Source organism: Lolium perenne, chromosome 7 (genome assembly GCF_019359855.2).
Source record: "Lolium perenne isolate Kyuss_39 chromosome 7, Kyuss_2.0, whole genome shotgun sequence".
Lineage (NCBI taxonomy): Eukaryota > Viridiplantae > Streptophyta > Magnoliopsida > Poales > Poaceae > Lolium > Lolium perenne.
This window is the reverse complement of record NC_067250.2, coordinates 191,079,626-191,151,714: the sequence shown is the minus strand read 5'-3', so window position 1 is coordinate 191,151,714 and position 72,089 is coordinate 191,079,626. Positions and strand designations below refer to the sequence as shown.

The 72,089-nt window shown below is 44.9% G+C and overlaps 2 protein-coding genes and 1 long non-coding RNA gene across 6 annotated transcripts in view; all 3 read right to left on the bottom strand.

The window, feature by feature from the left end:
- The window catches only part of LOC127323993 (uncharacterized), a 9,566-nt gene extending 9,019 nt beyond the window's left edge, over positions 1-547 (bottom strand). For all 3 annotated transcript variants that reach the window (XM_071823155.1, XM_071823157.1, XM_071823156.1), the window contains exon 1: positions 1-547. This exon is cut by the window's left edge and continues 2,295 nt beyond it. In XM_071823155.1, the coding sequence (XP_071679256.1) occupies positions 1-334 (334 nt within the window). In that variant the 5' untranslated portion in view covers positions 335-547.
- Positions 548-22,395: 21,848 nt separating this feature from the next.
- On the bottom strand, positions 22,396-34,656 carry LOC127323991 (histone-lysine N-methyltransferase ATXR3). Of its 2 annotated transcripts, none has more exons than XM_051352098.2 (21): positions 34,405-34,656; positions 32,340-34,293; positions 31,550-31,606; positions 30,127-31,305; positions 29,623-29,993; positions 28,981-29,526; positions 27,594-27,694; positions 26,682-27,501; positions 26,395-26,598; positions 26,198-26,269; positions 26,002-26,112; positions 25,792-25,892; positions 25,217-25,316; positions 25,044-25,139; positions 24,748-24,915; positions 24,533-24,658; positions 24,400-24,453; positions 24,039-24,286; positions 23,863-23,971; positions 23,472-23,771; positions 22,396-22,895 (listed from the first exon to the last, which is right to left on the bottom strand). In XM_051352098.2, exons 2-21 carry the CDS (start codon positions 34,174-34,176, stop codon positions 22,731-22,733), a joined length of 6,765 nt encoding a protein of 2,254 aa, XP_051208058.1. In that variant the 5' UTR covers positions 34,177-34,293; positions 34,405-34,656; the 3' UTR covers positions 22,396-22,730. The 2 variants fall into 2 exon arrangements, with proteins under 2 accessions (XP_051208058.1, XP_051208057.1); XM_051352097.2 differs by having other exon boundaries at positions 26,682-27,504; positions 34,405-34,653.
- A 15,088-nt stretch (positions 34,657-49,744) lies between these two features.
- LOC127323990 (uncharacterized) lies at positions 49,745-51,315 on the bottom strand. The gene is made up of 3 exons (XR_007866052.2): positions 50,329-51,315; positions 50,185-50,249; positions 49,745-50,104 (listed from the first exon to the last, which is right to left on the bottom strand). It is a non-coding gene; the product is annotated as an uncharacterized lncRNA (long non-coding RNA).
- Positions 51,316-72,089: the final 20,774 nt, after the last annotated feature.

Genomic DNA, 72,089 nt, shown 5'->3' with positions numbered 1-72,089 from the left:
GAGCCGCCATCCGCTGGCCAGATTCTTCTCGGCACACACGGCTGAAGAGGGCGATGGCGAGGGCGGGGCCATCTCCGCAGGTGGCGGAGTCCGGCGCACGGGCGAGGGCGGCGAGGAAGCCGTTGAGAGAGCGCACGTGGACCGGGGCTGGCCGCGCTAGCAATTGGTCGAACAGGTGGTGCGCGTCTTCCGAAGTGAGCGTCCCAGCGCGGGCGCGCTCCGTGGCCGCGGCAAAGGCGGAGTGGGGAGACCAGGAGCGTGCGCGCGGCGAGATGGAGGAGGAGAAGCGGCGGTGGAGGCGGGACATGGGCGTGGTGGAGTAGTGGCGACGCATCGCAGTGCGCAGGCAGTCACCCCCGAGGCGGAGTGTCGCGTCCAACTCCACGATGCAGCCCCAAACGGCGAGCTAGCCGCCCCCGGCGGCGCGGCGAGCTCCTTTCCGACGAGACGGAACGATGATGTCCTCCAAGCTCATGTCGCCGCAGCGCCGCTTCCTTGTCTGGAACTTGCTTTGGAGGGAGTTGCAGTGGCCAGTGGGTTGTTCTGTTGACTGCTTCACTACTTCAGTGTCTTTTTTTTCTTTTTTGGATAAAGGGAATATATTAATATCGAGACATACCAATTACACCCAGCCTCTGCAACAACGCACCACCCTAATGGCACTACGGATGCACACAGCCAAAAAAAGGAAAAGAAAACTAAGGAACAAAAGTCCCGCTACTGTATCACGGACCTAACAACAGCAATACATCCACCACCATGACAACACCTGAATTGCAGACTCTCCAAAAAACGACGCCTCCAAGAAGGGAACAGTGCTCCAACACCGTCGTCGCCCGATCAAAGATCTTAGGTTTTCACCCTGAAGATAGTCCCCACTCTCAAAACAATGCCTCCATCAAGGTCAGCATCGGGCACAACCGATTAAGGCCGGACCTTGGGTTTTCACCCTGAAAGGTAGGACTCTGCGCTTCACATGTGTTGTCGCCCCCACTTTCATACCGCTGCTGTGAAGCCCGGACACCAAGCAAGCCCCTCAACAGCGCGGAGACTTGAACCTCCCTTAGCTAGTCCTCCCCTCCGGCCTTCATGAAATTCTCTTCTTCCGACTTTCATCATGGATCCATAGTCACTTGATGTCAACACAGAAAAAGAGCTTCGCGCCGCTCCCTCCAGAACCAAACGGTCGGAATAAACGCATGGTTGCGCACGACCGAATACCTCCGATCCAGCAAACTCCAGGCAAAGCACTGTTACATTCGCCGGCGGAGCCTTCCGGAACTCAACCCTCCGGCCAGATCACGAGTCCAGGCCTCCGGTAGGTCCTCCTCTTCACGCAAGAGAGGCCCTAGGACCGCCGCCTTTATTCAGGCCGGACCCTCACGTCGGCGACCATCCCGGGCTGGCCAACCCAACCCTCCACCGGCGACACCATCGCCGGCTTCCATGCACCTCCATCTCACCGCCGGATGGCGATGATAGATCAAAAATCCACCACCACCAACCGCAGGCCGACCCTCTCCGGCGAAGAAAAGGCCACCTCCTCCGTCAAACCCAAGGCTGCTGCCCCGGGCGCCCTCGTGTCGCGGAAGATGCCCGAGATCGCCTCCACGCACCAACGAGAGGCGGGGGTGGATGGCATGGCGCAGACCGAGGGTCTGGCCGCCGCCCACCACCAACCCCTGCCGGAGTGCTGCGGGAAGCCGACGAGAATAGGGAGACCGTAGCGCTGCCCATCCCACCCGCGCCGACCGGTCCGCCAGGGGACAGCCGACGGGAGGAGGGCCGCCGCCGCCGTCGCCCATCCCACGCGCGTCTGCTCCGCCAAGCATCGAGGAGGTGGGGATCCGGCCGCCGATCTCCACGCGGCGACGAGGAAAGGCCCCCGCCGCCGCCACGCCCCGAGGGACTTTGCCCCGGCGGCGCTACCGGCGGCGGCGGCGGTGGAGGGTTGGGGGCGGAGGGTTAGGGTTGGGGGCGGAGGGTTAGGGTTGGGGAAAAATCCTAAGTATACAAATCGAGGATATTACCGGGACAGTGTCTTTTTTTTCAGTGTTATGCAATAATAAACTTTTCTTTGCAAGTGCTCGCAGAACTCTGTCAAGTATAAATGTCTCTCCATTGCATGCCAAACCACACATGTCAACTGTCAAGCCCTATTTTATTTTATTTGGCAGTTGTAAAAGGGTTCTTAGGCTGGTCATAGTGGGGAGTAACTTAGACTAGTAACATATATCATATTACTAGTCTAGGTTACTACCTTCATAGTGGGTAGTAACTTATATGTGGTGTTATGCATGTATCATTTATTATGTTGTAGACTCATCTTGCCTTGAGGTGTGTGATGTTATGGTAACATAGCTAGTTACCACCTCACTCTCTTTCTTCATTTATTAGCATGCCATGTCACCAAAATGCATTGAGATGTGTGATGTTACTAGCTATGTTACTCCCACTATGAGCAGTCTAAGGGCACGGGCGACCCAAACGGATGCATTGGACGTCAGTATTTGGCCATTTGGGTGGCCGCGTGGACACCCGGCAGCGGTCCGTGTCCGCTTGTCCGTTTAGGTCGCACGCTGCGCCCAACACATCGACCCAAAAATCCGCCACGTGGTTCATCTTCCCTGGACGGCGCTACGCCATGGCAGGTCTCGATGGGACAGCAATGGCGGGTGGGAGAACGTGCGGGAAAGTTCCCGCCGCGCGCAGGGTTTCCGCGCGCGCGAAAAGGCCATGGCCGCGCGCTTGCGCCCAAGTTTCCCGCCAAGGCCGCCGGCTATAAAAGACGGCGCCGGCCTCGCAGACCTCACACCCGCTCCGCCGTCCTCTCCCCCTCTTCCTTCTCCGGCGCCCTCTACACCTCCATCGCCATGCCGCGCACCCTGCAGGCCACGTGGGCCAAGCTCTCCCTCGCCGCCCGAGCCAGGTTCCCGCGGACGGAGGAGGAGGAGCGGGCGGACGCGCGTTGGGTAGCTGACGACAAGGCACTCTGCGTCGCTGCCGAGGGGGCGGCGAAGAAGGAAGAGAACACGGAGCTGGTGGAGGCAGCTGCGGACGGCTGGCACGAGACCGCGGACGGCTGGTATGAGGCCGCGGAGGAGGAGCCCGTCGACGCGGAGGACTACTTCGACGACCTCGCGCTGGCGAACATCAATGTCGCCATCGAGGAGCGTCCCGCCGACCTCACGCGCGTGACGAAGGAGCACGAGGCCACCTGCTGGGCTGGCCGCCCCCGTTTAGGCGACCTCCTCGGCCAGAAGAACCAGCTCCTCGCTATGCGAGCAGCCCGCCAACTCATCCAGCTGCCCTCGCCCGAGCGGCGCGCCCGGGAGGTTGTTGCGTCGGCGGAGGCGGACGCCAAGAGCGCATGCGCCGTCGGGAGAAGAACCACGAGGCCCAGGCTGCCGGCCGCGTCCGCCTCGAGGCACGGACCGATGTGGAATGTGCCGCCCAGCAGGAGCTCGAGCTGTGCGGGAAGCGGATGGTGCCGCCGCAGGAGGCGGAGCGCGAGCGCGCCCGAGCTGCGAGGACGGAAAGGAAGAGGGCGGTCGCGGAACGCAGCAAGATGGCCTCCGCTGAGCCACCCAAATGGTAAAGCTGGAGTGGAATCCTCACGCGTACAGGCCGCCCGCGTCAAGTGAAATCCACGGCCTCGGCGGCGAGTCGCCGGCGAGCCCGCCGGCCCCGTACGTACCTAGACTAGTAGTAGTAGATTTAAGAAAAAATGTAGTGGCGAACTTTAATGAAGAAAGAAACTATCTCCCTATGACACGCGGGCCAGGGGCGGACGTGAGTGGCCAGCCATCGGCGTCCGCGGCCACGCAAACGCGGCCCAAATTTGGGCCAGCTTTAGGTCGTCTCGAACGCCGCGACCATCCGTTTTTGGGATGGGTCCGCGCGCTGGGCCGGGTTTTTGTCCGGTTCAACCCATCCGGACGCGCAGGCGCGGGATGGGTCGCCGCGTTGGAGATTCCTGTTTTGGGCCGTTTGGGTGGCCGCACGAACATCCGGATAGCGGCCCACGTCCGCGTGTCCATTTAGGTCGCACGCTGCGCCCAACGAGCGTACGCATCCCATATGTGAAGAAAATCAAAAACAAAGGAAAAAATTTAAACCTAAACAAAGTTTCATTAAACATATGCGTCGACGACGTCCTCGGGCGGCGAGGCGCTGTTGTGGCTCGAATGCGCTGGGGACTCCGGCTACGGCGACCACAGGGCCTCCTCCCAGGCCGAGTGCGGGTCCGAAGCCTCCCTGAGGCGCAGCTCCCTCTCCTGCCACGCGAGGCGCCTGGCCTTATGGCGCCTCTCCTGCTCCGTGAGGTGCCTGGCCTCCTGGCGCATCTCCTCCTCACGGCGGAGCCTGGCCTCCTCGCGCCGCCGCGTCGCTGCCTCCTCCCGACGGACCTGGTCAACCAACGCCCAGGTCTAGGCGTCCTCGACCGCCTGCCGGGCCTCCTCCTCCATCGCGGAGGTGTGAATGGCCGCCGCGAGATGCGGACACTGAAGGAGATATGCCCAAGAGGCAACAATAAAAGTGGTTATTATATATCTTTATGTTTATGATAAATGTTTATATACCATGCTATAATTGTATTAACCGAAACATTGATACATGTGTGATATGTAAACAACAAAGAGTCCCTAGTATGCCTCTTAACTAGCTTGTTGATTAATGAATAATTAGTTTCATAATCATGAACATTGGATGTTATTAATAACAAGGTTATATAATTATATGAATGATGTAATGGACACACCCAATTAAGCGTAGCATAAGATCACGTCATTAAGTTATTTACTATTAGCTTTCGATACATAGTTACCTAGTCCTTATGACCATGAGATCATGTAAATCACTTATACCGGAAAGGTACTTTGATTACATCAAACGCTACTGCGTAAATGGGTGGTTATAAAGGTGGGATTAAGTATCCGGAAAGTATGAGTTGAGGCATATGGATCAACAGTGGGATTTGTCCATCCCGATGACGGATAGATATACTCTGGGCCCTCTCGGTGGAATGTCGTCTAATGTCTTGCAAGCATATGAATAAGTTCATAAGAGACCACATACCACGGTACGAGTAAAGAGTACTTGTCAGGAGACGAGGTTGAACAAGGTATAGAGTGATACCGATGATCAAACCTCGGACAAGTAAAATATCGTGTGACAAAGGGAATTGGTATCGTATGTGAATGGTTCATTCGATCACTAAAGTCATCGTTGAATATGTGGGAGCCATTATGGATCTCCAGATCCCGTTATTGGTTATTGGTCGGAGAGAGTACTCAACCATGTCCGCATAGTTCACGAACCGTAGGGTGACACACTTAAGGTTTGATGTTGAAATGGTAGAACTTGAATATGGAATGGAGTTCGAAGTTTTGTTCGGAGTCCCGGATGAGATCCCGGACATCACGAGGAGTTCCGGAATGGTCCGGAGAATAAGATTCATATATAGGAAGTCATTTTATAAGATTTAAAATGATCTGGAAGGTTCTACGGAAGGTTCTAGAAGGTCCTAGAAAAGTCCGGAAGAAATCACTAAGGAAGGCGGAGTCCCGGAAGGACTCCACCTCCTATGGCCGGCCAACCCTAGGAGGGGGGAGTCCACCTTGGGCTCCACCAAGGTGGCCGGCCACCCCCTCCCAAGGGAAGGTGGGAATCCCACCTCTAGTGGGAGTCCTAGCTTGGGTAGGTTTCATGTGATATGGAAGGTTTTGGTTTGGGGTCTTATTCGAAGACTTGTAGACCAACTCTTGGGTGTTCCACCTATATAATGAGGGCCAAGGGGAGGGGGCCGGCCACCCCAACACCACAAGGTAGCCGCACCCCTATAGTGGCCGGCGCCCCCCTCTCCCCAAACCCTAGCCGCCCCACTCCTCCTTCTTCCCCGCACGCTTAGCGAAGCTCCGCCGGGATTCTCCACCACCACCGACACCACGCCGTAGTGCTGTCGGATTCAAGAGGAGCTACTACTTCCGCTGCCCGCTGGAACGGGGAGGTGGACGTCGACTTCACCAACACCGAACGTGTGACCGAGTACGGAGGTGCTGCCCGTTCGTGGCGCCGTGATCAAGATCTTCTACGCGCTTTTGCAAGCGGCAAGTGAACGTCTACCGCAGCAACAAGAGCCTCATCTTGTAGGCTTTGGAAATCTTCAAGGGTGAGTCTCGATCATCCCCTCGTTGCTACCGTCTTCTAGATTGCATCTTGGCTTGGATTGCGTGTTCGCGGTAGGAAAATTTTAGTTTTCTATGCAACGAATCCCTACAGTGGTATCAAAGCCGTGTCTATGCATAGATGGTTGCACGAGTAGAACACAATGGTTTTGTGGGCGTTGATGCTCTTGTTATCTTTAGTTTGAGTACTTTGCATCTTTGTGGCATAGTGGGATGAAGCGGCTCGGACTAACTTTACATGACCGCGTTCATGAGACTTGTTCCTCGTTCGACATGCAACTTGTATTGCATAAGAGGCTTTGTGGGTGTCTGTCTCTCCTACTATAGTGAAGATTCAATTTACTCTTCTATTGACAACGTTAGTATCAACGTTGTGGTTCATGTTCGTAGGTAGATTAGATCTCTCTCGAAAACCCTAAACCACGTAAAATATGCAAACCAAATTAGAGACGTCTAACTTGTTTTTGCAGGGTTTGGTGATGTGATATGGCCATAATGTGATGATGAATATGTATGAGATGATCATTATTGTATTGTGGCAACCGGCAGGAGCCTTATGGCTGTCTTTAAATTTCATGTTAAGTAGTATTTCAAAGTAGTTGTAATAGTTGCTACATGGAGGACAATCATGAATACGGCGCCATTGACCTTGACGCTACGCCAACGATGATGGAGATCATGCTCGAAGATGATGGAGATCATGTCCGTGCTTTGGAGATGAAGATCAAAGGCGCAAAGACAAAAGGGCCATATCATATCACATATGAACTGCATGTGATGTTAATCCTTTTATGCATCTTATTTTGCTTAGATCGCGACGGTAGCATTATAAGATGATCCCTCACTAAAATCTCAAGATAATAAAGTGTTCATCCTTAGTAGCACCGTTGCCAAGACTTGTCGTTTCGAAGCATCTCGTGATGATCGGGTGTGATAGAATCAACAAGTGCATACAACGGGTGCAAGCCAGTTTTGCACATGCGGATACTAAGGTGGCCTTGACGAGCCTAGCATGTACAGACATGGTCTCGGAACACGTGATACCGAAAGGTAGAGCATGAATCATATGGTTGATATGATGAACACTTTGAGTGTTCGCCATTGAAATCACACATTGTCTCGTGATGATCGGACTTAGGTGCGGTGGATTTGGTTCGTGTGATCACTAAGACAATGCGAGGGATATTGTTTTGAGTGGGAGTTCACCTAGATTTTTAATTATGTTGAATTAAAATTTGAACTCAATTTGTCATAAACTTAGTCTAAACTTTTGCAAATATATGTTGTAGAGATGGCGTCCCCAATCAATTTTAACCAGTTCCTAGAGAAAGAAAAGCTTAAGAGCAACGGTAGCAACTTCACCGACTGGTTCCGTCATGTGAGGATCTTCCTCGCTGGCGGAAATCTGCAATATGTGCTTGATGCACCGCTAGGTGACCCTCCTGCAGAAACTAAAACCGAGGAAGTAAAGAATGTTTACGCTACTCGGAAAGCTCGGTACTCTCAAGTACAGTGTGCCATCCTGTGCAGTCTAGAATCCGATCTTCAAAAACGTTTTGAGCACCACGATCCTCATGAGTTGGTCAATGAGCTGAAAGCTATATTTGAGACTCATGCGGCCGTGGAATACTATGAAGCATCGAAACATTTCTTCAGCTGTATGATGGAAGAAGGCAGCTCCGTTAGTGAGCACATGCTGGTTATGACCGGGCATGCGAAGAAACTCAGTGACTTGGGAATAGTGATTCCTAACAGACTGGGGATTAATCGTGTCCTTCAATCACTGCCACCAAGTTACAAGAACTTTGTGATGAACTACAATATGCTGAACATGAACAAGGAGTTACCTGAACTCTTTGGCATGCTAAAAGCTGCTGAGATTGAGATCAAGAAAGAGCACCAAGCGTTGATGGTCAACAAGACCACCAGTTTCAAGAAACAGGGCAAGTCTAAAGGGAAATTCAAGAAGGGTGGCAAGAAAGCTGCCACGCCTCCTATGAAACCTAAGAACGGCCCTAAGTCTGATGCTGAGTGCTATTACTGCAAGGAGAAGGGACACTGGAAGCGTAACTGTTCCAAGTATCTGGCTGATCTGAAGAGCGGCCTTGTCAAGAAGAAGAAAGAAGGTATATCTGATATACATGTTATAGATGTTTATCTCAGTGGTTCTCGTTCTAGTACCTGGGTATTTGATACTGGTTCGGTTGCTCATATTTGTAACTCGAAACAGGAACTAAAGAATAAACGAAGACTACTAAAAGATGAAGTGACGATGCGCGTTGGAAATGGATCCAAAGTCGATGTGATCGCTGTCGGCACACTTCCTCTACATCTACCTTCGGAATTAGTTTTAAGCCTAAATAATTGTTATTTTGTACCCGCGTTGAGCATGAACATTATATCTGGATCTTGTTTAATGCAAGACGGTTATTCATTCAAGTCTGAGAATAATGGTTGTCTATTTTTATGAATAATATCTTTTATGGTCGAGCACCTGAAAAGAATGGCTTATTTCTGTTAGATCTCGATAGTAGTGATACGCATATACATAACATTGATGCTAAGCGAATTAAATTCAATGATAATTCTACTTATATGTGGCACTGTCGTCTTGGTCATATTGGAGTGAAACGCATGAAAAAATTCCATACTGATGGATTACTTGAATCACTTGACTTTGAGTCACTTGATAGATGCGAAGCATGTCTAATGGGAAAAATGACTAAGACTCCATTTTCTGGTATGATGGAGCGAGCTACTGACTTATTGGAAATCATACATACCGATGTGTGCGGACCAATGAGTGTAGCATTGCGCGGTGGTTATCGTTATGTTCTAACCTTCACAGATGATCTGAGTAGATATGGGTATATCTATTTCATGAAACATAAATCCGAAACTTTCGAGAAGTTTAAGAAATTCCAAAGTGAGGTAGAAAATCAACGTAACAAGAAGATTAAATTTCTACGATCTGATCGCGGAGGTGAATATCTGAGTTATGAGTTTGGCATGCATTTAAAGAAATGTGGAATACTTTCACAATTGACACCGCCGGGAATACCACAACGAAACGGTGTGTCCGAACGTCGTAATCGAACTCTCTTAGATATGGTTCATTCTATGATGTCTCTTACTGATTTGCCGTTATCATTTTGAAGTTATGCATTAGAGACAGCCGCATTCACTTTAAATAGAGCACCATCAAAATCCGTAGAAACGACACCGTATGAATTATGGTTTAATAAGAAACCTAAGCTGTCGTTCCTTAAAGTTTGGGGTTGTGAAGCCTATGTAAAGAAGTTACAACCGGACAAGCTAGAACCCAAAGCGGAGAAATGCGTCTTCATAGGATATCCTAAGGAAACTATAGGGTACACTTTCTATCACAGATCCGAAGGCAAAATCTTTGTTGCTAAGAACGGAACCTTTCTTGAGAAAGAATTTCTCACTAAAGAAGTGACTGGAAGAAAAGTAGAACTTGATGAGATTGATGAATCTATACTCGTTGATCAGAGTAGCGCAGTACCGGAAGTTGTACCTGTACCGCCTACACCGGCAACAGAGGAAGCTAATGATAATGATCATGAAACTTCGAACGAGGAAACTACTGAACCTCGCAGATCGACAAGGGAACGTGCCACTCCTGATTGGTATGATCCTTGTCTAAATGTCATGATTGTGGACAACAATGATGAGGACCCTGCGACGTATGAAGAAGCGATGATGAGCCCAGATTCCAACAAATGGCAAGAAGCCATGAAATCCGAAATGGGATCCATGTATGATAACAAAGTATGGACTTTGGTAGACTTACCTGATAGCCGCAAGGCTGTCGAGAAAAAATGGATCTTCAAGAGAAAAACAGATGCTGATGGTAATATTACTGTCTATAAAGCTCGACTTGTCGCAAAGGGTTTCCGACAAATTCAAGGAGTTGACTACGATGAGACTTTCTCACCTGTAGCGAAGCTAAAATCTGTGAGGATTTTGTTAGCAATAGCTGCATTTTTCGATTATGAGATTTGGCAGATGGATGTCAAAACGGCGTTCCTTAATGGAGACATTGAGGAAGAGTTGTATATGGTACAACCCAAAGGTTTTGTCGATTCTAAAAATGTTGACAAAGTATGCAAACTTCAGCGTTCAATCTATGGACTGAAGCAAGCATCAAGAAGTTGGAACCGACGCTTTGATAAGGTGATCGAAGACTTCGGGTTTATACAGTGTCATGGAGAGGCCTGTATTTACAAGAAAGTGTGGGAGCTCTGTAGCATTCCTGATATTATATGTAGATGACATATTATTGATTGGGAATGATATAGAACTATTAAGCAGTGTAAAAGGTTATTTGAATAATAGTTTTTCAATGAAAGACCTTGGTGAAGCATCGTATATATTAGGCATCAAGATTTATAGAGATAGATCAAGACGCCTAATAGGGCTATCACAGAGTACATACCTGGACAAGATTCTAAAGAAGTTTAGAATGGACGAAAGTAAGAAAGGGTTCTTACCTATGTTACTGTTATCACCAGAATTTGACCAAGTCAGAGGTGGGCCACGATCAAAATGGGCTTGAAGATTATATACGGAAGAAATACGTGGATCGGCCTTATATGCAAAGTTGGGCTAGTTTGCCCTTGTATCTGTAATATAGTAGATCGCACCTTAGATTAGAAGTTAGAATTCGTCTCGTGCACGGTTGGGATTACTCCCACGTTAGAAAGTCCTCTGGACTATAAATATGTATCTAGGGTTTATGAAATAAACAACAACCAACGTTCAACCAACAAATCAATCTCGGCGCATCGCCAACTCCTTCGTCTCGAGGGTTTCTATCGGTAAGCAACATGCTGCCTAGATCGCATCTTGCGATCTAGGCAGCACAAGCTCCACGTTGTTCATGCGTTGCTCGTACTGAAGCCTTGTTGATGGCGAGCAACGTAGTTATCATAGATGTGTTAGGGTTAGCATAGTTCTTCGCGTAACATGCTATCGTAGTGCAACCCTTGCATGTCTAGCCGCCCTTACACCTATCTTAGGTGTAGGGGCGGCACCCCGCTTGATCATTATTTAGTAGATCTGATCCGTTACGATTGCTCCTTGTTCTACAAGGATTAGTTTAATATCTGCAATAGTTAGGCCTTACAAAGGGGTGGAGGATCCAGCGGCACGTAGGGTGTCGTTCGCTAGCCCTAAACAGGATGTTCCGGGGATCAACCTCGTGTTGGTTTTTAGGCCTTGTTTAGGATCGGCTTACGATCACCGTGCGTGGCCGCGAGGCCCAACCGTGAGTAGGATGATCCGATTATGCGGTGAAAACCCTAAATCGTCGTAGATCTCATTAGCTTTATCTTGATCAAGCAGGACCACCATATATTCGTGCACCTCGTACGAATCATGGGTGGATCGGCTCCTTGAGCCGATTCACAGGATAACCTGAGAGCCGATCGAGGCTCGTATTTAATGTTTACGTGTATGCCATGCAGGAAACTAAGCGAGGCATCTCCATCACCTTCCTGACCAGGTATAGGTCAGGTGGCACACCCTTGCAATCAGCATCGGACGTGTGACCAGAAGGCTTTGCGGGCCGTCGCTCGGAGGGACCTCAGCCAGCCGTAGCTCTAGGTTGTTCCCGGCTCTACGGTGTTGCCCGTCGCTGCCCGCCGGTGGGTTTCGGACGTCAACACATTCTGGCACGCCCGGTGGGACAAGCTTCTACATCAACCACATCGCCATCTACATCTGAGATGGCGGACGGCACGCCAGTCACATACGAGGATCTGACCGACGAGCTCAAGAAGAAGTATGACGAGATCAAAGTCATCCTCGAAGCCGACCTCATCGGCTCTTTCCACAGAACCCGTTCACATGGCATCAGGTGGAAGGGGTTCTCGCCTAATGGTGCACTAGATGGGATAGACCTCTCTGCCCCGTCGGAGGAACGCACCAGGTCCCTGCGGCAGGAGATCAACTACTTGGTGGCTCACTCGCTACACCGCCACTCTGAGAACCTGGTAAACACGTTGGAGCGTGTCGCTCTTCGCGTGATCCAGGAGATCATGAGGCACCAGTACTCGCCGTCAGGACCAGCTCTTGGGACGCATCAAGGAGAGTTGCCACTCCAGTCCCGTCCACCGCTGCCATTTGCGTTGGCAGCACCAGAAGTGCCGGCTTCGCCGGCATTCGTCGTCTACAAGATCGGTGGTGACCCTAGTGACTACCAGTTCTTGCCTGAGGCGCCTAAGGAGATCCCTCACGGGTACACGTGCACGTATGTGCCAGATTGTGGTAACTGGGCACTCACAAACCAGGCCACAACATCAGGGACTTCTGGGAAAACAGGAGGGACGTCAGCGACAGAGCTTGAGAAGCAGACGTGGCTAACTAAGTACGCCACCCCGACGAACCTCCAGAGCTCAGCTCCTGCAGTTGGCTCAGAGCTGGAAAAGCAAACATGGCTGGCTAAGTACGCCACCCCGGTGAATCTTCAGAGTTCAACTCCTGCAGCCAGCACAGCGGATCAGATCAGTACCATACTGAGAGATCAGTTCGGCATGGTGCCGAAAAGGAGGGCCATCGGCTATTCCAAGCCGTACCCCGACGACTACGAGATGATCCCGCTGCCACCTAAATATCGGCTCCCTGATTTCTCCAAATTCAGTGGATCAGATGGTTCCAGCTCCATCGAGCACGTGGGCCGATATTTGGCACAACTAGGACCGGCCTCAGTGTCGGATCAACTACGCGTGAGGCTCTTCTCACAGTCCCTCACGGGATCGGCTTTCGGATGGTACACCTCGTTGCCACCAGACTCCATCCGGACTTGGAAGCAGTTGGAAGAGCAGTTCCATATGCAGTACCATTCAGAGGCTTCCGAGTCCGGCATTGCCGATCTAGCACAACTACGTCAGAAGCGCGGAGAAACTGTGTCAGAATACATCCAGCGCTTCAGGAATCTCAGGAACCGATGTTATTCGGTTCGTATAACTGAAAAGGAAGCAGTCGAGTTGGCGTAGCAGGCCTCGCAACACCGCTCAAGGACATGGCCTCCCAAGCGAGACTACCCCTCACCGGCGCACATGGTTTAGAAAGCGTCGGCATATGAACAGCGCCACCGGACTGTGCAGGGACAAATTCAAACGTGCAGTAGTCCTGGTCGATGCAGAGGAAGACGAAGTTTCTGCGGGAGATCAAGAGGTAGCAGTGGCTGAATGGACTCGGGGAGGAACCCCCGTGTCCTGCAAATGGGTAAAGCCACCAGGCCCGCCCAGGGGATTTGATTTTGACGTGACCAAGACTGAGCAAATCTTCGACCTCCTGCTCAAGGAGAAGCAGTTGACGATTCCCGAAGGTCTCAAATTCCCCACGGTGCATGAGCTGAACGGAAAGCCATACTGCAAATGGCATAACTCGCTCTCCCATGCCACCAACGACTGCAGGGTATGGCGTCAGCACATCCAAGCGGCGATAGAAAAAGGGCGTCTAATTTTCAACCAGTACGCCATGAAGGTCGACACCCAGCCCTTCCCCGCCGTTAACATGGTAGAATGCACTTACCCTGAAGGTTGCCAGCCAGGATCCTCGTTCAGCATCAACATGGTAGGACCTGGGCACCACTCTGGCAAAGATGTAGATGAGGGCAGCTGCTCTCGTAGCAAGGACACAGAGGAGGCCGTTCCACGCGATCGGCTCCATCATGATGGCAAGCGCTACGTCACAGAGGGAGAAGTGAAGAACATAAGATATCAGCGACCCCTCTCTGATCACCTCCTCAACAAGTATGTAAGTCAGTATGACCAACGCCGACGGTCCAGCTATGATGATGAAGGAGATCGTCTGGCTAGAGAAGCCAGAAGATATCGTCGGCATGATCGCGATGAGGAGGAGCACGAGCGCCGTGCCATAGGAAAATCAAGGGAGCAAGACGACAACGACAGGCACTGGGACTGCCCCTTCTTCAGACACTGCTGGGATTCAGGAATGAGCCGATTGCCCACAATCGGCAATTGCCCAGAATGCAACCAGAAGAAGAAGGAGGCAGCCAACGTGTCTGTGTTCAGGCGCTTAGGGCCTCTCCCGTCACAAAGCAAACGTGCTGAGTCCCCTCGGTGGGCAGATCTCGAAGATTCCGAAGACGAGGGACAAGAAGAAGAAGACAGGTACCACCGGCCAAGGTGGTGCCCTGATGGACTCAGCCGTTCACAAAAGCGCAGGGTTCAGCGATTGCGCGGCCTGGAGGAAGCCGAAAGGTTATACTTGCATACGCTAAGGAAGGCACGACCTGATCTGGCTGCGAAAGTTCAGCGAACCCTGGACGAAGAGGGTCGTCCACGGAAAATGGAGTGGTGTCCCAAGCAAAGGAAAGCCGACGATGAAGCATCGGCTGGTACAAACATGGTGCTCGTCCTTCCGACGGAGCTTAGTGCTCCACGATTCTACGATGCACTCAAGGTGGACGACAGCAGGCGCATCAAGTCAGAGGTTGGGCTGGTCTTATCCACCAGCCTGACCGAGTAGCAAGAACAAACCGATGAGCAAACGGGGCGAGGCTGATCCTTGTGATCGGCCCCAAAAATTATGAAGGAGCATTACAGAACCTTCAGTCAGCGCTTCAATGGATATGGAGGCCGATTCCAGCAATCGGCCAAAATTATCTTCACCACATGTTCTGCTTGTGTTCAACATCGATCTACTAGGCAGCGGCCACGTCGGCGGATGAAAGTCAGCACGAATCCTCGCGGAGCCGACGTGCAAGTACAGTGCCTTGGCTAAACTACAAAGCCGATATCTGCAGTCACCTGGCAGATTCGGCTCGGGGGGCATATAGTCAGATGAACATGTGCAGTAAACATGTGTACAATGAAACATTAGGGGCCGATTAGGAAAAATCGGCCAGTAAAAAAAAAATTTACATAACAGACAGCCGATGCAAGGGGCATCGACTTTAGAATTGAGAAGCGAAGCCGATGCGCAGCCATCGACTCTAGTACAGTCACACAAGACCAAGACCTACTGGCTATGTCAGGGCTCACATTGTCGCCAAGTCAGTTAAGCCGATGCGCCCAGTGGAAGGAAACTGATCGATGGGGGCAAGTCTGGCTGATTCTTCATGGTGGCTATCTCGGATTACCAGATTACCTAAGGTCAGAGCCCTTTTGTTTGATCTGGGCATCCACGCCGGTATTCTCCCTTGATCGAGGCTCGGGGGGCAGCTCGCCCTAAAATTCTTTGTTTTGGAAAGCCGATTTCTTTGGAATCGGCTGGTATAACTCGGAAGCCAATGGTAACATGTTCGGCTGATTCGTCACTATTCTCGCCTTGGGTGAGGCTTGGGGGGCAACTCGCCTGAAAGTTTCTTGGCTCGGGAGAGCATATTTGGTTGGAATCGGCTGGCTCTACATCGCAACTGTTCTGAAAAGGGGTGCTTTTGCTACAGAGGTATCAGCTTCAGCATCCAAGCCGATTCAGCGACAGTTCCAGGGTCTTTGTAGAGACACCTGCTCAAGACTAAACCCACGGCTTACTGCGATCGACAGTGCTGTCATCATCGGTAAGACTGGCTAATTTGGAGGGAAGACTGAATTGACCTGTCTCGCAGATTATCGTAAGAGACCAATGCGTTGCCATCAGTCATTGGACATTGATTGGGCTAACGGTCGACAAAGCCAGATGAGGGAAAAACGGCTGAATCAGCATACAGGACATCGGCAAAGTCAAAGGAAGTTTTCATTGATAATAAAATTTCTTACAAGGAGAAGCCGATTGCTCAACAAAAGGGAACGGATTACTACTGCCAACCCTATGCTAGCAAATCTCTACTCTAAGGGCTGCTGCTGTCGTTGCCGTCGCTGAGGTAGCTGCCGCCATTGCTGCTGTCGGCGAGTTCTTCGTTGCTGCTACTGTGACCTTCAGCAGGGGCCTCCTCCTCGTCATCATCATCGTCCTCGTCTGACCAAGCCCAGCCAAGGATGCGCTTTAGTGGTGGTTCGTCGGAGGAGGTGTCTTCCTCCTGTTCCTTCTTCAGGCCGGAGGAGACGTCTTCTTCTTCGTCGTCCTCTTCTTCTTTGGTGACGGAGGTGAATTTGCCCCGGAAGGGAGGGTCGTCGTCATCGCTCTCCGCCTCCAGTGCTCCGTCAACCAGGTACCGGAGGTCATCTTCCCCGTCGGTTAGGGGCATGGCCCCATCTGACCAGACGAGGTCCTCGCCCTCCGGCACAAAGTCGAAGTCCCACTCCCGCTTGTCCCAATGTTTGGGAGCCCGGCGGTTGTACGCCTCCATCTGGTCGTGCTCTGGAACCAACTCGCTTGAGGAAGAGGATTGGAGAGAGGCGGAAGAGGAGGAAGAAGAAGACATGGCTGAGGGAGAAGAGGGTCTTTTGGGTGCCGATAGCTAGAACAGAGGAAGAGGATGAAGAGGGCTAATCGATCGGCGCGGATAAATAATGAGAGATCTGGTGGAAATTTAATGCCATTGCAGTTTCCGAGGGAGTGATGCCAAAGCTATCGAATTCTGCAGAGAAGTCGGAAAGACAGGGCATCATGATGAAGAATACTGCGACAGGTCTGCTCTGCCACAACATGACCCTTCGAAGGAAAAACAGAGTGGTTTTGAAATTATCATTGCCAAAACCAGGGGGGCATGTGTTATCACCAGAATTTGACCAAGTCAGAGGTGGGCCACGATCAAAATGGGCTTGAAGATTATATACGGAAGAAATACGTGGATCGGCCTTATATGCAAAGTTGGGCTAGTTTGCCCTTGTATCTATAATATAGTAGATCGCACCTTAGATTAGAAGTTAGAATTCGTCTCGTGCACGGTTGGGATTACTCCCACGTTAGAAAGTCCTCTGGACTATAAATATGTATCTAGGGTTTATGAAATAAACAACAACCAAAATTCAACCAACAAATCAATCTCGGCGCATCGCCAACTCCTTCGTCTCGAGGGTTTCTATCGGTAAGCAACATGATGCCTAGATCGCATCTTGCGATCTAGGCAGCACAAGCTCCACGTTGTTCATGCGTTGCTCGTACTGAAGCCTTGTTGATGGCGAGCAACGTAGTTATCATAGATATGTTAGGGTTAGCATAGTTCTTCGCGTAACATGCTATCGTAGTGCAACCCTTGCATGTCTAGCCGCCCTTACACCTATCTTAGGTGTAGGGGCGGCACCCCGCTTGATCATTATTTAGTAGATCTGATCCGTTACGATTGCTCCTTGTTCTACAAGGATTAGTTTAATATCTGCAATAGTTAGGCCTTACAAAGGGGTGGAGGATCCAGCGGCACGTAGGGTGTCGTTCGCTAGCCCTAAACAGGATGTTCCGGGGATCAACCTCGTGTTGGTTTTTAGGCCTTGTTTAGGATCGGCTTACGATCACCGTGCGTGGCCGCGAGGCCCAACCGTGAGTAGGATGATCCGATTATGCGGTGAAAACCCTAAATCGTCGTAGATCTCATTAGCTTTATCTTGATCAAGCAGGACCACCATATATTCGTGCACCTCGTACAAATCATGGGTGGATCGGCTCCTTGAGCCGATTCACAGGATAACCTGAGAGCCGATCGAGGCTCGTATTTAATGTTTACGTGTATGCCATGCAGGAAACTAAGCGAGGCATCTCCATCACCTTCCTGACCAGGTATAGGTCAGGTGGCACGCCCTTGCAATCAGCATCGGACGTGTGACCAGAAGGCTTTGCGGGCCGTCGCTCGGAGGGACCTCAGCCAGCCGCAGCTCTAGGTTGTTCCCGGCTCTACGGTGTTGCCCGTCGCTGCCCGCCGGTGGGTTTCGGACGTCAACAGTTACCAGGCAAGGTCTTGAGTAAGACTCAAGGACCGGCTACGGCAGAAGAAAGAGAAAGGATGAGTAATATCCCCTATGCATCGGCAGTAGGATCTATCATGTATGCCATGCTATGTACTAGACCGGATATAGCACATGTTGTTAGTTTGACTAGCAGATATCAAAGTGATCCAGGAATGGAACACTGGACAGCGGTCAAGAATATCCTGAAGTACTTGAAAAGAACTAAGGATATGTTTCTTTGTTATGGAGGTGACCAAGAGCTCGTTGTAAGCGGTTACACCGATGCAAGTTGGAACAACGATCTGATGACTCTAAGTCACGGTGCGGGTACGTGTTTATATTGAATGGTGCTGCGATGGTGGGCAAGCTCGAAGCAGTGCACGGTGGTGAAGTCTTCAACAGAATCAGAGTACATAGCGGCTTCAAAGGCTTCATCAGAAGCGGTATGGATGAAGAGGTTCATTGTAGAGCTCGGTGTGGTTCCTAGTGCATTGGACCTCGGGGTGGGCGTTCGGTCATGACCGAAAATTCGGTCTTTGTATTTCGGTCTATTTTGAATTCGGTCCTCTAGAAATAAAGACCGAAAATTACTTGTCAATTTTACTACCCGACAAATTCGGGTACCCGATAATTCGGGTTCGGTTTCGGTCATGACCGAACTTTGTGATAGTTGTTGTCAACACAAAACCTTGGAGAGTATTTGGTGAAAGTTCTGGGGCAACAGTTCCGTAGTAACTTGATTTTTTTCCAATGCATGTATTCGTATCAGTTTGCAAGAACAAATATTAATAAAGGCATAATATAGCAGTTTGATCAACATTCATATTATCCGGTTCATACTTCATAGGTCACATATTTATGAATTTTCAGCCAACAACAAAATAATACAACCATACACGTCAATAGTCACAAGCTCATAGTCATAGACTAACAAATGACAACATAAAGTATATTTTGGACAACAAAAGGTTAAGGCTAAACCTGTCCAATCAAGAATTGGGCCTCTCAAACATAAAATTCGGTCAGTTCGGTCTATTCGGTTATCACGAACAAAGTGACCGAATTGACCGGACTAAATTCGGTCTAAAAAATTTGCTACCCATATTTTGATCGGTCTTTTCGGGTTCGGTCTCGGTCTTTTCGGGTTCGGTGTTCGGTCATCGGTTTTTATGCCCACCCCTAATTGGACCCACTAGTCATCTACTGTGACAACATGGGTGCCATCGCCAATGCACAAGAACCAAGGTCACACAAGAGGCTGAAGCATATCAAGCTGCGTTACCACTCGATTCGCGAGTACATCGAAGATGGAGAAGTAAAGATTTGCAAAGTACACACTGATCTGAATGTGGCAGATCCGTTGACTAAAGCTCTCCCTAGGGCAAAGCATGACCAACACCAGAATGCCATGGGTGTTAGGTACCTTACAATGTAATCTAGATTATTGACTCTAGTGCAAGTGGGAGACTGAAGGAGATATGCCCAAGAGGCAATAATAAAAGTGGTTATTATATATCTTTATGTTTATGATAAATGTTTATATACCATGCTATAATTGTATTAACCAAAACATTGATACATGTGTGATATGTAAACAACAAAGAGTCCCTAGTATGCCTCTTAACTAGCTTGTTGATTAATGGATGATTAGTTTCATAATCATGAACATTGGATGTTATTAATAACAAGGTTATATCATTATATGAATGATGTAATGGACACACCCAATTAAGCGTAGCATAAGATCACGTCATTAAGTTATTTGCTATTAGCTTTCGATACATAGTTACCTAGTCCTTATGACCATGAGATCATGTAAATCACTTATACCGGAAAGGTACTTTGATTACATCAAACGCCGCTGCGTAAATGGGTGGTTATAAAGGTGGGATTAAGTATCCGGAAAGTATGAGTTGAGGCATATGGATCAACAGTGGGATTTGTCCATCCCGATGACGGATAGATATACTCTGGGCCCTCTCGGTGGAATGTCGTCTAATGTCTTGCAAGCATATGAATAAGTTCATAAGAGACCACATACCACGGTACGAGTAAAGAGTACTTGTCAGGAGACGAGGTTGAACAAGGTATAGAGTGATACCGATGATCAAACCTCGGACAAGTAAAATATCGTGTGACAAAGGGAATTGGTATCGTATGTGAATGGTTCATTCGATCACTAAAGTCATCGTTGAATATGTGGGAGCCATTATGGATCTCCAGATCCGGTATTGGTTATTGGTCGGAGAGAGTACTCAACCATGTCCGCATAGTTCACGAACCGTAGGGTGACACACTTAAGGTTTGATGTTGAAATGTTAGAACTTGAATATGGAATGGAGTTCGAAGTTTTGTTCGGAGTACCGGATGAGATCCCGGACATCACGAGGAGTTCCGGAATGGTCCGGAGAATAAGATTCATATATAGGAAGTCATTTTATAAGATTTAAAATGATCCGGAAGGTTCTACGGAAGGTTCTTGAAGGTTCTAGAAAAGTCCGGAAGAAATCACTAAGGAAGGCGGAGTCCCGGAAGGACTCCACCTCCCATGGCCGGCCAACCCTAGGAGGGGGGAGTCCACCTTGGGCTCCACCAAGGTGGCCGGCCACCCACTCCCAAGGGAAGGTGGGAATCCCACCTCTAGTGAGAGTCCTAGCTTGGGTAGGTTTCATGTGATATGGAAGGTTTTGGTTTGGGGTCTTATTCGAAGACTTGTAGACCAACTCTTGGGTGTTCCACCTATATAATGAGGGCCAAGGGGAGGGGGCCGGCCACCCCAACACCACAAGGTGGCCGCACCCCTATAGTGGCCGGCGCCCCCCTCTCCCCAAACCCTAGCCGCCCCACTCCTCCTTCTTCCCCGCACGCTTAGCGAAGCTCCGCCGGGATTCTCCACCACCACCGACACCACGCCGTCGTGCTGTCGGATTCAAGAGGAGCTACTACTTCCGCTGCCCGCTGGAACGGGGAGGTGGACGTCGACTTCATCAACACCGAACGTGTGACCGAGTACGGAGGTGATGCCCGTTCGTGGCGCCGTGATCAAGATCTTCTACGCGCTTTTGCAAGCGGCAAGTGAACGTCTACCGCAGCAACAAGAGCCTCATCTTGTAGGCTTTGGAAAATCTTCAAGGGTGAGTCTCGATCATCCCCTCGTTGCTACCGTCTTCTAGATTGCATCTTGGCTTGGATTGCGTGTTCGCGGTAGGAAATTTTTTGTTTTCTATGCAACGAATCCCTACAGCCACTTCGCCTCCTCCTCCGCCGCGGACAGCACCAGAGCGGCGCGCAGGTCCGGGTCTTCTTCCTCCTCCGGCTTCAGCAGCAGCGGCGCGGGTTACGCCAATGCCGCGCCGACGCGGGCGGCCTCTCCCATGTGGAGACCGCCGTGGTTTCCACCGGCCCGCAGCACATGCGGAGGACGGCGGCAGCTGCTGGCCTCGTCGTTGTTGGCGCCGAGAGCAAAAGCCCTCTCCGGGGCCATGGCGGCGGTTGCGCGTGCATGCGGAACCGTCGAGTGGAGTGGGGAGTGGACTGTCCAGATCCCTCCCTGTCCACATTTAATACGATGCCCGCCCCCACCAACAGCTGGGTCCAAGAAAGACGAACAGCGAGCAGGCAGACGCGACCGGATGCCGCGTGCCATCTGCGGCCACGCAAACCTAGCCCAGATTTGGGCTGGGTTTGCGTCGCCCGGGACACCGCGGCCATCCGTATTTACGATATGTGGCCGCGTTGGGTCGCGGTCCGATTGGACCCATCCGGACGCGTGAGCGCGGAATGGGTCGCCGCGTTGGAGATGCCCTAAAACATGCTACTGTGACTAGGAAATTCAAAACACGGCAGACTGCTGTACACCATCTCAAACAGAAACACCGCTTGGTCGGCATGTCGACACCGCCAGGCACTGTGGTTGCCGGTTCAGAGAAGCTACTCCTAAGCTAGTACTAGTTATTACCGAAGAGTCAGGCCATTACAGTACACCCATATTCTGGGGAGAAGTTTTGGCCCCTATTGTCCTTGCTATCATTTTTTTTAAAGAACATATTTCAAAGTCAGAGAAAATTTGGAAAAAAACAGGCACGTCCATATAAGTACAATCCATATACATGTAAATTTGCATTAATATACATTTGTATTTGTGGACTGCTAAAAATATAATTGTCCTTTTACAAACCCCTCAGAATATAAACATACTTTTATTGAAATACACAAGTACATCCTGGAGAAAAAACTCAGTTAATTTACCAATAAATTGCATATTCTGACGCAATAATATATGTGCTTTTTTAGCACTAGCTCAAGAGAAAATGTCAGGTTCATCCAGCAAACTTTGTGCACAGGTCAGTTTCATGTTAGCACAATTATTAGTAAACAGCACAGCTGAGACAGAAGTACAACACGGCCGAATTTAAGATTGCAACTGTTCTGCATTTACACATAAGTACATTCCATAGAGGCAAAGCAATTCTACGCGACGGGAAAAGGCGCTACATCAAATCAATGATGACTATGATCTATCAGTTATTAATGGAATACATCTCTACAAGCTAGGGAGGGAGGGAGGGAGAGGTGACTGTACAAATGTTGATGAAGATGAGACTGTTACCCTGCCATCTAAAAGCTATCTCCCATGATCAGGTAGGTAAGGTGAGTAGAAAAAAGAATGTTGTTGACTAAAATCTCCGAAGAGGAAAACTGTGTCCTCTGCCTACAATCCTTTTGACTACCCTAGGAAAACGTTTGATCTTGTCTTGAGCCAATGCACCATCTCCTTATCAAGAGAACTATTATTCAACACACCATCCATCATTGGAGTGCCAAAGAATTTTGGGTCGTTCTTGAACACCCATATCCGATCCTTCGGCCATGGACGTTGGGCCTGTTTCTCCTGCGATCAACCAAAGATGATCTTAGATTTGTGACATTAAACAAGTCAGACCAAAGACAGTCAACAGAAAACATAGCATCAAACAAATAAATTAAACCACGTCAAGATGACGAATAGCAATAAAAATGACGATATTCCTAATCATTGCAGTAAAAACATATTCCTGCTCGTGTAATGTATCCATTTGACTTCATCCAAGGGAAGGTTGTCCAATTTATAGCACCCACATAGTGCAATGTACAACAAAATAATAATAATACCGTGTCTTATGTACAGGGTCTACAACTTTAGCAACTTTTGTGATCTAACATTTGCTAGAATGATTTAAATATATTATATCTGTAGAATTTTACTACTTCCTCCAATCCAAATTAATTGACTCAACTTTGTCTAAATATGGATGTATCTAGACACATTTGTTGACTAGATACATCTGCATTTAGATAAAGTTGTCAACTAATATGTATCAGAGGGAGTACTATTAAATTTTATTGTAAATTTGTCTTTCTTGTATCCAAGACTAGATTTAGTTAAGCAAAACAATCTGTCAATCTCAGCTTCTGAAGTAGCACTTACCATGCGTGATAGCATGAATCTCACAGTCCTGGTGCCATAGACTCGCTCCTGTGTTGGCTTTACAGATTTTACATAGAAAGAGGAGACATCTGGTAATGACATGCAACCCTTTCTAGCTCTAGTCAGTCTAGATTCGGGCTCTGCATTCTGGCTATACCAATAGATAAGCTGGGCTAAGCAATAGTTCTCCGGGTACGTCTTGCTGTACTCCTGGAAGCCTGGTCCCAGTTTATCAGCATATTTGGGACCTAAATCAAGGGGGCTAATATGAACTGGTGGAGATTTTACTGTCTTGTAGTCCTGCATGTGGTGTTACTTGAGTCAGCTTGAACTACAGATAAAAAAAAATCACAACCATTCGTTTCACAATAAAGAGAAAGCTTTCACTTACTCGGACTCTGAAAAAACACTTTGTGTAAGCATACATGTGAATCAGATCAGCGGCGGCATCATGACGGCACTTGTATGTACATGAAAGAGACCGCAACTCATCACGCAACCTGTAGAAGGGAGTCAGAATCCAAATTTGGGTAATTGTAGGTGAGGGGACTCAGATCCCAAACATACCATAACAGAGAATTTCGGATGTCTCCCTCGATGTCTTCAGAATCAGATGGATCATGAACACGAATCTTCTCCTTGAGGTCAGCGAGTACATCTTCCTCGACATGAGGTTCAATTGACTGAAGGAGCTCATCAACTAATGAGCCTTCCCCTTTCCAAATGGCTGACACTAGGCTTCTCCCAGTAAGCCTCACCAGAGGAGGAGGGGCATTCTTGGCATCCCCGAATATACATCTCATAACATATCTTACCTAAACATACATTTCGTCCAAACGTCAATAGAAAGACCAAGCAAACTGATTGTCTTTAAGTTTACCAATGGCTATTGCTGAAAAAGTTCAAGTCATGGAAAATAATTACTCACCTTGTCAAGTGTATGAGTTAAATTCTGCAATCTTGAATTTAACACACCCTCAGCCTACGTGTAGAGACAGAATGAGATCAAACCATACAAGTCAAAGGGAAACAGGAGGTGAAACCAAGCCATCAGCATATACCTGAACCTCGGCATCATTCTTCTCGGAATCCATGTTTATATCTGTAAAAAACTGGCGCTTCTCTTCCACGTTGTGCTTAAAGATCTCATTAGGAAGTTTCTGCCTCTCGGAGAATATAAACCGCACCTTATATTACATGAAAATTGTCATGAGCACTCACGAAACTAGTCACGGCATCAGAAGAGAAATTGAACAAAAGGGAAACTAAAAACTACCAGGTGGGCCGTGTAGGCAACAAGCCATCCAGGCAAACCAGCAAGCAAACATGTACCAAGACCAGCTCTACCCAAGTCAATTAAGTCTTGTTGGGAGACAGTGTTTGCTTCGCAAGCCTGTAGTAGCAAACTGTGTCGGTCAAGCACACCATGGAATTCCATTAACACCTGATTGATGATGAAGTTAGTGGATGAGATATGTCACAATGATGCAAAAGAAAGCAAATGAGCACTTGAGAATTAGATAAACCACACTAATCCTTGAATCATTGACCAGAGTATTTCTAAAATGTTACCTTTTCAAAAGCTCCTTCCCCTGAAAAATTTAAATAGCTGCCCCGACATACTTGACTCCCACAGAGGCAAACCGATGCCTCGTGCTCTTCCTTACTCTAGCAGAACAAGAATGTATACATAAGATAGTGTAATTTAAAACACAACTTATGCAAGAACATGATGTGGTGCTCACCTCAGTTACAGAGTTGTAATCAAAAGTGATTTCCTCGCCTTCTGCAATCGGCCGAACGGTGTAGACTCCAATCTGGTATTGACCATCTACAGCTGTCACTCTGGAAAAAATCAAGGAGCAGTAATTAGTAAGTCTGAGGAAAAATAGCTGCAAATGCTTTAGGCATTAAACATCAGACCACACATGTTTGTGGTTTAATTATGATTTGATTAGACTGGAGAACATAAGCATGCCAAAATAATCTTTACTTATCAGGATAAATTCGTAACAGCACCGCGGAAAATCAAAAATGAAGTTGATATGCAGGAAAGTCATGTTCGCTCAAAGCAGCGGCTTACAAGGATAGGACAAGAATCTCTGATGTGCAGATTTTGCACAACAGCAAGTCAAACTCCTATAAATGTTACTGTATTGACTTAAATTAACAAACGAATGAAAAAGAAATTCATGTCAACACTGAAAACGAATAGAATAGAATCATAAGTAGTGAAACAGGAAATCATTGGAGCGTAAAAACTGAATATTAAAGGCGCTAAATCATTGCAGTGCAAAAACTGAATATTAAAGGCGCTTACTTTGCTTCACAGTTGGGGTTACATGAATGACAGATTCTGCTCGCGTAGTTAGCCTTGTGCATAGCATCAACAAAAACAAGGTCATATCCATCACGGTCCCCCTTTCATACAAAAAGACGAAGAGATCAGTAATCTGCAACGACCTGACTTGGGATGTCATCATGCAGACTAGTACTTAGATGGTATCCAAATTTTAAGAACGAACAATACCTTTGGCCTTTCTAGCATAATGTTGTAAAACTCAGGAGCTTGATCTTCGCTGTTGTTTTGTATATGTTTAATACCATCTTGCTTCTCATACCATCTCCAAGAAGGGTAAACCTGCAAAGGTTGCAAAACAATAAATTCATTATAATTTTATATTATGGATTAATTCCACAAATGTGTGATTTAACAGAGAACACACCTCCCCAAAGAACTCAATAACAAAGTCATCAACACCAAATCCGCCCTTTTTGTTGCAGACAACTCCAAGACCCTGAAAGAGCATACAGATAGTTAAGGTTATACCGTTTTCGTTATGATGTAGACAAGAAAAAAAGACTACTATAATTCCTCAAAGAAAAGACTACATTTATGAATTCGGTGTTGCTGAATACATGCCTTTCTATAAGCAACATAGTTATGTTCAGGGCGGCTCCGCATGGCCTTTAGCATCCCATAGCACATCTTTGCATTTCGTCTGTCACCACTCTCCTCTGCAGACTTTTGGATTTCTTCGATGACAGGTTTAAGGGGGTAAACCATAGGAGTATTTCCAGAACCAGTGAAATCCCTAACTTGCTTATTCAAGGTATTCAGAAGAAGCTGCAATGATAATATTTGAGTAAATCCAAAGCATCACAGCATGTGAACTAAAATGGAAAAAAATTTAATGTCAGCTAATTTACCTCCTCAATAAAGGTGTTCTTGTCAGCAGAAGACCAGCCGTCAGCAGGCATAATGTCATGCAGGAGATTATGTGTGTATGGATCTATGCCATATACCTCTTGCTCAAGAACTTCATCATCTGGTGCTTTTCTACGTTGATAATCCTTAACCTCTGGAATCTCCAAATTTTCAGTACCGTTCTTCTGTGAGAGCAGCTTCTCAGAGTAGTCATCCGGCAAAGCAACCCGCATTTTCCGTTGTACTTCCTCCTCGTCTGCTACAATAAGGTACTTCTCAATAACTTCGTACTTCCTAGTAACAGGAGGGACAAGGCTTGCTTTTGTCATGCGAGCACCCCATCCACGATCATCCGTGACAGAGTCACCAGATTCAAACAACTTCATGCCATTTACCTTCAAATCCCATGCTGCAGAATTTAAGTCGAGGTCACTCTCTGTATCAGAAACAGTAGTTTCACTCTCAGTTTCATCACCTTCAGAGTACCCATCATCATCATCAGATGTCTCACTCCCAGAATCAACATCTCTTTTCTTTAATTTAGAGAGGTTCCTTTTGATTTCGCGGTCAAATGCACGGGATGAAGCATCTGCACCAGCAGATGCAGTAGTCCAATTTGCTCCCCTTCTTTCCCCTGTAGTTTTACTTTGTTTCTTTTTTAGTTTTTTGTCTGAAGAATACTGGCTCGTGTCAGAAATGTCCTTCTGGGCGGCTGCTCCATCTCCCTCAGAAATCAACCGTGGGTTACCCAGTCTATTTGCTAACTTGACGAAGGACAGAACAATTTGCTTCATATCTCCCAAATCACTTCGGCCTTTAAATCTGTTGTAGCAAATCAAATGTGAGAAAATGCAATATCATAAACTTCGCTGCTCTGCAAACCTTCGACTCAGTTATAGACTGAGCAACTTTACCTCAGTGCATCTCGGCACATAGATCGGATGTCATTCTTGAGAGAACTAAAGCCATGACGAGCATAATATCCACTTTTCAATCTACCTTCAATTTTCGCAACCTGTAAAGTGAAGATATGGCTTGTAAAGATGTCAAGAGGATTCAACCGGTTATATCACCCAGTGCATTTGACTAAAGGGTTGTCATGGATATCCTGGAAGAATGGGTACTATGTTGAATACTCAATTCATGTGCATGGTGGAAAGGATAGTGAAGATAAGATTCATGTTGGTGCTACAAGTTGCTCAACATGTCTCCTGTAAGATAGAATTTTATCACACGCCCTTATTAGTTAGTGTTTACTTGATGCATGTGATACATCGTGTTCCCAGCATGCCTACTACATCGTACACTGGTCAATGAGAGCTCTCCTGGCGACAGGTAGAAACTGAGGTCAGGTTCGTTTAAAGGAAGGAGGAGGATGTGGCGTGCAGCAGGCTGGATGGTATCGAACTATCGATGCCAAGGTTACGGTGCAATTGAAGTATTGGATGGAAGCACAATCAATATGGTGGTCGGTGGACAAGATGAGCAGGGAGATAATGGAGTCACATGAGGAATTGATAGCCAAGTTTGATTAAATCATGAAGAGGATGATGCAGAGAAGTTTGCTGGATGGAACAACCATGTTCAAGAAGATGAAAACAGAGAGGGCTGGCGAAAGTGGAGGAGAGGAGGCAGGCCAAGGACAATTTGCGTGACACAGAAGCAGATCATAGATTTGGAGCAGGAATCTGTAAGAGTTTGTTGACATGCTGGGGACATATATAAAAAGTCTGCAGGGCAGATACCATTTCTACCATGTAATTTAAATGTAAGCTCTCCCTGCCTACCATGGTTTTAAAGGCGTTAAGGCGTCTCAAGGCGGAGGAGGGGCGCTCTGACGCTTAGGCGACGCCTAGGCGGACGCTTTGGACGCCTAGGCGCCTAAAGCGGCCGTTTTTCCAAGGCGGAGGGGGAGCGCTTGGACGCCTAAGCGACGCCTTTAAAACCATGCTGCCTACAATGCTTCCTTCTCTCCAGTTTTAAGAATGCTCATTTTTTCATTAGCCTCCCTCTTTCTGTATCCTCGATGATCATTTAAATCCTTTAAACATGATATGGTTAGGTTTAATGAAGTACATGAGTTCTTTTCCTTACACTCTCTCTTAGTGGCGGACCCAGAAACTTCTAGAAGATTGGGCGTCTTTCGAACAAAATCAGTATAGAGAATGATAAAATACAAGGGTTGCGCCGCTAGGTCCACCCATGCTCTCTCTGTTAGCTACAACTTCTGCAAGTTCTAGTAGGCTCAAATTTTATAATTACACATATAGTTATGACTTATAAAATGAGCAAGCCATGTACCTTTGGAATGAAGAAATCAAATCTGCTGCTCTTCATTATTTCCCTTAATCTATTCATGACAAACTCTTCCATCTTCCGGTAGCTATTCTCTGCCTTCCTCTGCATCAAACGCCTTAGTTGAGCATCCTTTGACATAACAGCAGATGACTTTCTAGCATCAAGCCATTTTGATCGTTTATAAAACCCTTGCCCAAAAGAAAGGTTGGCATTCTCTCTATTTGAGATATCAGCAAAATAGCCGTCAAGCTCATCAGAACCACCCAGCTGGCTGGTCAAGTTCCTCGCAACTTCGGATGGGTAATTGTTTCCATCATCTATTTGCTTCAGGCTTTTAATTTTCTGGGCTGGCTCCTCAGGATCCAAAGAGCTCCTAATCCATTTTATATGCTGAAATCTGCTTTTCATATCCCCTAGCTGACTGCAACCTTGAATGTGCACATAAGATATGTGTGGAAGCTGCACAAGCAATTCGCCAAGGGCAAGGGGGCTCAGATTTGAACACCCAACTAAAATAAGTGTTTTTATATTTTGCTTCTCATAACCAGCCTGAAAGGGAAATAAATGATTTGAGCCAGAAGTTAGAACTCAGAAGATGACAAAAGTAACATCTAAGAGCTTAATAAACAGATAAATGAGTCATACCATAATATCACGGAACACAGAATCAGTGCACTGCAGGCCAACAGAAGACAAATCGACAAATCTACATGTGTTCCTGTAATACTTAGCAGTAGTGTTCCACAACCTACAGGTAGCTGCAGAAGAAATCAGTGATTTCACGTCCGCCCTAAGAAAATGGAAGATTCTTGCTAACACATGACCATCCAGTAAACCCCAGCTTTCAGTTTCTGCTATAGAATTAGCAGAGTTCTCTTCAACAAGAGCACCCTCAGGACATAAGTCTTCAAAACACCAATCATCCTTCTTACTGGCAAGGATGTCCTCATATATATCAATATCTTCATCACTTTGATTAGGTAGCAGCCTTGCCCTTTTTGCGGACCCAGCATCTTCTGCAGAAATGCCAACAAAAGAAATTGTTGCAAAGATCCACATAACAATAGCATGAACATAACTACGCTGAGAAGCAAAATTAATAGCAGGAAAGTAGAAATATCATGTATGTTGGACAAGACGTGACAGCACCTGGAAAGAATTTCCTTGAAGCTGAATTGTTAGAAAAGAATGTTTCTATTTCCTTTTTGGGCTGCTTTGCTGCGATCCATGGATCCAAGACTTCGTTTATGGCTAAAGTAAGCTCCCTGCTCTTGAAATATTTCATGACTAATTCATGCAGCTTACCACGTGTATAACCCACAAACTGGGGGTGCAACTCATGGAAGTTACCAGCTCCATGGTTCACAACAACATTGGACTGGTCGACAAGAGAAGAAGTAGAAACACTTCCTGGCCCTCCATTGCGAACAGCAGAGTCAAATTTTATATCCTTGACAACTGGAAGCCATGTGTTATCAATCTTTCGGAACACGCTGCTCCGTTCCAGAATAGTGCCCTTTTTAACTAACTTTTGCAACTCAGAGTAAGAAAATGGGCCATGCTCATGTCCAGTTCCGTCGAGGTAGTACCAATCACCCAGTTTGACTGACAATTCTTCAAGAGTGCAAACATGGTCCTCTGGAATGTTTGGAACAGACTTGGACTTGTGCAGACTATGTGAATCGTAGTCATTGTGTCTCTTGGAATGAGACAAACCTTCATGGACAGAACTCCTATCAGTTCCAATTGAGTGAGAGCGTGAAGATCTTGAAAGTGACCGGTCAGCTCCTCTAGACTTTATGCATGGTTCAACAGAGGATTGGTCCTTAACAACACGAGCATTAATCTTAACAACTGGAAGCATCATCCCTTTCACTCCCTTAGGAGGTTGTCTCTGACTTGATCTTCCTGGTATAACAGCACTTTTACTGGCGTCATCAATAGTATCAGTATTCTCTTCTGTTGATGAGAATGCCCACAATGGCAGATCAAGCTTTTTAGCAGGTACAGGGTAGTAGAGGTCATCCTTGCAGTGCCAGCGAGGATCCTCATGGTTGCCTTTTGGCATCTGACAAAGAGAATAGCCTTCATTCAGGACAAGCTTCTTCCTATAAGGCTTGTCTTGACTGAATTCATCATTCCTCTTCCAGTCACCACCTTTGCAAGACCATCCACCAGAAAACCACTCGCTAGATTCAACATCATGGTAAAGCTTTTCCTTCTCAACAGGACCAACACCGTAAATGTCTGTGACACAGTTGTCAGTGAAGCCAATGCCTCTGTTGATTCCATCATCCCCTGCAGGTTGCACTTGGAACCTCGGAAAATCTGGCATAAGAATATAGAAACCCCAATAAGTTACCAACAAAAAAAAGGGCGGTCAAAGAACTAAATAGTTGTACAATCCACCATGTAGGTGCTGCAAATGATTTAAGCTTCGGAATAAGGAACACATAAATGGAGTGTTCCCATCTAGAGGGTGCGTAACATCGAAGACTGAAGCAACATAAAGTAGGTTTCAGAAATTACATGTGCAAGAGTAAAAATTCTAAAGATAAACGAGATCCAATACCTTCACGGTGACCACTCCTTTCCCAGTCAACAGGCTCAAAACGTGCATCCAAAGCCTCTGCAGTTTCCAAATGAGGAAAGAAACCAGATAAGTATAACCATGAGGTGTAACTGCTGGAACACGTGAATTCCAGCTCTGACAACCAAAACCAAACAACAAAAGAAGAGCCATAGATTCTGCTTGAAGGTGTGTGGAAGCTCTGCATTTGTATTTACACCCATCCAAAGATTATATTTACAGAAGCACGTAATGCAAGTCTACATTTTAAAATTAATATCCACACCAACTATCTTTTTTAATCTGCTTTCAGAAAAGGGTGTAAAGCCACCTGATCCGAAGGATAGTTATTTTCGAAAAGTATGCAGCACATGCACATAATAAATAGTTTTAAAATAAAGAACTTCCCAAGGGTAATTGTGGAAATTGACACTTTATTATGGCAGAAAACAAAAATCGTGGGGATACAAATGTAAAACAAAAAATCCAAAAAACTAAGGTCAAGGTTAAGATTGTGCAACAGAAAAAAACAGCATCCAAAAGAGGATCAAGAATACAATCTTATGAGGCCCAAGCCCAAGCCCAGACCCAGCAACGTGGACTCCATAAACGTTCCAAGATTCGTGCAAACTACAAGAACACAACCAAAGTACTAAAGTCGAGGGGCCTGAAATTTGTAACCCAAAAAGGATATAAATAACTCCCGACCCCACCCCCCAAAAAAACTCAGCCCAGCCCACTATCTTCAAAGAAATCAAATCTTCCGCTCAGAAGGAAAAGAAAGTGTTTTTACCTCCAAGAATCTCAAGTTCACGTCCATCGACCAGAACAGATCCACACATCAGTGCCTCAACCCTATTCTCGATGTAGAGATCTTCCATGTGTTCTTCAGAAGCTTCCTCCTGTTCATCCTCAGCACCTGATGCCAACAGAGTTGCCTCTTCTCGAACTTGGCCAAGCAGATTTCCTCGACCTCCTGGCGGGCTAACCTTTTGGGTTGAAAGATTGAAATGCACTGAAGGGAAATCTGATGAAACCAGTGGTGAAGCGGCATTCTCAACAGTCACCCACCTATTGCTGTCGGCGTGCTTTATTAGATGATCGGAAAGAAGATATCCGTCTTCCACCAGTTTCTTCAAGTCAGAAAGCTTGGAAGGTCCTTGCTCAACACCAAGCTGGTCAAGGTAAAACCACTTCCCCATGATAGTAGTGGTGGGTTCAGTACTGAGTTGAGGTGCTTGGCTGGTGTGAGGTGGGGTGTCGCAGATATCCATGTCTTCTTCCATTGAGACATCTTCAGCAACAACATCATTGAGCTGATCGGGTACTGGTGGTGGGGGTGAGGGGGGAGGCATAGTAGGTGGTAAAGGTGGGGGTGGAGGCGGAGGAGGCGGTAGTGGTGGCGGCAATGGAGGCGGTGGCGGCAGCTCAGCGGGTTGAATGCTCTCGGTTACCTTTTCCTTGGAGATCCTCTCCTCGCTCTTTCCGTTGCTACCACCCTTACTCTTAGTTGATTGCTTGGTTGATTTATTTCTGTGCTGAACATCTTCTAGGTTGTTGTTGCTCTCAAGCTTAGCGGGCCTGCTCTTCTTGCTCGATTCATTGCTGTCAGTGCTCTTCTTGCTGGTTTCATGGCTATCAGTCGTACGAGCACGTTCAGATGATGATCTATCACGACGGAGCGGTGTTCGGTCTCTGGTGTCCTCATGCTGAGTCCTCCCACGAGGGGAACTATCCATGCGGATTGGTGTGCTATCCCTGTGATGAGGCTGGCGTGCTCTGTGTAGTGGTGAAATGTATGGGCTGCGGTCTCTGTTATCATGGTGGCGCCCACGGTCTCGTGGGGAGCGCTCCGAGCGGCCTGGGCTCCTGTCGTGGCGAACGCGGTCATGAGGAAAGCGCCCCAAGATGCCTGGGCTCCTCTCGAACCTATCATGGCGATCTCGTATTGGCGGCGAGATGTCATGATTTCTTGCAGAGTAATGCTTACCGGCAGAAGAAGAAGAAGTCTTTGGTTCTCCCTTCCTGCGACTTTTCGACCCGGATTGATTGCATGTCTCGGGTTGGTGCTTGCGGTGGCTGCTCGCAGGCTCATGAGCATGGCTCTTCCTGGCACTGCCACTGCAGCTGGCCTCTGGCTTGATCTCACCTGGCTCCTCGTCCGAGTCCCGTGAAGAGCCTTTCTTCGCCGACGAGCTCCTGCTGTGATCCCGGTCCCGTTTCTTTTCCAGCGGAGTAACCTTGTCGGGTGTATCTTTCCTGTGCCTCGCGGGCGGGGCCTCCGGCTTGTCGAGGTCCCCGTTCCTCCTTGCCTTCCTGGATGGCGGCGGCGGCGCCACAATCTCCCCTGGCTCCAGCTCAGGAGCTGGCGAGGCGGGCAGCAGCTTGCGCCACTTCTTGGGAGGCATGGTCCTCTCCATGTCCCTGGTGTCTCCATTGAGCTGCAGCTCCCCTTCCTCCAGGTCGGCGGCTGATGCAGGCTGTTGCTTGTTGTGGTGGCGGTGGTGGTGGTGTTGGTGCGTCTTGTCCTCCTTGTCTGGCATGGTTTCTCCCCCTGCTCTCCTCACGAGGGCGTTGGCACGGAAGCCCTCCACTGCACGGACGGCGCACGCGACTCCTCCATCTCCCATGGAAAAGCTGGGAGGGTGGCGGGGGCGCCCCGGCGCGGGGTGTCGAGAAAACCCTAGCTCCCCGTGGCTCCTCCGGGGCTCTCCACGCTCATATCCGGCGCCGCCGCGCGCAAAACCCTAATTTGCAGGCACAAGCAAAAGAGCACAAGGCTTTGAGGGCGGAAATCAAGGGGCAATGGGAAGGGATTCGAATTGAGCCCAATCGGGCGGATCGGGGCGACCACGTACTTGCGAGGAATCGGCGCGCCGCTCCTCAGATCGGGAGATCCGCGGCGGCGACGCTGGGGGGCCGGCGGTGGCGCCGCGAGCTCCTATCGGCGCGAGCTCTCCCGGCGGGTCCCTGGCCGCGTCGGCTCCGGTCCGTCTCGCGCGCGCGGCGGGGGCGCGGCCTCTCCCGCTCGCTATCGCCTGTCCTCTGTGTGTTTGGCGTCCTGGCTTTGGGTTGGGGCTAATGGCCTGTTTGTTCGTAAAGCCTCTGCCTAGCCTTCGGTCTTATGGGAGAAGACGGGGAACGGGGTTGTTATCTTACTTGGAAAGCCTCGTTTTTGTTGGGCTATTTTACCCGCGGCTGACGTGTTCTTTTCCGTATCTGCCCCCGGCTTGCTGCCGTATTTCCAAATTAGTCCTTTCTCTCCATGCACACTGCTACTGCTATCTCATCCCCCTCAACTAAAATTTCTCCTTTTGCTAGAGTGTACACCGGGCTTTTAGGGTTTAGTTTGACGTCATTCAGCATTTCCATTTGTCTGATCTGCTCAGGGCGTGGCTAATGGGTCGCCTCATCCTACTTCCCCGTACGGACAGCTAGGTTCGATGCCACGGTGGAGGTACGGTGATAGCGCGCATGTGCCAAGTGATGCTTGCAGAGAAGGCTGCCCCGTGAGCGAAAAAGGAAAGAGATGGAGTGGGAAAGGATATGAGAGAGGGAAAGGATGGTGGTTGCAAGGAGAGGAGAGAGGGAAAAGGAAAGGAGTGTGACATCGGTTAGCGGTGATCCAGTACGAGACAATGTTGGCTAGATGCTCGTTCCTTAAATATGTTGTGTGCATATGCCATTACAAGCAACATATCTAAATTATTCCTTTGTCGCCATGCACGATGCTATCTCATTCTCGTTAAGTAAAAGATCTCCTTTTGCTAGTAGCTTGTATACCAGGCTGGTTTTATTTCGACGTCATTCAGCTTTTTCATATGTCTGGTCTGTTCAATTTGGCATGTATCGTCGTAGTTTTTATGCGACCGTCAGCTCAATCTTGGTTTGATTTTTTTTAAAGTCAACTCATAAATGCATTTTGTGTTGACTTGTTGTTTTTGTTGACTTTGACAAAACAACTGAAATCACTTCTACACACCAGAAATTTGTGTACTACTACAAAGACCGATAAATCGATGTATAATGCATGCGTGTTTAGCTACCCCTTGAACTAAGGTCCGAGCATACCAAAGCGTGTAAGTCTGAAACATTTGCTATCGAGGTCTGAAGCATCTGGGCCAAGTTTGGGCAAAAGGTTCTCGGACACGAGTCAATTATCGCCATGCACAATGCTATCTCGTTCTCGTTCAGTAAAATTTCTCCTTTTGCTAGCTTGTATATCAGGCTAGTTTCATTTCGACATCATTTCAGCTTTTCCATTTGTCTGATCTGCTCAGGGCGTGGCTAATGGATCGCCTTAACCTACTTCCACGTACGGACAGCTAGGTTAGGATGCCACGGTGGAGGTACGGTGATAGCGTGCATGTGCTAGGTGATGCTTGTAGAGAAGGCTGCCTCGTGAGAGAAAAAGCAAAGAGATGGAGTGGAAAAGGAGAGGAGAGAGGGAAAGGGTGGTGGCTGCAAGGAGAGGATAGAGGGAAAAGGAAAGGAGTGTGACATTGGTAAGCGGTGATCCAGTACAAGACAATGTTGGCTAGATGATCGTTCCTTAAATATGGTGTGTGCATATTCCATTACACACAACATATCTAAACTAGTCATTTGTCGTCATGCACGATGCTATCTCATTCTCGTTAAGTAAAGGATCTCCTTTTGTTAGTAGCTTGTATACCAGGCTGGTTTCATTTCGACGTCATTCAGCTTTTTCATCTGTCTGGTCTGCTCAATTTGGCATGTACCGTCGTAGTTTTTATGCGACTGTCAGCTCAATCTTGGTTTGTTTTTTCAAAGTCAACTCATAAATGCATTTTGTGTTGACTTTTTGTTTTTGTTGACTTTGATAAAACAACTGAAATCACTTCTCCACACCAAAAATTTGTGTACTAATACAAATCAAGCAAAAACGGATTGAATCGATGTATAATGAATGTGTGTGTAGCTACCCCTTGAACATCGGATCTTTTTCCTTCTATTTGTTATATGTAGGCATCCCGAAGGCCCGATCTTCCAGGGGGCGGTATATCTAGGCCAATTTCCGTACTAGGATCCGAGCATACCAAAGCGTGCAAGTCTGAAACATTTGCTATCGAGGTCCGAAGCATCTGGGCCAAGTTTCGAGCAAAAGGTTCTTGGACACGAGTAAAATGGGCTGGTTGTGCACCCTAAATATCCATGCTAGAACAGCTGAGGTCTGGAACATCTGACATACACCTCGGAACATTTGGGCATGGGATACCAAAGTTAAGTACCAAGCATCAGAGGAATGGTAAAGATAAAGCTCCTACATGTGTTTCCAAGGTCAGATGCATCAAAAGGTTGGCTGGACTTGTTGTTGGATACAAGGATGTACATAGTGTGACTATTACTGAAGCTGGCACCTCTCCATCTATTGTTGTTACCAAGGTCAGTGGAGAGATTGTGGTCAACTTTGCTCCTCACGTTGAACCTGAACTCATCAATGATAAGGAGGCCCCACCACCCTACCTCCCAATCTCTACTATCCACGCATTGGAACAGGACGCTGCAAGATGCCATCTACGATGGTATCTCAGGACGCACTGCACTACGATAGTTTAAATAATAGTGTGTAATAAGTATGAACCACTAGCCTGGAGCAAGGCATTATATTGTTCCATTATTCCTAGATTAACCTACTATCGAACCATATCATATAATCGTTTATTTTCAGTCACGATGAGTGCATTTTTAGCATGTTTTTGCATCATTGTTTTATCAAGATATCATTGAGTAGTGGTAGGATCTTTGTATTTCACCGTGCTATCGCGCTCTTTTATGCTTGTCTACACAGGATCTCAAAATAATAAGTCAATGATGAAATATCAATGAAAATTGTCATTTTCTGGCATTTTGACGTGATAGAAATCATTTTGCACTTAATTATGCACCTGGGCGAAAGGACAATGCGAGGAAAAATTCCAGTAGCTTTAACGGGCATCGGTACGGGCAACGCCCGCCTGTACCATCCGCACGTACCACCCTCCAGAAGCACCGCCTCGTCAAATACTTTGACCTCCCGCAAACGGATCAGAGATCAGACACCCACAGCTTCGTGAAACAGAAAAACACCGTCTCAGATCAGATCTCTAGAAGGAACTTTGGAGAAGGCAAGATCCGGGCTGCTACATTGATCCTTGGAGGACAAGGCATCATCCACTTCATCATCATTAACCGCTGCACCATCACCATCATCATCCTCCAACCATAGTTGTAATCTTGATTGCTATTGTGGATTTGTATTTGAATTCATTCCATTCCTTTAATATCTTCCATAAGATTATGATGATGTTCTTGATTGTCTCTGTGATTGAGTAGTACTTTTAGTTCTTGAGGAGATGGAGAAACCCTGGCATGAATATGAGATGAATCTAAGATGATATATGGTTTTAAGTATTAATGTGTGTTAGTTCTCTCTATCTCTTGATATTATGTGTTGTGCACCATGTAATATATGCCTTATGGTCTTGAGAGGGAACTACTCTTTGAAGTGTGGTAAAGTGAATGGCGGGAAGTGACATTACCGTATCGGCGCTTTGACACATGAATAAGGGGGATAAGAGGGATTCACAAAGCTCATATCGATAACCACGGGGTAAACCCCTTAATAGCAATAGTCAATATGTGGCTTGCAGAAGACTAGTTGTTGTGATTATTTAGAGATGTGATGACTGATGGCTTTCTGGGCGCCTCTTATTACGGAGCTCTCCCACACACAACATGCTTAAAAGCATATTTTATCTTAATTAACATGAATCCTAGTGCTAGAGGTGGATCCAATAATCCCTGAGAACACTTTGTCTCATTAAGTTTCAACCCATTTCTTAATTCTTATAACATTTTTACTACTTTATTTACTTTATTTGCAACCATTTACAACACTCCCCTTTAAATATTTTGATATTAGAAAACACTTATTAAGTAACCTTTAGTAGAAAGTAGCAAGGGGCATTAAGACCCTAACCACTAGCTCCTCGTGGTTCGATACTCTTATTTCAAAACTAGCTACAACTGATATGTGTTCTTGCAGTTATCAGGCTATTTTCTGGCGCCGTTTCCGGGGAGCTCAATGCTTTTGGTCTCTGTTCTTAGTTGTTGATCTATTATTGTTTTTACTAAAGTTGTTTAATAGTTTTAGATAATACCATGGATGCTCTCGGGCTTATGAATAAGTTTGATGCAGCTGAATACCTCGGTAGGTTCAACTGAGGGTTCGTTAAGGAATTCCCCAATGGGAGCGACGTGGAGTATGCTATTCATCCACATTTTATTGCTATTATGAAGGAGAGTAGTTTTGTTGGAGATGATCTCGATGAGGATCCTTATAGTCATTTGCATTCTTCTACTGAGTTGTGTTGGACAATTAAATTGAGAAACTACACTGATGATGAACTAAAACTTAAATTGTTTAGTCAATCTCTAACCAACACTGTTGATAGATCCAAATTTTGATGCATTTTACTATGGATTTCCCACCACCTATCTATTGATTTCATTGGTTTTTCATTGGATTTTGTGTTTCAACTAACGATAATATCACGATCCAAGCGAAACCTTGATTTCAACTATGTATTTCATGAAACCATCATATTTGGAGGATCCAAGGACGTTTATGGGCTAATTGCAACGAAATAGAGACATTCCCTTTTGAGGCCAATTCAATCCTAACGACGCATGGGCTTTAACGGGCATTGGTACGGGTGGGGCTTGGCCGTACTGTCCGCCCGTACGGACCGGCGGCGCCTTCGTCTTATAAAACCCAACCTTTTCTGTGAAGACACAAAGACAAAAAAGAGAACACATCAGCCACCATTCGCACCAGAGTGAGGAGATCAGATTTGCAGAAGGAGAAGACCAATCTCGACTCCATCGAAGATCAATCTCATCAAGATCAGCACCCGATCCACTACATCCCACTTGTACTGAGAGAGTGAGAGATATTCATACTTGTAAGATTAGGGATTGAAACCTCTATTTCATTCTAGTTTGTATTTGACTTGATCTTCAACTATTGTGGCTTGCTATGGTAATATCAAGACGAACTTCATTCACTTCGTTATGATGTTGATATGTTATTCTCCTCTCATGTGTGAGTAGATCCCATTGGCGTGGGAGATGTAGGGGACTAGTGAGATGTGATGTGCCGATTTTATTCCATCCATTTGTGAACTTATGTTTGAGATTATTTCATATATGAGTATGAATGTTTATGTGCACCTAATGTTGTTATCTAATTTAAGGGCCCAAATAGCATGATCTCAAGAACTCATAAACAGGAACTTATGTGCTAGTGAATCAGCGCCCCCCGAGTGACACAGCCGATATCAAAGAGGATCTAGCAATACTCGAGGAATCACAAGGAACCACCAAGCTTAAAGCTTTACTCTGGTTTAACCACCTTAATAGATACGCTGATCATGGCTTTGGTAACAGGGAAAAAGGATTATTGGAGGAAGATGAAATCTACTAAGAGGAGTCTTTCTCTCTTACGGGTTGCATGCCTTCTCAGATATAAATATGAAGAATCATGTTCACTTATTGCCTTTATTCCACCCGACACATTCACTATCACCATGAACCGAGTCCCGCGCCTACTTTTCCATCTGCAGAAACTCGTTTATTTACTATTAGCTATTTACTTTTATGCACTTTACTTTATTGCGTTATCAATACTCCAAACTCCTACTATTCACACTCACCACTTTCCATTTTAATTATTGCAGTCAATTCACCTAAGACTTGTGACACCTTGGGTGCGACAGAAACACCACTGATAAACATCCGCCTACGCTCCTTGTTGGGATACGATATAAAAACTAGGAATAATACTTCCGCAAAAATATACACGAAGTACCAGTTGTTTCACCCAAGAAAACTTCCTCCTCTGCGCCGTCGGAAGGTTCCAAGCCGGCTTCTCCTGCACCGCCACCGGTATCCGCCAAGAAGCCTCCAATTGCTTCCCCTGCTAAGAAGGTTTCCTCCCGACGAAGCACTGCAATCACCCCGGAGCAGCTTTCCGGCGCCCTCCAGGCCACTGTGGCTCAGCCAACTGGCTCCCGGGCTCTTATGTTGTACACCAGCCAAGCCGCAGCTTCCATCAGGGATAAGATATCCACGCAAGCTGGCCGGATTATCGAGCTTAACCGGGGTGAGGCTAACTTGGGCTCTCTCTAGAGGTACGCTGATGAGTGGAACATCACGGATATAACTAAAGCGAACTCTGGCTTGGGCAAGGATGGGCTACCTCTGGTGGATCCTCGCGGCTCCCGGAATACAATCCAACACATGCAGCGGCTCAAACGGTGCATGCGAGATTTCGACAACGCTTGGTACGATGTAGACAAGAACGTATCGGTAAGTTTTCTCTTCCGGATCTAAATTTCGTCATCATTCTGATCTGCCATTGACTTAGACACTTACACATATATCCTCATAGTCCCCAAGTTTCGGGTTAAGTACGCAGTACTTAGCATGAAACTGCTCCAAAAAACCGGCATACATAGTCCCCGAGTTTCGGGTTAAGTATGCAGTACTTAGCATGAAACTGCTCAACAAGCCGGCATACATCATACTTGCATTTAATCCTTGCAGGGTGTGCTGGAATCTCGCAAGAAGTTGTTTGAGCAGCTGTTGTGGGAGCACCGCGGTCTCTCTGACGCTCATGCAGCACTCCAGCTGACCCATAGCCAGTGCAGAGGTTTGTTTTTCGTTTGCGCTTCTCTTTCCTAATCGGTTTCTTTTATACCAGTTTTGCCATCGTTCAACTTTGTGAATCGGTTTCTTTTTGTACAGTTGTGCTACCGGAATCTTCCCAACTTGATGAGCTCATCAGTCGGGTTGCATCTTCCAAGGTTTGTTTCATTTCTCCTTTTCTTTTCCCTTGTTAATTTTTACTTTGCTAATTTATTTTATTCCGGTTTCCAGGCGAGAAGGAAAAGCTTTCCGTCCAACACCAGAATGAACTGCAGGCTCAAAAGAATGAGACCGCCAGGCTTAAGGAGGTGTTGATCCAGCTTGGGCTACGACACGACAGCGCGCTGAAAGAGGCCATCAAGGCCAGAAAAGCTGAGGTTGAAGAATCCAAAGCCGCGCTGATCGAGTTGCATGAGGGGGAGATCCAGATACTCCGGGACCGGTTGCAGCAGGAGATCAAAGTGGAAACGGATCTGCGGGAGCTGGAGAGGCAGCGGAACAATGAGCTGGAGCTGGTCCAGATTACCCATGGCCGGAAAATCAAGGACCTGGATGACAAGATCTGGAGTAAGCTTTTTCTCCTTCTTTGTAAATTTTCTCATTCTCTCGGCTTGCTCTTATACCGGTTTCTTTTGTCCTTTTCCGCAGCCATCTTCCCTGAGTCACAGGCACATGCCGAAGCAGCAAGGATCTGGCTTATGATGCCGCCCCTGGACCACAGAGGAATGTATCACGGCTCTCTCCGCCCGCGTGACCCACATGAGCAAGCTTGCCAAGTTTTCGGATGTCGCGATTGAAGCTTTCAAGTGTCTCTGGCCCGGTGAAACTGTTCCGGACCGTGTTGATGATATCTTCGCCCGACTTAAGAAATGTGGTGCCCAGCTTCATGAATGGCGACGTTCTCTTGCACGTTCTGGTGCAGACACCGCTTTGCGGTTTGTCTGCTCCTGGTATGAAGACCTGGACTTGGATGCTCTGGAGACGATGCGCTTTGGTGCTCCTACTGACACCGACCCCATTCTTACCGCCAAGCGCCCCGACCGAGCTTATCAAGTGGCCCACTATGCCTTTGTGAGCACTTTCATACCGTTCCCATAAGACTTAGAAGATGCTCAAAGCGACGATGAAGCCGAAGAACCTACTGAAGAAACCAGAACTGCCAACGATGAACCAGCTGCGTCTGGCCAAGCTCCGGAAAGCTCCTCTTCGGAATACGCATGACAAACTTTGTCCGTGTCTTAAAAAAAATTCGTGAAATGCCCGGTTCGCCGGGTTTGAAGATGTAATATATAGTTTATGTCCGTCTGGTCCGTTAAACTTATTAGGCTATTAGGTCCGGTTTGTTTGAACTTTCTATGTTCGGTTTGTGTGAACCTTTTATGCCAAGTACTCCGGGTTCAATCCCGAGTTCAATTTAGTGTTTGTTTAGCTCTTTGACTTTGGCTCTGTCTACCTCTTTTGGGTGTTTTGACGTATGAGGTCTAAAAGTCTTTTTGCCAAATACACAATCTCTTGAACTTAGAGAAAAAACTTCGAGTCACTTGAAACTTTTGCAAAAAACCCCGGTATAACCGGGGTTAGTTAGATTTTGTTCCGGATTGTTTGCCTTCGGTATATTTTTCGTCCTTCATGTGTTTAGATCTTTCCGGTTTATCTTGCTTGCCATGAAGCCGGGTTGCGGATGATGGGATTCGTAGCATAGAAAACAAAAAAAATCCTACCGCGAGAACGCAATCCAAGCCAAGATGCAATCTAGAAGATGGGAGCAACGAGGGGATGAACGAGACTAACCCTTGAAGATTTCCAAAGCCTACAAGAGGAGGCTCTCGTTGCTGCGGTAGACGATCAGTTGCCGCTTTCAAAAGCGCGTAGAAGATCTTGACGGTGCCACAATCGGGCAGCACCTCCGTACTCGGTCACACGTTCGGTGTTGATGAAGACGACGTCCTTCTTCCCGTTCCAGCGGGCAGCGGAAGTAGTAGATCCTCCTCGGAATCCCGGCAGCACGACGGCGTGGTGGCGGTTGTCGATGGAGATCTCCGGCGGAGCTTCGCTAAGCGTATGCGGGAGAAGTGGTGGAGGAGGGGCGCTAGGGTTTGGGAGAGGGGGCTTGGGCGCCGACCACTTGGGGGCTGCGGCCAAGAGTGGCTTGGTGTGGCCGGCCCCTCGCCTATGCCCCTCATTATATAGGTGGAAGCCCCAAGAGTTGTATACCAAGTCTTCGAATAAGACCCCAACACCAAAACCTAACTTTGGTGGGAAACCTACTCAAGATGGGAGTCCCACTCTAGGTGGGATTCCCACCTTTCCTTGAGGGAGGGTGGCCGGCCACCTCAGGTGGAGCCCACCTGGGACTCCTCCCTTAGGGTTTGGCCGGCCAAGCTTGTGGAGTCCCTCCGGGACTCCACCTTCCATAGTGCCTTTCTTCCGGACTTTTCTAGAACCTTCTAGAACCTGCCATAAATGCACCGGATCATTTCCAAACTTGGAATATGACTTCCTATATATGAATCTTATTCTCCGGACCATTCCGGAACTCCTCGTGATGTCCTGGATCCCATCTGAGACTCCGAAAAAAAACTTTGAACTCCATTCCATATTTCCATATCTACTTAAATGACATCAAACCTTAAGTGTGTCACCCTACGGTTCGCGAACTATGTAGACATGGTTGAGACTTCTCTCCGACCAATAACCAATAGCGGGATCTGGAGATCCATAATGGCTCCCACATATTCAACGATGACTTTAGTGATCGACTGAACCATTCACATACGATACCGATTCCTTTGTCACGCGATATTTTACTTGTCTGAGGTTTGATCATCGGTATCTCTATACCTTGTTCAACCTCGTCTCCTGACAAGTACTCTTTACTCGTACCGTGGTATGTGGTATCTTATGAACCATTCATATGCTTGCAAGCTATTAGACGACATTCCACCGAGAGGGCCCAGAGTATATCTATCCATCATCGGGATGGACAAATCCCACTGTTGATCCATATGCCTCAACTCATACTTTCCAGATACTTAATCCCATCTTTATAACCACCCATTTAAGCAGTGGCGTTTGATGTAATCAAAGTACCTTTCCGGTATAAGTGATTTACATGATCTCATGGTCGAAAGGACTAGGTAACTATGTATCGAAAGCTTATAGCAAATAACTTAATGACGTGATCTTATGCTACGCTTAATTGAGTGTGTCCATTATATCATTCACATAATGACATAACCTTGTTATTAATAACATCCAATGTTCATGATCATGAAACGATGATCATCTATTAATCAACAAGCTAGTTATACAAGAGGCTTACTAGGGACTCCTTGTTGTTCACATAACACACATGTATCAATGTTTCGGTTAATACAATTATAGCATGGTATGTGAACATTATCATAAACTCAAAGATATATTATAATAACCATTTTATTATTGCCTCTTGGGCATATCTCCAACAGTCTCCCACTTGCACTAGAGTCAATAATCTAGTTTACATTTGTAAAGATATAACACCTTGGCCTTCCGGTGCTTTATCATGTTTTGCTCACGGGAGAGGTTTTAGTCAACGGATCTGACACGCTCAGAAATGTATGTATTTTGCAATTCATTTGCGTCTCAACGCATCACTCATTTTCCAAATGAGTCAGCATTATTCTTATATGTTCAGTCCTCTGGTGGAACCTTAATTCCGCGGTCTGAAATATGTCACTAATATTGTCATACACAATATAGCTTCAAAGTTCTGACACTATCAGAACTACACCAAGTTCTCAAAGAACCTCTTGACTTAACATCCTCAGTCATTTTCAAAACAATGACATACTCTGCCTTCATTTGTAGAATCCGTCACAATATTTAGAACTCTTCTAAATCTAGCATAGACAACTTCTAGCTCATTGTGCTACCTTTTAAACAACACTTAGTCTAATTTGATATTGAAATTTTATTTTCATATGTAACAAAACAAATATCGGTGCAACACCTTACAGCGATTTGTCTGTCATTTCTCCATACAAAACTATATACATATATATCCTTGGTTCTTCTTAAGCACTCAAGAATATTCTTACTGTTTTTCAATGATCATCACATGAATCATTCTGGTACATGCTCATAACATTTTTAAGAGCACAGGACATCTGATTGTGTACATATTATTCGTGATCTATAATCACTCATGTGTTTTTACTCATTGAGTGTAAGATACACTCAAGTCTTGTTAAAACTTCACGTGATAAGAACATTTTCTTAATATTTCTATATTGAGCTACTTCAATATTCATTTTATGTACTTTGACTTAAACTTATAATGTATTTCAATCTATCTTCATAGATCTTGACACTAAATTTGTTTCAGTCCATATCCTTTCATTGAAATTAATTCTCAATGAAACCTTTTTAATCAAGTATATAATTACATCATTTATAACCAATTATATATCATATACATAAGTATTATAAATATGTCTCATCGCTCCCACTTAATTTCTTGCAAATGGAAGCTTCTTCATCGTCTATGATGAAATCAAAAACTCTTTGACTATTTCTTCCGGTGAAGATTCCAACTCCGTGATACTTACTTCATCCAATTGAAGTTCGTATACCTATCTAGTATTCCACGAACTAGCAAAAACTCTTGGTTGTATCTTGTATACATCTTTACTACACACTTCTGTTAAGTAATGTATTTTGCCATCCTACTAGCATATCTCATAAAAGAAATATGTAGCGATTACTAGAATAATCCTCATAGACTATAAGCATTGCTACGGAAGATCTAATCTTATCGTAGACAACTCTTCAAGGATATTCCATCCAATTCCATCAACTTTATAGATTCATTTACTTTCAAAAAGTATTCATCTATCATGGATTTCATGGCGTATAGCTATTTTAACGGAGTCAGGGCCCATCATAACTTCTTTGTTTGTAGTTGGTTTATCATTGTTCAAAATCAATCCTTTGTCCACAGATCATTTATTTGATCACAAAGTAAACCATACCTACAAGGTTCAATATGTACTTCGATCTCCATGGCTAAAAACACTTTGTAGTCATGGGAGCCATGATTGTCGTGGTCGCTTCCGGAACCAATTTCCGATGCTGCACTACTCTGATCATTATGCTCAGGTTCATAAACCTTATCAAGTTCTATTGTCCTCCCACTCAAATACTTAGCTAGAAAACAATTTCTTGAAAATAAGCAAGTAACATTAACAAACACTTTTGTCTTTTACTTCATAGTGGAAAGAATTCCCTATCAATTCTTTGGGATAACCAACAAAGACAATCATCCGATTTTGGTTGTTAACTCTTAGACCAAAATTTAAAGAAAAGACTATTAGGGTTTATACCCATGCCATAACTTGTATGGTGTCATTTCAACGGATCATGATGATGCTCTATTTAGTGTAAAAGCGGTAGTCTCTAAAGCATAATCCACAAAAATATAATGGCATCAATATTTTCTCTCATCATTGACCCAACAAGGTTTGGATACATCTCTCGGACACTCCATCATCACTATGATACTCCAAGAAACGTGAGTTGTAGAACAATTTCATAACTCTCTTAGATGTTCGCTAAAACTAGTAATTCAAATATTTCTACTATGATCCAATCGTAGATATTTGATTTTTCTATTACGATGATTTCCACTTCATGCTGAAATTTATTTGAATCCATTAAAATGTTTCAAACTTCTTCCTTATCGAATATATCCACATATATATACTCAATTCATTGTTTGAAGTTTTCATGAAGTAGAAGAATCTCCCGCACACAACTATGCTCAGTGAACCATATACATCATCATGTATGTTTCCACTAAGTTAGTTGCCCGTTCAACTCTTGGCCTATGAACGGTATTTTAATCATTCTTTTAGAAAGTATTTGCAAGCGCCAAACGATTCAAAAATCAAATGACTCCAAAAATCCATTTGCATGAAGTTTCTTCATGCGTTCCTTTCCAACATGAACTAAATGGCGGTTCCAAAAATAAGTGGAATTCACATCATTTGCCTTACGGCGTATTAGCGTCAGTGTTATGTATGTGTGTTTCACCATTAAGATTTATAATAACTTATCCATCGTACATGGAGTAATGTAATAATTTGAACAACTCATTGTTTCTATTTGACCAGAGCAAAATAACAATTATTAAGTTCTTTATTATAAATTCTAAGGGCTAGGTAGAATGCCAACGACAAACATGATAACACTTTATTATGTTCCAGACGTGCATTATTACCATATTCCTTATTAGTCACTTAGGCCATCGTATTCTTGTATTGCGTTGTATTGTATGATATCTCATACCAACCAACTTGGTACAAATACCCAAGAATTTCATTATGTGACTTAAACAAGGAATACATCCACAACATGTATATCATTTATATACACCTGAGCTAGACTTTCTAGTCTTTTCTTTATTTCTGCCAATAATCTTTTGTAGTTTCTCTTTTAGCTTTCCTAATCATTCAGAAAAACACTTCAACATCAATAACTTCTAGGTCTAGGTTTGTTTGGTCAAATACCAATAACCTTGAGGTTCTTACTTTGAAGTTGATCATCATATGACAAGTGTTCCGGATATCACTATTAGTAACCTTTTAATATGATGAACAATTTCACTCATAATTTTATCCATCATATCATGACGACTTTTCGAGACCATGTATGTACATGCTAGGCTCGTAAAGTATAACCTTAGTATTCGCATGTGCAAATCTGGCTTGGACCCATTGTATGCACACGTAGAATCTATAACACCCGATCATCACGTGATGCTTCGAAACGATGAGTCTTAGCAACGGTGCATACTAAGGATGATTACTTCATGGATATGCGAATATCGTTAGTGCCCTGATACGTCTCCGACGTATCGATAATTTCTTATGTTTCATGCCACATTATTGATGATATCTACATGTTTTATGCATACTTTATGTCATATTTATGCATTTTCCGGCACTAACCTATTAACGAGATGCCGAAGAGCCAGTTGCTGTTTTCTACTGTTTTTGGTTTCAGAAATCCTAGTAAGGAAATATTCTTGGAATTGGACGAAATCAACGCCCAGGGGCCTATTTTTCCACGAAGCTTCCAGAAGACCGAAGAGGATACGAAGTGGGGCCACGAGGTGGCCAGACACCAGGGCGGCGTGGCCCAAGCCCTGGCCGCGCCGACCTGTCGTGTGGGGCCCTCGTGTGGCCCCCTGACCTATCTCCTCCGCCTACTTAAAGCCTTCGTCGCGAAACCCCCAGTACCGAGAGCCACGATACGGAAAACCTTCCAGAGACGCCGCCGCCGCCAATCCCATCTCGGGGGATTCAGGAGATCGCCTCCGGCACCCTGCCGGAGAGGGGAATCATCTCCCGGAGGACTCTTCACCGCCATGGTCGCCTCCGGAGTGATGAGTGAGTAGTTCACCCCTAGACTATGGGTCCATAGCAGTAGCTAGATGGTCGTCTTCTCCTAATTGTGCTTTATTGTCGGGTCTTGTGAGCTGCCTAACATGATCAAGATCATCTATCTGTAATACTATATGTTGTGTTTGTTGGGATCCGATGGATAGAGAATACTATGCTATGTTGATTATCAATCTATTATCTATGTGTTGTTTATGATCTTGCATGCTCTCCGTTATTAGTAGAGGCTCTGGCCAAGTTTTTGCTAGTAACTCCAAGAGGGAGTATTTATGCTCGATAGTGGGTTCATGCCTCCATTAAATTTGGGACAGTGACAGAAAGTTCTAAGGTTGTGGATGTGTTGTTGCCACTAGGAATAAAACATCGATGCTATGTCTAAGGATGTAGTTGTTGATTACATTACGCACCATACTTAATGCAATTGTCTGTTGTTTGCAACTTAATACCGGAAGGGGTTCGGATGATAACCTGAAGGTGGACTTTTTAGGCATAGATGCATGCTGGATAGCGGTCTATGTACTTTGTCGTAATGCTCAATTAAATCTCACAATACTCATCATATCATGTATGTGCATGGTCATGCCCTCTTTATTTGTCAATTGCCCAACTGTAATTTGTTCACCCAACATGCTTATTCTTATCGGAGAGACACCTCTAGTGAACTGTGGACCCCGGTCCATTCTTTTAATCGAATACAATCTACTGCAATACTTGTTCTACTGTTTTCTGCAAACAATCATCATCCACACTCAAGGATGGCAATGGGCAGGGTATGGGCAGGGTAGAGCAATACCATACCCATACCCATATAGTCCACGGGTAGAAAATTCTACCCATACTCGTACCCGCGGGTATGAAATTTTACCCACACCCATACCCGGCGGGTACCCGTACCCATTGGGTACCCGGCGGGTATATTCAAAAACATAATTTTCCCATAACTTTACTAGAGATTTGACAAACAAAAATCAATATCCTAAATCAATAATAGTTAGCTCATGCCACATATCAGATTTGGAAATGACGATCTCATATAAGCCTTAATCTCATAGTAGTAAATCAAAAGTGACATGATAATTTGACAATGGTTGACACCACGACTTAACATAGTTCAGGGCATAATAGCCAGCAAGTAACAAATAACAACAGAAAGGTAAATTTCATAGTCTCAGCGAAAAGCCAACATCTAGCACCAGCATCAGCCAACGGAAATAGCTAGCGGACAACACAACGACAAGTGATGTTGGTTCTTTGGGCCATCTACACCAGCTACTAGACCAGCACAAACAGCAGCTTGCTGGACAACATCTAGAGAGCACAAACACCAGCCGTCAACCGCCAACCCAACAGAGATAGAAGTAGTGCCGCATCTTCACTCTTGAGTGATGATTGAAGTAGACTCATCCTACAGACGCAACAAATGATAAAAAAAACATTAGTAAACTATGCACATCTAATTTATATCAACGCATTTTAGTAATTTACCATACCTTCTTCATCATCCTCAAGAACACTCTGAAATGTAGCAAAGAGAGTAGAATCCCATCCACCTGATGAAATAACCAACATTAGTAAATGGCAAGTTATCTGCAAAGTAGAGAAACAAATGCAATTGCAAAACCATATTACCTAACATATCAGCACGAGACCAAGCTTGCATGCACATGAGAGCTTCAGCCACATTCGGAGTAAGTCTACTACGATGCGCACTTAGTACTCTTCCGCTAGTACTAAATGCACATTCGGAAGCCACAGATGTTATGGGAATAGGCAATATATCACGAGCAAGTTTTTGCAAAGTAGGAAACCTCGAGCCGCTAACCTTCCACCAAGTGATGATATCCAGTTCTTGTGTTCTAGGAAGACAAGCTTCTTCCAAATACAAGTCCAATTCTGTATGGATTGATGAAGAAGGTACAGTGGGACGACTAGACATATACAGATCATACAGTTTCATGGCTTCATCTTCTTCTCCAACTGGCTCAGCAACATAAGCATCCCATGTATCCTCACCTTCAACTTCGTCTTTATATTGCTTCACTAATCCAATCAGTAATTTCCTCACCTTCTCTATTTCTGTGGTTGCATGCTCTCGTCCATAGAGGGGACCATAAAGAGCATTAAGAATATTGAGTTTATACCATAGAGGGGATCATCAATGCAAGATCTTTCCTAGCCTTCTCTTGGTCAAAAATGATATTTTCTACATTCACTTTGCCACCTTCACCTTTTGTCAACCTTAATTTTTGTTGCTTTGGGCCCATAGGTGCATGCCTAGCAGGACAAGAATCCAAATGCGAATGCAAGTGACTGGTGCCAGCTCTAGGTCCTGAAGCAAATTTTCTGTGACAATAATTGCACTCAGCTTTCCATTCTCCATTTTCTAATTTTGATTCCATCTCATTCCATACTGCAGATGTTAGCTTCCTCTTAGAACCAGCTCTACCAGATGTAACCTGAGATGTCGGAGTAGCAGCTTCAGATGTCGGAGTAGCAGCTTGAGATATTGGAGTAGCAGCTTGCGATATTGGAGTAGCATGTTGAGACACTGAAGGATCGACGGAGTTTCCATTCCCTGAACCAGCCACAGCTGAACCTTCTGCTCCATCTTGAGAAGCCAATGATCTATGCATCATACAGAGCAATTAACAAATAAGTTCCTGAATTGCAAAAAAAATATGACAGTCCTATCCGAAAATAGCATAACACAATTTTGGGCAAAGTTAATATTATATGGTGCAAGGATAGCTAATACTTATTCATCTGGTAAAGGATTCAACCTACAGCGTTGGAGAATCTACAATATATTAAGACTAGTACACATCAGACTATTTTACGTTTTCCTGTAGAGTCTAGACAAGGATATTTTAGATGATTCAAAGCTTCTAATACATGGCCCGACTGAAAAATTATTTCGCTCATTTACAAGCGTTGGAGGAGAAGCTGTAGTTGACTACGTGATTCAAAGATTCTCTAGATGGCCTGACTGAAAAACAAATCGCTAAATTACAGGGAGTCACATGACTTACCGGCCAGGATTGCTAGTACTGGAGCGGAGAGTTGGAGCCATTGGGCTTGATCGCTGTTGCCGATTTGCCGTCGATTTGCCGTGCTAATCCAGTATTGACCGCACCACAGCCTGCCGCGATTGCTAGTTTGAAGGAAACTTGGGGAGGGCTGGGCGGAGATCAGATTGATTGATTCCGGCTAGGCCACAGCCTGCGATTGCCTGCGTGAAGGAAATTTGGGGAGCGCCGAGCGGAGATCAAATTGATTCCGGCTAGGTTCTCGCCAGCTCCATGGTGTCCCGTGGCGGAGCGATGGGGATTGGGGAGCTGGTGAGGGACGGGGAGGGAGTGAGGCCATGAGGATATCGATGGCGATTAAGACGAGCGCCGGTGAGCAGCCGCGATTGACGAGAACGATGGGATTGGGCCGATTCGGGAGACGAGGCAACTAGGAATTAATTTGGGCGTCGGGGTCTGCATTTGGCTGCTTGGCTACTGTGCCCTTCTTAATTGTTTGGTTACCGATCTTGGGTCCACATGTCAGGTATTACGGGCAGGGTATGGGTATACCCGCGGGTATGGAGTCATACCCATGCCCTACCCACAACTTGACGGGCAGGGTATGGGTACCACCCATGGGTACAAAAACGTGCCCATACCCTCCCCATACGGGCAGGGTACCCGCGGGTACCCGTACCCATGGGTAAAATTGCCAACCTTGTCCACACTATACATCTAATCCTTTGTTACAGCAAGCCGATGAGATTGACAACCTCACTGTTACGTTGGGACAAAGTACTTTGGTTGTGTTCTGCAGGTTCCACGTTGGCCGGAATCCCTGGTGTTGCGCCGCACTACACTTCGCTGCCATCAACCTTCAACGTGCTTCTTGGCTCCTACTGATTCGATAAACCTTGGTTTCTTACTGAGAGAAAACTTGCCGCTGTACGCATCACACCTTCCTCTTGGGGTTCCCAACGGTCGCGTGTTGTACGCGTATCAAGACTGTTTTCTGGCGCCGTTGCCGGGGAGATCAAGACACGCTGCAAGGGGAGTCTCCACTTCCAATCTCTTTACTTTGTTTTTGTCTTGCTTTACTTTTATTTACTACTTTGTTTGCTGCATTATATCAAAACACAAAAAAATTAGTTGCTAGTTTTACTTTATTTACTATCTTGTTTGCATTCTCCATATTAAAAACACACAAAAATTAGTTACTTGCATTTACTTTATCTAGTTTGCTTTATTGCTAAAATGAGTAATCTGTAGGATAACGTTGCATAGAAAACAAAAAATTTCCTACCGCGAACACGCAATCCAAGCCAAGATGCAATCTAGAAGACGGTAGCAACGAGGGGATTATCGAGTCTCACCCTTGAAGAGATTCCAAAGCCTACAAGATGAGGCTCTTGTTGCTGCGGTAGACGTTCACTTGCCGCTTGCAAAAGCGCGTAGAAGATCTTGATCACCCGCGCCACGAACGGGCAGCACCTCCGTACTCGGTCACACGTTCGGTTGTTGATGAAGACGACGTCCACCTCCCGTTCCAGTGGGCAGCGGAAGTAGTAGCTCCTCTTGAATCCGACAGCACGACGGCGTGGTGTCAGTGGCGGTGGAGAACTCCGGTGGAGCTTCGCTAAGCGTGCGGGAGCTTATGGAGGAGAGGGGGGCGGCTAGGGTTTGGGAGGGGGTGGCCGGCCACTTGAGGGGGGCGGCCAGGCTGTGGTCTTGAGGTGGCCGGCCCCCTCCCCTTGGCCCTCATTATATAGGTGGAACACCCAAGAGTTGGTCTACAAGTCTTCGAATAAGACCCCAAACCAAAACCTTCCATAACTCATGAAACCTACCCAAGCTAGGACTCCCACTAGAGGTGGGAGTTCCACCTTCCTTGGGAGGGGGTGGCCGGCCCCCCTTGGGGAGTCCACTTGGGACTCCTCCCCCTTAGGGTTGGCCGGCCATGGGAGGTGGAGTCCCACCGGGACTCCGCCTTCCTTGGTGGTTTCTTCCGGACTTTTCTAGAACCTTCTAGAACCTTCCATAGAACCTTCCGAATCATTTTAAATCACATAAAATGACATCCTATATATGAATCTTATTCTCCGGACCATTCCGGAACTCCTCGTGATGTCCGGGATCTCATCCGGGACTCTGAACAAATATTCGAACTCCATTCCATATTCAAGTTCTACCATTTCAACATCCAACTTTAAGTGTGTCACCCTACGGTTCGTGAACTATGCGGACATGGTTGAGTACTCACTCCGACCAATAACCAATAGCGGGATCTGGAGATCCATAATGGCTCCCACATATTCAACGATGACTTTAGTGATCGAATGAACCATTCACATACGATACCAATTCCCTTTGTCACGCGATATTTTACTTGTCCGAGGTTTGATCATCGGTATCACTCTATACCTTGTTCAACCTCGTCTCCTGACAAGTACTCTTTACTCGTACTGTGGTATGTGGTCTCTTATGAACTTATTCATATGCTTGCAAGACATTAGACGACATTCCACCGAGAGGGCCCAGAGTATATCTATCCGTCATCGGGATGGACAAATCCCACTGTTGATCCATATGCCTCAACTCATACTTTCCGGATGCTTAATCCCACTTTTATAACCACCCATTTACGCAGTGGCGTTTGGTGTAATCAAAGTACCTTTCCGGTATAAGTGATTTACATGATCTCATGGTCATAAGGACTAGGTAACTATGTATCGAAAGCTTATAGCAAATAAATTAATGACGAGATCTTATGCTACGCTTAATTGGATGTGTCCATTACATCATTCATACAATGACATAACCTTGTTATTAATAACATCCAATGTTCATGATTATGAAACTAATCATCCATTAATCAACAAGCTAGTTAAGAGGCATACTAGGGACTCTTTGTTGTTTACATATCACACATGTACTAATGTTTCGGTTAATACAATTATAGCATGACATATAAACATTTATCATAAACATAAAGATATAAATAATAACCACTTTATTATTGCCTCTAGGGCATATCTCCTTCAGTCTCCCACTCTCACTAGGGTCAATAATCTAGATTACATTGTAATATTCCCAACACCCATGGCATTCTGGTGTTGGTCATGCTTTGCCCTAGGGAGAGCTTTAGTCAACGGATCTGCTACATTCAGATCAGTGTGTACTTTGCAAATCTTTACTTCTCCATCATCGATGTACTCGCGAATCGAGTGGTAACGCAGCTTGATATGCTTCAGCCTCTTGTGTGACCTTGGCTATTGTGCATTGGCGATGGCACCCATGTTATCACAGTAAATGATTAATGGGTCCAATGCACTAGGAACCACACCGAGCTCTACAATGAACCTCTTCATCCATACCGCTTCTGATGAAGCCTCTGAAGCCGCTATGTACTCTGATTCTGTTGAAGACTTCGCCACCGTGCACTGCTTCGAGCTTGCCCGACCATCGCAACACCATTCAATATAAACACGTACCCAGACTGTGACTTAGAGTCATCAGGATCAGTGTTCCAACTTGCATCGGTGTAACCACTTACAACAAGCTCTTGGTCACCTCCATAACAAAGAAACATATCCTTAGTTCTTTTCAAGTACTTCAGGATATTCTTGATCTTGTCCAGATGTTCCATTCTGGATCACTTTGATATCTGCTAGTCAAACTAACGGCATGTGCTATATCCGGTCTAGTACATAGCATGGCATACATGATAGATCCTATCGCCGAGGCATAGGGGATATTACTCATCCTTTCTCTTTCTTCTGCCGTAGCCGGTCCTTGAGTCTTACTCAAGACCTTGCCTGGTAACATAGGTAAGAACCCTTTCTTACTTTCGTCCATTCTAAACTTCTTTAGAATCTTGTCCAGATATGTACTATGTGATAGCCCTATTAGGCGTCTTGATCTATCTCTATAAATCTTGATGCCTAATTTATACGATGCTTCACCAAGGTCTTTCATTGAAAAACTATTATTCAAATAACCTTTTACACTGCTTAATAGTTCTATATCATTCCCGATCAATAATATGTCATCTACATATAATATCAGGAATACTACAGAGCTCCCACTCACTTTCTTGTAAATACAGGCCTCTCCATGACACTGTATAAACCCGAAGTCTTTGATCACCTTATCAAAGCGTCGGTTCCAACTTCTTGATGCTTGCTTCAGTCCATAGATTGAACGCTGAAGTTTGCATACTTTGTCAGCATTTTTAGGATCAACAAAACCTTTGGGTTGTACCATATACAACTCTTCCTCAATGTCTCCATTAAGGAACGCTGTTTTGACATCCATCTGCCAAATCTCATAATCGAAATATGCAGCTATTGCTAACAAAATCCTCACAGATTTTAGCTTCGCTACAGGTGAGAAAGTCTCATCGTAGTCAACTCCTTGAATTTGTCGGAAACCCTTTGCGACAAGTCGAGCTTTATAGACAGTAATATTACCATCAGCATCTATTTTTCTCTTGAAGATCCATTTATTCTCGACAGCCTTTCGGCTATCAGGTAAGTCTACCAAAGTCCATACTTTGTTATCATACATGGATCCCATTTCGGATTTCATGGCTTCTTGCCATTTGTTGGAATCTGGGCTCATCATCGCTTCTTCATACGTCGCAGGGTCCTCATCATTGTTATCTACAATCATGACATTTAGACAAGGATCATACCAATCAGGAGTGGCACGTTCCCTTGTCGATCTGCGAGGTTCAGTAGTTCCCTCGTTCGAAGTTTCATGATCATTATCATTAGCTTCCTCTGTTGCCGGTGTAGGCGGTACAGGTACAACTTCCGCATCGCGCTACTCTGATCAACGAGTATAGATTCATCAATCTCATCGAGTTCTACTTTTCTTCCAGTCACTTCTTTAGTGAGAAATTCTTTCTCAAGAAAGGTTCCGTTCTTAGCAACAAAGATTTTGCCTTCGGATCTGTGATAGAAGATGTACCCTATAGTTTCCTTAGGGTATCCTATGAAGACGCATTTCTCCGCTTTGGGTTCTAGCTTGTCTGGTTGTAACTTCTTTACATAGGCTTCGCAACCCCAAACTTTAAGGAACGACAGCTTAGGTTTCTTATTAAACCATAATTCATACGGTGTCGTTTCTACGGATTTTGATGGTGCTCTATTTAAAGTGTATGCGGCTGTCTCTAATGCATAACTCCAAAATGATAACGGCAAATCAGTAAGAGACATCATAGAACGAACCATATCTAAGAGAGTTCGATTACGACGTTCGGACACACCGTTTCGTTGTGGTGTTCCCGGCGGTGTCAATTGTGAAAGTATTCCGCATTTCTTTAAATGCATGCCAAACTCATAACTCAGATATTCACCTCCACGATCAGATCGTAGAAATTTAATCTTCTTGTTACGTTGATTTTCTACTTCACTTTGGAATTCCTTAAACTTCTCGAAAGTTTCGGATTTATGTTTCATAAAATAGATATACCCATATCTACTCAGATCATCTGTGAAGGTTAGAACATAACGATAACCACCGCGCGATGCTATGCTCATTGGTCCGCACACATCGGTATGTATGATTTCCAATAAGTCAGTAGCTCGCTCCATCATACCGGAAAATGGAGTCTTAGTCATTTTTCCCATTAGACATGCTTCGCATCTATCAAGTGACTCAAAGTCAAGTGATTCAAGTAATCCATCAGTATGGAGTTTCTTCATGCGTTTCACTCCAATATGACCAAGACGACAGTGCCACATATAAGTAGAATTATCATTCAATTTAATTCGCTTAGCATCAATGTTATTTATATGCGTATCACTACTATCGAGATCTAACAGAAATAAGTCATTCTTTTCTGGTGCTCGACCATAAAAGATATTATTCATAAAAATAGAACAACCATTATTCTCAGACTTGAATGAATAACCGTCTTGCATTAAACAAGATCCAGATATAATGTTCATGCTCAACACGGGTACAAAATAACAATTATTTAGGCTTAAAACTAATCCCGAAGGTAGATGTAGAGGAAGTGTGCCGACAGCGATCACATTGACCTTGGATCCATTTCCAACGCGCATCGTCACTTCATCTTTCAGTAGTCTTCGTTTATTCTTTAGTTCCTGTTTCGAGTTACAAATATGAGCAACCGAACCAGTATCAAATACCCAGGTACTAGAACGAGAACCAGTGAGATAAACATCTATAACATGTATATCATATATACCTTCTTTCTTCTTCTTGACAAGGCCGCTCTTCAGATCAGCCAGATACTTGGAGCAATTACGCTTTCAGTGTCCCTTCTCCTTGCAGTAATAGCACTCAGCATCAGGCTTAGGGCCGTTCTTAGGTTTCATAGGAGGCGTGGCAGCTTTCTTGCCACACTTCTTGAATTTTCCCTTAGACTTGCCCTGTTTCTTGAAACTGGTGGTCTTGTTGACCATCAACACTTGGTGCTCTTTCTTGATCTCAATCTCAGCAGCTTTTAGCATGCCAAAGAGTTCAGGTAACTCCTTGTTCATGTTCTGCATATTGTAGTTCATCACAAAGTTCTTGTAACTTGGTGGCAGTGATTGAAGGACATGATTAATCCCCAGTCTGTTAGGAATCACTATTCCCAAGTCACTGAGTTTCTTCGCATGCCCGGTGATGACGCGTAAAGCACACGCTCGTTGGGAACCCCAAGTGGAAGGTGTGATGCGTACAGCAGCAAGTTTCCCTCAGTAAGAAACCAAGGTTTATCGAACCAGTAGGAGTCAAGAAGCACGTTGAAGGTTGATGGCGGCGAGATGTAGTGCGGCGCAACACCAGGGATTCCGGCGCCAACGTGGAACCTGCACAACACAACCAAAGTACTTTGCCCCAACGAAACAGTGAGGTTGTCAATCTCACCGGCTTGCTGTAACAAAGGATTAACCGTATTGTGTGGAAGATGATTGTTTGCAGAAAACAGTAGAACAAGTATTGCAGTAGATTGTATTTCAGTAAAGAGAATTGGACCGGGGTCCACAGTTCACTAGAGGTGTCTCTCCCATAAGACAAACAGCATGTTGGGTGAACAAATTACAGTTGGGCAATTGACAAATAAAGAGAGCATGACCATGCACATACATATCATGATGAGTATAGTGAGATTTAATTGGGCATTACGACAAAGTACATAGACCGCCATCCAACTGCATCTATGCCTAAAAAGTCCACCTTCAGGTTATCATCCGAACCCCCTCCAGTATTAAGTTGCTAACAACAGACAATTGCATTAAGCATTGCGCGTAATGTAACTAGTGACTACATCCTTGAACATAGCACTAATGTTTTATCCCTAATGGCAACAGCACATCCATAACCTTAGAGGTTCTTGTCACCCCTCCAGATTCATGGAGACATGAACCCACTATCGAGCATAAATACTCCCTCTTGGAGTTACTAGCATCAACTTGGCCAGAGCATCTACTAATAACGGAGAGCATGCAAGATCATAAACAACACATAGATATAACTTTGATAATCAACATAACAAGTATTCTCTATTCATCGGATCCCAACAAACGCAACATATAGAATTACAGATAGATGATCTTGATCATGTTAGGCAGCTCACAAGATCCGACAATGATAGCACAATGGGGAGAAGACAACCATCTAGCTACTGCTATGGACCCATAGTCCAGGGGTAGACTACTCACACATCACACCGGAGGCGACCATGGTGGCGTAGAGTCCTCCGGGAGATGATTCCCCTCTCCGGCAGGGTGCTGGAGGCGATCTCCTAGATCCCCCGAGATGGGATCGGCGTTGGCGGCGTCTCTGGAAGGTTTTCCGTATCGTGGCTCTCGGTACTGGGGGTTTCGTCACGGAGGCTATTTGTAGGCGGAAGGGCAGGTCAAGAGGCGGCACGGGGGCCCCACACCACGGGCCGCGCGGCCAAGGGGGGCCGCGCCGCCTAGGGTGTGGCCCCCTCGTGGCCCCTCTTCGTCTCTCCTTCGGACTTACGGAAGCTTCGTGGAAAAATAGGCCCCCGGGCTTTGATTTCGTCCAATTCCGAGAATATTTCCTTACTAGGATTTCTGAAACCAAAAACAGCAGAACAAAGAATCGGCACTTCGGCATCTTGTTAATAGGTTAGTTCCAGAAAATGCACGAATATGACATAAAGTGTGCATAAAACATGTAGATAACATCAATAATGTGGCATGGAACATAAGAAATTATCGATACGTTGGAGACGTATCAGCATCCCCAAGCTTAGTTCTGCTCGTCCCGAGCAGGTAAAACGATAACACAGATAATTTCTGGAGTGACATGCCATCATAATCTTGATCATACTATTTGTAAAGCATATGTAGTGAATGCAGCGATCAAAACAATGTATATGACATGAGTAAACAAGTGAATCATAAAGCAAAGACTTTTCATGAATAGCACTTCAAGACAAGCATCAATAAGTCTTGCATAAGAGTTAACTCATAAAGCAATAATTCAAAGTAAAAGCATTGAAGCAACACAAAAGAAGATTAAGTTTCAGCGGTTGCTTTCAACTTGTAACATGTATATCTCATGGATATTGTCAACATAGAGTAATATAATAAGTGCAATAAGCAAGTATGTAGGAATCAATGCACGGTTCACACAAGTGTTTGCTTCTTGAGGTGGAGAGAAATAGGTGAACTGACTCAACATTGAAAGTAAAAGAATGGTCCTCCATAGAGGAAAAGCATCGATTGCTATATTTGTGCTAGAGCTTTGATTTTGAAAACATGAAACAATTTTGTCAACGGTAGTAATAAAGCATATGTATCATGTAAATTATATCTTATAAGTTGCAAGCCTCATGCATAGTGTACTAATAGTGCCCGCACCTTGTCCTAATTAGCTTGGACTACCTGGATTATCACCGCAATACATATGCTTTAACCAAGTATCACAAAGGGGTACCTCTATGTCACTTTGTACAAAGGTCTAAGGAGAAAGCTCGCATTTGGATTTCTCGCTTTTGATTATTCTCAACTTAGACATCCATACCGGGACAACATAGACAACAGATAATGGACTCCTCTTTTAATGCTTTAAGCATTCAACAACAATTAATTCTTTTCTCATTAGAGATTTGAGGATGTTTGTCCAAAACTGAAACTTCCACCATGGATCATGGCTTTAGTTAGCGGCCCAATGTTCTTCTCTAACAATATGCATGCTCAAACCATTCAACTCAGTGTAGATCGCCCTTACTTCAGACAAGACGAACATGCATAGCAACTCACATGAAATTCAACAATGAAAAGTTGATGGCGTCCCCAGTTAAACATGGTTATCGCACAACAAGCAACTTAATAAGAGATAAAGTGCATAATTACATATTCAATACCACAATAGTTTTTAAGCTATTTGTCCCATGAGCTATATATTGCAAAGGTGAATGATGGAATTTTAAAGGTAGCACTCAAGCAATTTACTTTGGAATGGCGGAAAATACCATGTAGTAGGTAGGTATGGTGGACACAAATGGCATAGTGGTTGGCTCAAGTATTTTGGATGCATGAGAAGTATTCCCTCTCGATACAAGGTTTAGGCTAGCAAGGCTTATTTGAAACAAACACAAGGATGAACTGGTGCAGCAAAACTCACATAAAAGACATATTGAAAACATTATACGACTCTACACCGTCTTCCTTGTTGTTCAAACTCAATACTAGAAATTATCTAGACCTTAGAGAAACCAAATATGCAAACCAAATTTTAGCATGCTCTATGTATTTATTCATTAATGGGTGCAAAGCATATGATGCAAGAGCTTAATCATGAGCACAACAATTGCCAAGTATCACATTACCCAAGACATTTATAGCAATTACTACATGTATCATTTTCCAATTCCAACCATATAACAATTTAACGAAGGAGAAACTTCGCCATGAATACTATGAGTAGAAACCAAGGACATACTTGTCCATATGCTACAGCGGAGCGTGTCTCTCTCCCATAAAGTGAATGCTAGGATCCATTTTATTCAAACAAAACAAAAAACAAAAACAAACCGACGCTCCAAGAAAAAGCACATAAGATGTGATGGAATAAAAATATAGTTTCAGGGGAGGAACCTGATAATGTTGTCGATGAAGAAGGGGATGCCTTGGGCATCCCCAAGCTTAGACGCTTGAGTCTTCTTGATATATGCAGGGGTGAACCACCGGGGCATCCCCAAGCTTAGAGCTTTCACTCTCCTTGATCATGTTGCATCATACTCCTCTCTTGATCCTTGAAAACTTCCTCCACACCAAACTCGAAACAACTCATTAGAGGGTTAGTGCACAATATAAATTAACATATTCAGAGGTGACACAATCATTCTTAACACTTCTGGACATTGCATAATGCTACTGGACATTAGTGGATCAAAGAAATTCATCCAACATAGCAAAAGAGGCAATGCGAAATAAAAGGCAGAATCTGTCAAAACAGAACAGTTCGTATTAACGAATTTTAAAATGGCACCAGACTTGCTCAGATGAAAATGCTCAAATTGAATGAAATTTGCGTACATATCTGAGGATCATGCACGTAAATTGGCTTAATTTTCTGAGCTACCTACAGGGAGGTGGACTCAGATTCGTGACAGCAAAGAAATCTGGAACTGTGCAGTAATCCAAATCTAGTACTTACTTTTCTATCAACGGCTTAACTTGGCACAACAAAACACAAAACTAAGATAAGGAGAGGTTGCTACAGTAGTAAACAACTTCCAAGACACAAAATAAAAACAAAGTACTGTAGGTAAAAACATGGGTTGTCTCCCATAAGCGCTTTTCTTTAACGCCTTTCAGCTAGGCGCAGAAAGTGTGTATCAAGTATTATCAAGAGACGAAGTGTCAACATCATAATTTGTTCTCATAATAGAATCAAAAGGGTACTTCATTCTCTTTCTAGGGAAGTGTTCCATACCTTTCTTGAGAGGAAATTGATATTTTATATTACCTTCCTTCATATCAATGATAGCACCCACAGTTCGAAGAAAAGGTCTTCCCAATATAATGGGACAAGATGCATTGCATTCAATATCCAAGACAACAAAATCAACGAGAACAAGGTTATTGTTAACGGTAATACGAACATTATCAACTTTACCCAAAGGTTTCTTTGTAGAATGATCAGCAAGATTAACATCCAAATAACAATTTTGCATCGGTGGCAAGTCAAGCATATTATAAATTTTCTTAGGCATAACAGAAATACTTGCACCAAGATCACATAAAGCATTACAATCAAAATCTTTAACCTTCATCTTAATGATGGGCTCCCAACCATCCTCTAGCTTTTTAGGAATAGAGGCTTCACGCTCTAGTTTCTCTTCTCTAGCTTTTATGAGAGCATTTGTAATATGATGTGTAAAGGCCAAATTTATAGCACTAGCATTAGGACTTTTAGCAAGTTTTTGCAAGAACTTTATAACTTCAGAGATGTGGCAATCATCAAAATTCAAACCATTATAATCTAAAGCAATGGGATCATCATCCCCAATGTTGGAAAAAATTTCAGTAGCTTTATCACAGGCAGTTTCAGATTTTAGCGATTTCAGGCAGTTTCTCGCGCTTTGCATTAGAAGTGGAAACATTGCTAACACCAATTCTTTTATTATTATTAGTAGGAGGTGCAGCAACATGTGTAGCATTAGCATTACTAGTGGTGGTAATAGTCCAAACTTTAGCTACATTCTTCTCTTTAGCTAGTTTTTCATTTTCTTCTCTATCCCACCTAGCACGCAGTTCAGCCATTAATCTTATATTCTCATTAATTCTAACTTGAATGGCATTTGCTGTGGTAACAATTTTATTATGATGATTCTCATTAGGCAAAACTTTTGATTTCAAAAGATCAACATCAGCAGCAAGACTATCGACTTTAGAAGCAAGTATATCAATTTTCCCAAGCTTTTCTTCAACAGATTTGTTAAAAGCAGTTTGTGTACTAATAAATTCTTTAAGCATGGCTTCAAGTCCAGGGGGTGAACTCCTATTATTGTTGTAAGAATTCCCATAAGAATTACCATAGCCGTTGCTATTATTATAAGGATATGGCCTATAGTTGTTACTAGAATTGTTCCGGTAAGCATTGTTGTTGAAATTATTATTTTTAATGAAGTTTACATCAACATGTTCTTCTTGTGCAACCAATGAAGCTAACGGAACATTATTAGGATCAATATTAGTCCTATCATTCACAAGCATAGACATAATAGCATCAATCTTATCACTCAAGGAAGAGGTTTCTTCGACAGAATTTACCTTCTTACCTTGTGGAGCTCTTTCCATGTGCCATTCAGAGTAGTTGATCATCATATTATCAAGAAGCTTTGTTGCTTCACCAAGAGTGATGGATATAAAGGTACCTCCAGCAGCTGAATCCAATAAATTCCACGAAGAAAAATTTAGTCCTGCATAGAAGGTTTGGATGATCATCCAAGTAGTCAGTCCATGGGTTGGGCAATTTTTAACCAGAGATTTCATTCTTTCCCAAGCTTGAGCAACATGTTCAGTATCTAATTGTTTAAAATTCATTATGCTACTCCTCAAAGATATAATTTTAGCAGGGGGATAATATCTACCAATAAAAGCATCCTTGCATTTAGTCCATGAATCAATACTATTCTTAGGCAGAGATAGCAACCAATCTTTAGCTCTTCCTCTTAATGAGAAAGGAAACAATTTTAGTTTAATAATATCACCATCTACATCTTTATATTTTTGCATTTCACATAGTTCAACAAAATTATTAAGATGGGCAGCAACATCATCAGAACTAACACCAGAAAATTGCTCTCGCATAACAAGATTCAGTAAAGCAGGTTTAATTTCAAAGAATTCTGCTGTAGTAGCAGGTGGAGCAATAGGTGTGCATAAGAAATCATTATTATTTGTGGTTGTGAAGTCACACAACTTAGTATTTTCAGCGTTGGCCATTTTAGCAACAGTAAATAAAGCAAACTAGATAAAGTAAATGCAAGTAAACTAATTTTTTTGTGTTTTTGATATAGCAAACAAGATAACAAGTAAAGTAAAACTAGCAACTAATTTTTTTTTGTATTTTGATTTAGTGCAGCAAACAAAGTAGTAAATAAAACTAAGCAAGACAAAAACAAAGTAAAGAGATTGAGAAGTGGAGACTCCCCTTGCAGCGTGTCTTGATCTCCCCGGCAACGGCGCCAGAAATTTAGCTTGATGACGCGTAAAGCACACGCTCGTTGGGAACCCCGAGTGGAAGGTGTGATGCGTACAGCAGCAAGTTTCCCTCGGTAAGAAACCAAGGTTTATCGAACCAGTAGGAGTCAAGAAGCACGTTGAAGGTTGATGGCGGCGAGATGTAGTGCGGCGAAACACCAGGGATTCCGGCGCCAACGTGGAACCTGCACAACACAACCAAAGTACTTTGCCCCAACGAAACAGTGAGGTTGTCAATCTCACCGGCTTGCTGTAACAAAGGATTAACCGTATTGTGTGGAAGATGATTGTTTGCAGAAAACAGTAGAACAAGTATTGCAGTAGATTGTATTTCAAGAAAGAGAATTGGACCGGGGTCCACAGTTCACTAGAGGTGTCTCTCCCATAAGACAAACGACATGTTGGGTGAACAAATTACAGATTGGGCAATTGACAAATAAAGAGAGCATGACCATGCACATACATATCATGATGAGTATAGTGAGATTTAATTGGGCATTACGACAAAGTACATAGACCGCCATCCAATCGCATCTATGCCTAAAAAGTCCACCTTCGAGTTATCATCCGAACCCCTCCGGTATTAAGTTGCTAACAACAGACAATTGCATTAAGTATTGCGCGTAATGTAACTAGTGACTACATCCTTGAACATAGCACTAATGTTTTATCCCTAGTGGCAACAGCACATCCATAACCTTAGAGGTTCTTGTCACCCCTCCAGATTCACGGAGACATGAACCCACTATCGAGCATAAATACTCCCTCTTGGAGTTACTAGCATCAACTTGGCCAGAGCATCTACTAATAACGGAGAGCATGCAAGATCATAAACAACACATAGATATAACTTTGATAATCAACATAACAAGTATTCTCTATTCATCGGATCCCAACAAACGCAACATATAGAATTACAGGATAGATGATCTTGATCATGTTAGGCAGCTCACAAGATCCGACAATGATAGCACAATGGGGAGAAGACAACCATCTAGCTACTGCTATGGACCCATAGTCCAGGGGTAGACTACTCACACATCACACCGGAGGCGACCATGGCGGCGTAGAGTCCTCCGGGAGATGATTCCCCTCTCCGGCAGGGTGCCGGAGGCGATCTCCTGGATCCCCCGAGATGGGATCGGCGTTGGCGGCGTCTCTCGGAAGGTTTTCCATATCGTGGCTCTCGTGACCGGGGTTTCGTCACGGAGGCTATTTGTAGGCGGAAGGGCAGGTCAAGAGGTGGCACGGGGCCCCACACCACAGGGCCGCGCGGCCAAGGGGGGCCGCGCCGCCCTAGGGTGTGGCCCCTCGTGGCCCCTCTTCGTCTCTCCTTCGGACTTCCGGAAGCTTCGTGGAAAAATAGGCCCCCGGGCTTTGATTTCGTCCAATTCCGAGAATATTTCCTTACTAGGATTTCTGAAACCAAAAGCAGAAAACAAAGAATCGGCACTTCGGCATCTTGTTAATAGGTTAGTTCCAGAAAATGCACGAATATGACATAAAGTGTGCATAAAACATGTAGATAACATCAATAATGTGGCATGGAACATAAGAAATTATCGATACGTTGGAGACGTATCACCCGGTCATAGCGAGCATGTGCTCACTAACGGAGCTGCCTTCTTCCATCATACAGCTGAAGAAATGTTTCGATGCTTCATAGCATTCCACGGCCGCATGAGTCTCAAAAATAGCTTTCAGCTCTTTCATCAACTCATGAGGATCGTGGTGCTCAAAACGTTTTTGAAGATCGGATTCCGCATCGCACGGGATGGCACACTGAACTTGAGAGTACCGAGTTTTCCGAGTCTCGTAAACAACTTTTACTTCATCGGTTTCAGTTTCTGCAGGAGGGTCACCTAGCGGTGCATCAAGCACATATTGCAGATTTCCGCCAGAGAGGAAGATCCTCACATGACGGAACCAGTCGGTGAAGTTGCTACCGTTGCTCTTAAGTTTTTCTTTCTCTAGGAACTGGTTAAAATTGATTGGGGACGCCATCTCTACAACATATATTTGCAAACGTTTAGACTAAGTTTATGACAAATTGAGTTCAAATTTTAATTCAACATAATTAAAAATCTAGGTGAACTCCCACTCAAAACAATATACCTCGCATTGTCTTAGTGATCACACGAACCAAATCCACCGCACCTAAGTCCGATCATCACGAGACAAGGTGTGATTTCAATGGCGAACACTCAAAGTGTTCATCATATCAACCATATGATTCATGCTCTACCTTTCGGTATCACGTGTTCCGAGACCATGTCTGTACATGCTAGGCTCGTCAAGGCCACCTTAGTATCCGCATGTGCAAAACTGTCTTGCACCCGTTGTATGTACTTATTGATTCTATCACACCCGATCATCACGAGATGCTTCGAACCAACAAGTCTTGGTAACAGTGCTACTAAGGATGAACACTTTATTATCTTGAGATTTTAGTGAGGGATCATCTTATAATGCTACCGTCGCGATCTAAGCAAAATAAGATGCATAAAAGGATTAACATCACATGCAGTTCATATGTGATATGATATGGCCCTTTTGTCTTTGCGCCTTTGATCTTCATCTCCAAAGCACGGACATGATCTCCATCATCTTCGGGCATGATCTCCATCATCGTCGGCGTAGCGTCAAGGTCAATGGCGCCGTCCTTCATGATTGTCCTCCATGTAGCAACTATTACAACTACTTTGAAATACTACTCAACATGAAATTTAAAGACAACCATAAGGCTCCTGCCGGTTGCCACAATACAATAATGATCATCTCATACATATTCATCATCACATTATGGCCATATCACATCACCAAACCCTGCAAAAACAAGTTAGACGTCTCTAATTTGGTTTGCATATTTTACGTGGTTTAGGGTTTTCGAGAGAGATCTAATCTACCTACGAACATGAACCACAACGTTGATACTAATGTTTTCAATAGAAGAGTAAATTGAATCTTCACTATAGTAGGAGAGACAGACACCCGCAAAGCCTCTGATGCAATACAAGTTGCATGTCGAACGAGGAACAAGTCTCATGAACGCGGTCATGTAAAGTTAGTCCGAGCCGCTTCATCCCACTATGCCACAAAGATGCAAAGTACTCAAACTAAATATAACAAGAGCATCAACGCCCACAAAACCATTGTGTTCTACTCGTGCAACCATCTATGAATAGACACGGCTCTGATACCACTGTAGGATAACGTTGCATAGAAAACAAAAATTTTCCTACCGCGAACACGCAATCCAAGCCAAGATGCAATCTAGAAGACGATAGCAACGAGGGGATTATCGAGTCTCACCCTTGAAGAGATTCCAAAGCCTACAAGATGAGGCTCTTGTTGCTGCGGTAGACGTTCACTTGCCGCTCGCAAAAGCGCGTAGAAGATCTTGATCACCCGCGCCACGAACGGGCAGCACCTCCGTACTCGGTCACACGTTCGGTTGTTGATGAAGATGACGTCCACCTCCCGTTCCAGCGGGCAGCGGAAGTAGTAGCTCCTCTTGAATCCGACAGCACGACGGCGTGGTGTCGGTGGCGGTGGAGAACTCCGGCGGAGCTTCGCTAAGCGTGCGGGAGCTTATGGAGGAGAGGGGGGCGGCTAGGGTTTGGGAGGGGGTGGCCGGCCACTTGAGGGGGGCGGCCAGGCTGTGGTCTTGAGGTGGCCGGCCCCCTCCCCTTGGCCCTCATTATATAGGTGGAACACCCAAGAGTTGGTCTACAAGTCTTCGAATAAGACCCCAAACCAAAACCTTCCATAACTCATGAAACCTACCCAAGCTAGGACTCCCACTAGAGGTGGGAGTTCCACCTTCCTTGGGAGGGGGTGGCCGGCCCCCCTTGGGGAGTCCACTTGGGACTCCTCCCCCTTAGGGTTGGCCGGCCATGGGAGGTGGAGTCCCACCGGGACTCCGCCTTCCTTGGTGGTTTCTTCCGGACTTTTCTAGAACCTTCTAGAACCTTCCATAGAACCTTCCGAATCATTTTAAATCACATAAAATGACATCCTATATATGAATCTTATTCTCCGGACCATTCCAGAACTCCTCGTGATGTCCGGGATCTCATCCGGGACTCCGAACAAATATTCGAACTCCATTCCATATTCAAGTTCTACCATTTCAACATCCAACTTTAAGTGTGTCACCCTACGGTTCGTGAACTATGCGGACATGGTTGAGTACTCACTCCGACCAATAACCAATAGCGGGATCTGGAGATCCATAATGGCTCCCACATATTCAACGATGACTTTAGTGATCGAATGAACCATTCACATACGATACCAATTCCCTTTGTCACGCGATATTTTACTTGTCCGAGGTTTGATCATCGGTATCACTCTATACCTTGTTAAACCTCGTCTCCTGACAAGTACTCTTTACTTGTACCGTGGTATGTGGTCTCTTATGAACTTATTCATATGCTTGCAATACATTAGACGACATTCCACTGAGAGGGCCCAGAGTATATCTATCCGTCATCGGGATGGACAAATCCCACTGTTGATCCATATGCCTCAACTCATACTTTCCGGATACTTAATCCCACTTTTATAACCACCCATTTACGCAGTGGCGTTTGGTGTAATCAAAGTACCTTTCCGGTATAAGTGATTTACATGATCTCATGGTCATAAGGACTAGGTAACTATGTATCGAAAGCTTATAGCAAATAACTTAATGACGAGATCTTATGCTACGCTTAATTGGGTGTGTCCATTACATCATTCATACAATGACATAACCTTGTTATTAATAACATCCAATGTTCATGATTATGAAACTAATCATCCATTAATCAACAAGCTAGTTAAGAGGCATATTAGGGACTCTTTGTTGTTTACATATCACACATGTACTAATGTTTCGGTTAATACAATTATAGCATGACATATAAACATTTATCATAAACATAAAGATATAAATAATAACCACTTTATTATTGCCTCTAGGGCATATCTCCTTCATAATCCTGAAGTTGAAGTCCGTTCGTTTAAGCAACAAGGGGGAGAATGTTTAAAAGATGCTTGGTATAGAATTAGTGATGCCCATAATAGGTGCACTAAGAAACACTCCACCACTATCCTACTCAGGAATTTTTATGTTGGGATCTCTAGCTGGAATAGGTATGTTCTTGATTGTCTCACGGGAGGTAACTTCCTAGGTACTCCTGCCTTAGAAGCTAGTTGCATTATTGAGAGTCTATTTGGAATACCACATGTTAATGAAGTTAAAATTGAAACCTATCTTGAAGATGTCATGAAAAAGTTGGAAACCATAGAGCAAAACCTTCCAAGTATTGAGACTAATTTGGGAGCATTACTTGATAGCACTGATAAAATTGATAAATCTCTAGGTGGAATTAATGAGAGAATTGCCATCTTAGAAGCTTGTGCTATTCATGATAATCAAACCCAAAGGATTAGTGAACTTGAAGAGGCTATGGGAACATTTGGTTCAACCTTTTCGTCTATTAAGTTTAGAGAGAAAGCTTATGTGGGTAAGGAGCAAAAGTTCATGTATGTCTCTAAGGTGCCTAAACCAAAAAAAACTATTATAGGCCTAAAATTGATAAAGCTCTTAATACCACTATAGAAAAAGGAGCATCTAAGATACCTAATGGGATAAATTGTGAAAATGATGTTGATGCTTCGTCTCTTGATAATACTTGATACACACTTTCTGCGCCTAGCTGAAAGGCGTTAAAGAAAAGCGCTTATGGGAGACAACCCATGATTTTACTACTGCACTTTTATTTTATATTTGAGTCTTGGAAGTTGTTACTACTGTAGCAACCTCTCCTTATCTTAGTTTTGTTGCATTGTTGTGCCAAGTAAAGTCTTTGATAGTAAGGTGCATACTAGATTTGGATTACTGCACAGAAACAGATTTCTTGCTGTCACGAATCTGGGCCTAATTCTCTGTAGGTAACTCAGAAAATTATGCCAATTTACGTGAGTGATCCTCAGATATGTACGCAACTTTCATTCAAATTGAGAATTTTCATTTCAGCAAGTCTGGTGCCTCTTAGAAATTCGTCTTTACGGACTGTTCTGTTTTTCACAGATTCTGCTTTTTATTTCGCATTGCCTGTTTTGCTATGCTTGATGGATTTTTCGATTCCATTAACTTTAAGTAGCTTTGTGCAATGTCCAGAAGTGTTAAGAATTATTATGTCACCTCTGAACATGTGAATTTTGATTGTGCACTAACCCTCTAATGAGTTGTTTTGAGTTTGGTGTGGAGGAAGTTTTCAAGGATCAAAAGAGGGAGATGATACAATATGATCAAGGAGAGTGAAAGCTCTAAGCTTAGGGATGCCCCGGTGGTTCACCCCTGCATATTTCAAGAAGACTCAAGCGTCTAAGCTTGGGGATGCCCAAGGCATCCCCTTCTTCATCGACAACATTATCAGGTTCCTCTAGTGAAACTATATTTTTATTCCATCACATCTTATGTACTTTGCTTGGAGCGTCTGTATGTTTTTGTTTTTGTTTTGTTTGAATAAAATGGATCCTAGCATTATTTGTGTGGGAGAGAGACACGCTCCGCTGTTGCATATGGACAAATATGTCCTTAGCCTTTACTCATAGTATTCATGGCGAAGGTTGAATCTTCTTCGTTAATTTGTTATATGGCTGGAAACGGGAAATGCTACATGTAGTAATTGGTAAAATGTCTTGGATAATGTGATACTTGGCAATTGTTGTGCTCATGTTTAAGCTCTTGCATCATATACTTTGCACCCATTAATGAAGAAATACATAGAGCTTGCTAAAATTTGGTTTGCATAATTGGTCTCTCTAAGGTCTAGATAATTTCTAGTAAGGAGTTTGAACAACAAGGAAGACGGTGTGGAGTCTTATAATGTTTACAATATGTCTTTTATGTGAGTTTTGCTGTACCGCTTCATACTTGTGTTTGTTTCAAATAACCTTGCTAGCCTAAATCTTGTATCGAGAGGGAATACTTCTCATGCATCCAAAATCCTTGAGCCAACCACTATGCCATTTGTGTCCACCATACCTACCTACTATATGGTATTTCTCCGCCATTACAAAGTAAATTGCTTGAGTGCTACCTTTAAAATTTCTATCCTTTATCTTTGCAATATATAGCTCATGGGACAAATAGCCTAAAAACTATTGTGGTATTGAATATGTACTT

What these genes read in the sequence shown, in the direction of transcription:
- LOC127323991 (XM_051352097.2), bottom strand. Translation starts at nt 34,176, where the DNA reads ATGGGAGATGGAGGAGTCGCGTGCGCCGTCCGTGCAGTGGAGGGCTTC. An exon ending in GGGAAGGAGCTTTTGAAAAG is followed by an intron (nt 24,916 to 25,043) that starts GTAACATTTTAG and finishes ATCATCAATCAG; the next exon opens with GTGTTAATGGAATTCCATGG. An exon ending in TTGCCTACACGGCCCACCTG is followed by an intron (nt 24,659 to 24,747) that starts GTAGTTTTTAGT and finishes ATGTAATATAAG; the next exon opens with GTGCGGTTTATATTCTCCGA.